General features: G+C 44.0%; 1 protein-coding gene across 1 annotated transcript; it reads left to right on the plus strand.

The window, feature by feature from the left end:
- Window positions 1-37,141: 37,141 nt before the first annotated feature.
- Window positions 37,142-54,546, plus strand: LOC121553598 (growth/differentiation factor 10-like). The gene is made up of 3 exons (XM_041866843.1): window positions 37,142-37,610; window positions 52,130-53,241; window positions 53,765-54,546. The coding sequence occupies exons 1-3, from the start codon at window positions 37,346-37,348 to the stop codon at window positions 53,954-53,956; spliced, it is 1,569 nt and encodes a 522-aa protein (XP_041722777.1). The 5' UTR covers window positions 37,142-37,345; the 3' UTR covers window positions 53,957-54,546.
- The last annotated feature ends 17,543 nt before the right edge of the window (window positions 54,547-72,089 follow it).

Here is a 72,089-nt window from a genome sequence, read left to right on the forward strand (position 1 = left end):
GTAAACTTCTGACCCACTGGGAATGTGATGAAAGTAATAAAAACTGAAATAAATCATTCTCTTTTTTTTATAAAGTGGTGATCCTAACTGACCTAAGACAGGGAATTTTTACTAGGATTATATGTCAGGAATTGTGAAAAACTGAGTTTAAATGTATTTGGCTAAGGTGTATGTAAACTTCCGACTTCAACTGTATATTATCCATGACCTCGTTCAGCCAAGACTGAGAAACATAGAATATTACAGTTTTTCAGGTTCCGTTGATAGGATAGTCTTGAATGGAGCTCATCCAGTTTGTTCTCCAGTGACTGCACGTATGCCAATACAACAGAGGGCAATGGCGGTCTATTTGCATCCCAACATAGTCTTGTCAGGATGCCGCCTCGCCTGCCTCTCTTTCGCCGCCACTTCCTCTTTCAAGTCCCGGGGATTAGGGCATGGTTCGGAGTAAGAGGAGCGTCCAGAGCTGCCGACTCGTTGAAGTAGAAATGTTCATCCAAATCAAGGTTATTGTTCTCTGTTCTGATGTCCAGAAGCTGTTTTCGGTCATAGGAAGTGATGGCGGAGACATTATTTACCAAAAAGTTAAGATCAGTGTAAAAAAACACTAAGTAGCAGAATTGTTCATGAGCCGATAAGACGGCTACTATCCACTGCAGTGCCATCTTTTTCTCCTCACATATACGCACGCATGCATGCACCCACAACACACACACACAGCCTCTCTAACCAGGCCGACCACAAGTGTCTAGACATATTCACCACATTTCCTTACCTGTGTGTTTCTGAGTGAGTTTCTTTAGAGACCATAGCCAATGAAAACGCACCGACTCCCAGGTTAACAGATGGGGGAGAGGATGAGAGAGGGGAGTAAAGGAGGAAGAAGAGGTTTTATTCATGAATTGAGTCTGTGAAATATTGTCAGTATCTGGAAGAAAGAGCAACAGTGACATGAGAGTGACTGATAGTTTTAGACGATAGACTGATCTAATACTCAGACTGCAGCCAACCTGAGTATCTTTATGTCTGTAATAGGCAGGGGCGCAACTTTCACCGGGGACGACATTCTGAAATTGCGTATTTGTCCCTCCCAGTTTTATCATTGGAATGTGATACAAAACGAGGCAACAGTGTGCTTTAGGACCATGCGGACGCCTCCGAGTGGTGGGGTAGGCTGTTTGGAGTGTTTATCCGACTGGATTAAAAAAATATATATATATATATATATATATACAGTGGGGAAAAAAAGTATTTAGTCAGCCACCAATTGTGCAAGTTCTCCCACTTAAAAAGATGAGAGAGGCCTGTAATTTTCACCATAGGTACACGTCAACTATGACAGACAAAATGAGATTTTTTTTTCCAGAAATCACATTGTAGGATTTTTAATGAATTTATTTGCAAATGATGGTGGAAAATAAGTATTTGGTCGGCGCGGACTGCGACCGCGCCAACCAAACACAAGAGGGTAGGGGCCGGGTGGGCATTCCGCCTCGGCGGCGGATCCGGCTCCGGGCGTGACCACCCCTCTATCTCTACCCCCCCGTAACGCCCCTGGTCTGAACCGGCCCCGCTGGCCGGAGCTGGACTGAACACCGGTGGGGCGGATTGCTCTGGCTCCGGCGTGGAGCAGCTGAACGGTGCCGGACCAGGCACCGGTGGAACAGGCACGGACCGTGCCGGACTGACAACGCGCACCACTGGCTTGGTGCGGGGAGCAGGAACGGGCCGGACCGGGCTGACGACGCGCACCACTGGCTTGGTGCGGGGAGCAGGAACGGGCCGGACCGGGCTGACGACGCGCACCACTGGCTTGGTGCGGGGAGCAGGAACGGACCGGACCGGGCTGACGACGCGCACCATTGACTTGGTGCGGGGAGCAGGAACGGGCTGGACCGGGCTGACGACGCGCACCACTGGCTTGGTGCGGGGAGCAGGAACGGGCCGCACCGGACTGATGACGCGCACCATTGGCTTGGTGCGGGGAGCAGGAACAGGCCGGACCGGGCTGGCGACGCGCACCACTGGCTTGGTGCGGGGAGAAGGAACGGGCCGGACCGGGCTGACGACGCGCACCATTGGCATGGTGCGGGGAGCAGGAACGGGCCGGACCGGGCTGGCGACGCGCACCACTGGCTTGGTGCGGGGAGCAGGAACAGGCCGGAGCGGGCTGGCGACGCGCACAACAGGCTTAGTGCGGGGAGCAGGAACGGGCCTGACCGTACTGGGAACACACACCACTGGCGTTGTGCTGGAATCAGGAACGGGCCGGACCGGACTGGTGACACACACCACTTGCTTGGTGCGAGGAGCGGGACTGGGTTTCCTCATAAACCTCCGCTCCCTCTGCTGCCTACTCAGCTCCTCTCGTCGTGCCTCCACACTCTCCTTCTCCCTCGTGACCAGTGGCCCCCGTAACCTAGCGGCCTCCTCTGCTAACCGGCTGAACCGCTCTATCGCGGCCTCCTGCTGCCTCGTCGTCCACGGCGTGAGCCCCCCCCCCCTAAATGTTTTAAGGGCTTGTCTCTCCCCCATGCTCATGGCCTCCATCCCTCTTGCCAGACTCTCACTAATCTCCTCCCAGGTCCATCCTCTCTCCTCGTCACGCTGCTTGATCCAGTCGAGGTGGGATCTTCTGTCACGATCGTCGTTAGATGAAGCGGACCAAGGCGCAGCGTGATATGCGTACATACTTTATTAAATGTGCAACACGAACCAAAACAACAAAACAAACGATACGTGAAGTCCTGGGTTGAACACAAACCTTCCGGAACAAGATCCCACAAAATAACAGTGCCAAACAGGCTGCATAAGTATGGTCCCCAATCAGAGACAACAAGCTACAGCTGCCTCTGATTGGGAACCACCCTGGCCAACATAGATACAGTGAGGGGAAAAAAGTATTTGATCCCCTGCTGATTTTGTACGTTTGCCCACTGACAAAGACATGATCAGTCTCTAATTTTAATGGTAGGTTTATTTGAGCAGTGAGAGACAGAATAACAACAAAAAAATCCAGAAAAACGCATGTCAAAAGTAGTTGGCCACCGTGTTTGCACACATCTCAGGAGGGATTTTGTCCCACTCCTCTTTGCAGATCTTCTCCAAGTCATTAAGGTTTCGAGGCTGACGTTTGGCAACTCGAACCTTCAGCTCCCTCCACAGATTTTCTATGGGATTAAGGTCTGGAGACTGGCTAGGCCACTCCAGGACCTTAATGTGCTTCTTCTTGAGCCACTCCTTTGTTGCCTTGGCCGTGTATTTTGGGTCATTGTCATGCTTGGAATACCCATCCGCGACCCATTTTCAATGCCCAGGCTGAGGGAAGGAGGTTCTCACCCAAGATTTGACGGTACATGGCCCTGTCCATTGTCCCTTTGATGCAGTGAAGTTGTCCTGTCCCCTTAACAGAAAAACACCCCCAAAGCATAATGTTTCCACCTCCATGTTTGACGGTGGGGATGGTGTTCTTGGGGTCATAGGCAGCATTCTTCCTCCTCCAAACACGGCGAGTTGAGTTGATGCCAAAGAGCTCAATTTTGGTCTCATCTGACCATAACACTTTCACCCAGTTCTCCTCTGAATCATTCAGATGTTCATTGGCAAACTTCAGAGGGGCCTGTATATGTACTTTCTTGAGCAGGGGGACCTTGCGGGCGCTGCAGGATTTCAGTCCTTCACGGCATAGTGTGTTGCCAATTGTTTTCTTGGTGACTATGGTCCCAACTGCCTTGAGATCATTGACAAGATCCTCCCGTGTAGTTCTGGGCTGATTCCTCACCATTCTCATGATCATTGCAACTCCCCGAGGTGAGATCTTGCATGGAGCCCCAGGCCGAGGGAGATTGACAGTTCTTTTGTGTTTCTTCCATTTGCAAATAATCGCACCAACTGTTGTCACCTTCTCACGAAGCTGCTTGGCGATGTTCTTGTAGCCCATTCCAGCCTTGTGTAGGTCTACAATCTTGTCCCTGACATCCTTGGAGAGCTCTTTGGTCTTGGCCATGGTGGAGAGTTTGGAATCTGATTGATTGATTGCTTCTGTGGACAGGTGTCTTTTCTACAGGTAACAAGCTGAGATTTGGAGCACTCCCTTTAAGAGTGTGCTCCAAATCTCAGCTCGTTACCTGTATAAAAGACACCTGGCAGCCAGAAATCTTTCTAATTGAGAGGGGGTCAAATACTTATTTCCCTCATTAAAATGCAAATCAATTTATAACATTTTTGACATGCGTTTTTCTGGATTTTTTTGTTGTTATTCTGTCTCTCACTGTTCAAATAAACCTACCATTAAAATTATAGACTGATCATTTCTTTGTCAGTGCGCAAACGTACAAAATCAGCAGGGGATCAAATACTTATTTTCCTCACTGTATACACGAACTAGCACACAAACCTAGAAAACTAAACAATAGAAAATCCACACCCTGGCTCAACATTTAATAGTCCCCAGAGCCAGGGCGTGACACTCATCTTTTTAAGTGGGAGAACTTGCACAATTGGTGGCTGACTAAATACTTTTTTCCCCACTGTATGTTATGTCCCCCCCCCCACTTCTAAAACCAAAGTTGCGCCCCTGGTAATAGGTACACCATATAATCCACTAAACGGATTATGTCAGCAGAGTGGAGGAGAGGTGGTACAGTGTCCATATTAGGACAGCTTGACTCTGAGTCACTGTACTGGTGTAGTCACAAGTGCTTAGTGTGGTATCCAGTCATTCATTTACTAAATTAATCAACCTCCACAGAGGGAGTCCTCCTGTCCTGGGTCTTTTGTTGATGCCTCCCCTCTGTTTTATGAATGGAGTTAATAATGGACAGGAAACTCATTCAGCTCATTAGTCTGAAACCATAAAGTCGTTAACAATATGTTGATGTTATTGTTAATGTTGATCTGCATTCCTGTGAGATTGACCAAAGCTGTTCTAAGGAGGCGAGTGTAGTGGAGGCCGGGTTGAGGTAAGGGCCAATGGCTGGCTCCCATGGCAACCCATTGCTCAGTGTTCTATACAGTGTCTCGAATAGGCCTCCTGAAACTCAGCATGGACAACCTCTTTACAGGACATTATTGGTTTAGGATGATGACTAACAATCTTCTGACTCTGCTTCAGGATAATATTGGATGCTAATACAGTATGTTTAAAATGATGGGCTGTTAATGTAAAGTGTTAACCCTTAACTAATACGTCATTATAGTGATATAAGTAATTATTGACAAACAACTAATATGTCATCTTGGTGACCACAATGGTTAAATGTCACTATTTTATGTAACCATAGTGACATACAGATAACTGCCAAAATAAAGGAAACACATACATTAAGTGTCTTAATATGGGCCAACACGAGCCAGAACAGCTTCAATGCACCTTGGCATAGATTCTACAACTGTCTGTAGCTCTATCGGAGGGATGCAACACCATTCTTCCATGAGAAATTCCACTTGGTGTTTTGTTGATGGTGGGGGAAAACGGCACTCAGGCGCCTCTCCAGAATCTCCCATAAGTGTTGAATTGGGTTGAGATCTGGTGACTGAGACAGCCATGGCATATGGCTTACATCGTTTTCATGCTCATCAAACCATTCAGTGACCAGTCGTGCCCTGTGGATGGGAGCATTGTCCTCTTATGGGGGCATAGACATGGTAGCCAAAATAATGGTCACTATTTTGACAATTACACTAATGAGACTGTGTTGTTGCCATATCTAATAAAGCAAGCATACCTTTTAAGTATATTTTAAGAAAACAAGTCTGGCAGCCACAAGTCATTTTTCCAGGTACACATGCAATATTATAATTATAATATTTCCCCTGATATCATACAAATGTCAGTTAACTAAAAAAGTCTGGGAAATACCTTCCCTTCAACTCTTTAAAAGAGGGGTGTCAAACTCATTCCATAGAGGGCCAGGTTTTTGGTTTTCCTTTCAATTAAGCCCTAGACAACCAGGTGTGGGGAGTTCCTTACTAATTACTGACCTTAATTCATCAAACAAGTACAAGGGAGGAGCAAAAACCAGCAGACACTTGGCCCTCCGTGGAATGAGTTTGACACCTGTGCTTTAAAACCTGAGACTGTTTCAACTTCATTCTACAGACAACGTGTCAAACTCCAGTCCTCGAGGGCCGAGTGCCTGCAGGTGTTTACTCTTTCCTTATACTTGATTAATCAATTAAGGCAGTGTTTCCAAACTCGGTCCTCGGGACCCCAAGGGGTGCACGTTTTGGTTTTTCAGCTGTGTTTTGCTAGAGGCAAAAAACAAAATGTGCACCCCTTGGGGTCCCGAGGACTGAGTTTGGGAAACCCTGAATTAAGGTAATTGATTAGTTAGGATCTCCCCTCACCTGGTTGTCTGGGTCTTAATTGGACACGAAATGGCCCTCCAGGATTTGAGTTTGACACCCCTGCTCCAGATTGTCAGTCATCTGCAGATAAAGTCACACTGCTATGCTGTGTTCCATCTTCCTGAAACCTGACCACTGACATCACCTTAGAACCAGACAAAGCCAATTACAGCAGAGAGACAGACAGTGAGAGTTGGAAAGGACTAGATATGGAGAGTTATTATAATTTCTTATAACTCCTCTAGGACGTCAGTTTATATGGAAATATCAGACTCTATCCAGCTAATCGATGGAGACAGGGCAAAATCACTGGCATAGCACACCCTCCCCGCAGCCCCGAAAGGCTTTGGGGGCCCCTCAGATAGCATATGAACATGTCATGAGCCATGATTTTAATTTTTTATTACAGAAAATTAGCTTTAAAACTACAACATGTCAAAATGTGTAGAATAGCAGGAAATTAGCTCAGGGATTCTTAATTTTTATAGTTGTATTTTCTTTATTTTGTTGCATTATTTCAGCTTAAAATTTACATTTATGGGAATTCTATATGGGAAAATATTTGTTTTTGGAATTTTCAAAATACTTTCAATATCATTAATTTCCATGTTCTATGCCCTTGTCCAGAGCAAATAATCTCAATTTCAAACTCTCAAAAAAAGTGTTTGAAATTCGAAAGACTGGCCAAAAAAATTATTTTAACTGAAACATTATGTATGTAGTTTCTTTCAATAGCCCTCTTTGACTTTAAAGAATATTTATCTCAAAACGTTGATTTCTAAAAGATGTGTCCCGAGATTTGGTCCTTTTACCAACTCATAATTTACCCCCCCTCATAACTTAGCATACTGTTCTGACTTGGTGGTGCACATGTAGCCTATAGCCTGTTTTAGAGAAATGTATTCATCAAATATGTCCCCTTTATTTATCCTACGGTTCTAACTTGGTGTACAGGGAGAATACTGTAAGAATGGCCCATGTTCTGAATTCTGTCGCTGAACATTTCAAAAGTGCCGAACAAATAGTTATATTGACTACGTCCGTCCTAGCTTGCTCATTAATGTCTTAATCGAAAATAACGGATTGCCTCTTATCCCCTCGTCGTTCCCTAATGCCATAGTTTGCACATCTCAATTGTCAGTAGAAACCACATTTGTTTAACCTCTATGGGATTGGTGTCCTTTATACGGGACGGTTGAGCTAACGTGCGCTAATGTGATTAGCATGACTTTTGTAAGTAACAGCAAACTTTCCAGGACATAGACATGTCTTATATGTGCAGAAAGCTTAAATTATTGTTGATCTAACTACACTGTCCAATTTACAGTAGCTATTACAGTGAGAAAATACCATGCCATTGTTTGAGGAGAGTGCACAACAACAAATAACTTATCACGACAACTGGTTTGATACATTCACCTCTGAAGGTAAATAATGTACTTGCATTCAGTAATCTTGCTCTGATTTGTGATCCTGAGGGTCCCAGAGATAAAATGTAACATAGTTTTGTTTGATAAAATCAATTTTTATATTCAAATATAGGAACTGGTTTCTACAGTTTGGACCCTTGCTGTCTCTGGCTCCACACCCACCCCACCCGGCCATCTAGATGTGTGAAAGTTAGTGTATAAGCTAATTATCCATCATGTATGACATTCCTGGGAATGTGTAAACTTACATTTTGTATTACCATATCATTTTTGTATGTTCTCTATATTTACATATTTAAAAATCTATCAATTGACCAATTCAACACATTTGGGCAGACTTGATACAAAATAGTCCAGTATTGCAATGCTTCACTGGATCAATCTGAATCTTTGCACACACACTGCTGCCATCTATTGGCCAAAATCTAAATTGCGCCTAAACTGTAATATTATATTGTGGCCTTTCTCTTGCATTTCAAAAATGATGGAACAAATAAATCATAGAAAACGCATGTTTTTTTGTTTATATTATCTTTTACCAGATCTAATGTGTTATTCTCCTACATTAATTTCACATTTCCACAAACTTCAAAGTGTTTACTTTCAAATGGTATCAAGAATATGCATATCCTTGCTTCAGGTCTTGAGCTACAGGCAGTTAGATTTGTGTATGTCATTTTAGGCAAAAATCGAAAAAAAGGGTCTGATCCTTAAGAGGTTAAGCAAGTCAGCCATATCAGCTATGTTCTTAAAAAAGTAGGTAAATGAGGCTGAATGAACTGTTTCGCTGCCAGACAAGGCTCCACTGATAGCCAGGTGTAGCGGTGGTAAGGATTCACTCCATGGTGCTGAAAAGAAAGGTCTGCAGTTCGGACAGCTTTATGTAGGCCCTAACAGTTTGTGGGCACCGTTTGACACCGTTATAGTTCAATGAATGTATTGTTTAGTGTTGTGTAGTGGCTTTGCTGGCATGCATTTTTATTTTTTATTTTTTGTTTGCCCCACCAAGATTTACATGATAAATCGCCACTGGTTAATAATAATAATATGCCATTTAGCAGACGCTTTTATCCAAAGCGACTTACAGTCATGCATGCATACATTTGTTTTATTTATTTATTTATGGGTGGTCCCGGGGATCAAACCCACTACCTTGGCGTTACAAGCGCCATGATCTACCAGCTGAGCTACAGAGGACCACATGGTTACAACCATAAACTGTCAACTCCATCTGCCTGATAGATTAAAATAGAATATGAATTTAGGTTCAAATATAATACATTTAATTAGGTTTTAGATTCATAAAGCAACTAAGGAAAAACTAAATTGCTACTGTATATACCACTTGAATGAAGAAGAAAAAATGAAATTGTTGTCCATTAGTTTACTACAATTAGGGGAGGGGTGGTAGGGTTAGGGGAAAATAATAAAGTAAAATATATTTTTAAAGGATATATATATCCTTCGGAAAGTATTCAGACCCCTTGACTTTTTCCACATTTTGTTATGTTACAGCCTTATGCTAAAATGTATTGAATAGTTTTTTTTACCCCTCATCAATCTACACACAATCCCCCATAATGACAAAGCAAAAACAGGTTTAGACATTTTTGCTAATTTATTACAAATAAAAAACTTAAATATCAAATTTACATAGCTATTCAGACCCTTTACTCAGTACTTTATGGGGGTGCCACAGGGTTCAATTCTTGGGCCGACACTTTTCTCCGTGTATATCAATGATGTCGCTCTTGCTGCTGGTGACTCTCAGATCCACCTCTACGCAGACGACACCATTTTGTATACATCTGGCCCTTCATTGGACACTGTGTTAACAAACCTCCAAACGAGCTTCAATGCCATACAACACTCCTTCAGTAGCCTCCAACTGCTCTTAAACACTAGTAAAACTAAATGCATGCTTTTCAATCGAACGCTGCTGGCACCCGCCCACCCGACTAGAATCACCACTCTCGACGGGTCTGACCTAGAGTATGTGGACAACTACAAATACCTAGGTGTCTGGTTAGACTGTAAACTCTACTTCCAGACATACATAAATAATCTCCAATCCAAAGTTAAATCTAGAATCGGCTTCCTATTTCGCAACAAAGCCTCCTTCACTCATGCTGCCAAACATTCCCTCGTAAAACTGACTATCCTACCGATCCTTGACTTCGGCGATGTCATTTACAAAATAGCCTCCAACACTCTACTCAGCAAATTGGATGTAGTCTATCACAGTGCCATCCGTTTTGTCTCCAAAGCCCCATACACTACCCACCACTGTGACCTGTACGCTCTTGTTGGCTGGTCCTCACTACATGTTCGTCGTCAAACCCACTGGCTCCAGGCCATCTATAAATTACTGCTAGGCAAATCCCCGCCTTAGCTCATTGGTCACCATAGCAGCACCCACCCGTAGTCTGCGCTCCAGCAGGTATATCTCACTGGTCATTCCCAAAGCCAACACCTCCTTTGGCCGCCATTCCTTCCAGTTCTCTGCTGCCAATGACTGGAACGAATTGCAAAAATCTCTGAAGCTGGAGACTCTTATCTCCCTCACTAACTTTAAGCATCAGTTGTCAGAGCACCTTACCGATCACTGCACCTGTACACAGCCCATCTGAAATTAGCCCACCCAACTACCTCATCCCTATATTGTTATTTATTTTGCTCTTTTGCACCCCCAGTATCTCTATTTGCACATAATCTCTTGCACATCTAGCATTCCAGTGTTAATACTATTGTAATTATTTTGCACTATAGCCTATTTATTGCCTTACCTCCATAACTTGCTACATTTGCACACACTGTATATATATTTTCTGTTGTATTTTTGACTTTATGTTTTTTTACCCCATATGTAACTCTGTGTTGTTTTTATCGCACTGCTTTGCTTTATCTTGGCCAGGTCGCAGTTGTAAATGAGAACTTGTTCTCAACTGGCTTACCTGGTTAAATAAAGGTGAAATAAAAAATTAAAAAATATATTAAAAAAAACTTTGTTGAAGCACCTTTGGCAGCCATTACAGCATCGAGTCTTCTTGGGTATGCAGCTACAAGCTTGGCAAACCTGTATTTGGGGAGTTTCTCCCATTCTTCTCTGCAGATCGTCTCAAGCTCTGTCAGGTTGGATGGGGAGCGTTGCTGCACAGCTATTTTCATGTCTCTCCAGAGATGTTCGATCGGGTTCATGTCCAGGCTCTGGCTGGGCCATTCAAGGACATTCAGAGACTTGTCCCAAAGCCACTCCTGCATTGTCTTGGCTGTGTGCTTAGGGTCATTGTCCTGTTGGAAGGTGAACCTTCGCCCCAGTCTGAGGTCCTGAGCACTCTGAAGCAAGTTTCCATCAAGGATCTCTTTGTATTTTGCTCTGTTCATCTTTGCCTCGAGCCTGACTAGTCTCCCAGTCCCTGCTGCTGAAAAACATCCCCACAGCATGATGCTGCCGCCACCATGCTTCACCGTAAGGATGGTGCCAGGTTTCCTCCAGACGTGATGCTTGGCATTCAGGCCAAAGAGTTCAATATTGGTTTCATCAGACCTGATAATCTTGTTTCCCATGGTCTGAGAGTCCTAAGGTGCCTTTTGGCAAACTCCAAGAGGACTACCATGTGCCTTTTACTGAGGAGTGGCATCCATCTGGCCACTCTACCATAAAGGCCTGATTGGTGGAGTGCTGCAGAGATGGTTGTCCTTCTGGAAGGTTCTCCCATCTCCAAAGAGGAACTCTAGAGCTCTGTCAGAGTGACCATCGCGTTCTTGGTCAACTCCCTGACCAAGGCCCTTCACCCCTGATTGCTCAGTTTGGCCGGGCGGCCAGCTCTAGGAAGGGTCTTGGTTGTTTCAAACTTATTCCATTTAAGAATGATGGAGGCCACTGTGTTCTTGGGGTCCTTCAATGCTGCAGAAATGTTTTGGTACCCTTCCCCAGATATGTGCCTCCACACAATTCTGTTTCGGAGCTCTACGACAGTTCCTTCGACCTCATGGTTTGTTTTTTGCTCTGACATGCACTGTCAGCTGTGGGACCTCATATAGACAGGTGTTGGCCTTTCCAAATCATGTCCAATCAAGTGAATTTACCACAGGTGGTCTCCAATCAAGTTGTAGACACATCTCAAGGATGATCAATGGAAACAGGATGCACCTGAGCTCAGTTTCGAGTCTCATAGCAAAGGGTCTGAATTCTTATGTAAATAAAGTATTTCTGTTTTTTAATTCATTTGCAAAGCTTTCTAAAAATTTGTTCTCACTTTGTCATTATGTGGTGTTGAATCCATTTCAGAATAAGGCTGTAACGTAACATAATGTGGAAAAAGTCTGAATACTTTACGAATATACACTGCTCAAAAAAATAAAGGGAACACGTAAACAACACAATGTAACTCCAAGTCAATCACACTTCTGTGAAATCAAACTGTCCACTTAGGAAGCAACACTGATTGACAATACATTTCACATGCTGTTGTGCAAATGGAATAGACAACAGGTGGAAATTATAGGCAATTAGCAAGACACCCCCAATAAAGGACTGGTTTTGCAGGTGGTGACCACAGACCACTTCTCAGTTCCTATGCTTCCTGGCTGATGTTTTGGTCACTTTTGAATGCTGGCGTTGCTTTCACTCTAGTGGTAGGATGAGATGGAGTCTACAACCCACACAAGTGGCTCAGGTAGTGCAGCTCATCCAGGATGGCACATCAATGCGAGCTGTGGCAAGAAGGTTTGCTGTGTCTGTCAGCGTAGTGTCCAGAGCATGGAGGCGCTACCAGGAGACAGTACATCAGGAGACGTGGAGGAGGCCGTAGGAGGGCAACAACCCAGCAGCAGGACTGCTACCTCCGCATTTGTGCAAGGAGGAGCAGGAGGAGCACTGCCAGAGCCCTGCAAAATGACCTCCAGCAGGCCACAAATGTGCATGTGTCTGCTCAAACGGTCAGAAACAGACTCCATGAGGGTGGTATGAGCTGTTCACCCATGACTCCACATGACTCCATGACTGCATGGCCAGGCACGACTCCAACACCATCATTAAGTTTGCCGACGACACAACAGTGGTAGGCCTGATCACCGACAACGATGAGACAGCCTATAGGGAGGAGGTCAGAGATCTGGCCGTGTGGTGCCAGGACAACAACCTCTCCCTCAACGTGACCAAGACAAAGGAGATGATTGTGGACTACAGGAAAAAAAAGAGGACTGAGCACGCCCCCATTCTCATCGACGGGGCTGTAGTGGAACAGGTTGAGAGCTTCAAGTTCCTTGGTGTCCACATCACCAACGAACTATCATGGTCCAAACACACCAAGACAGTCGTGAAGAGGGCACGACAAAGCCTATTCCCCCTCAGGAGACTAAAAAGATTTGGCATGGGTCCTCAGATCCTCAAAAAAATTATACAGCTGCACCATCGAGAGCATCCTGACTGGTTGCATCACCGCCTGGTATGGCAACTGCTTGGCCTCCGACCGCAAGGCACTACAGAGGGTAGTGCGTACGGCCCAGTACATCACTGGGGCAAAGCTTCCTGCCATCCAGGACCTCTATACCAGGCGGTGTCAGAGGAAGGCCCTCAAAATTGTCAAAGACTCCAGCCACCCTAGTCATAGACTGTTCTCTCTGCTACCGCACGGCAAGCGGTACCGGAGTGCCAAGTCTAGGTCCAAAAGACTTCTCAACAGCTTCTACCCCCAAGCCATAAGACTCCTGAACAGCTAATCATGGCTACCCGGACTATTTGCACTGCCCCCCCACCCCATCCTTTTTACGCTGCTGCTACTCTGTTAAGTATTTATGCATAGTCACTTTAACTCTACCCACATGTACATATTACCTCAACTACCTCAACTAGCCGGTGCCCCCGCACATTGACTCTGCAACGGTACCCCCCTGTATATATAGCCTCCCTACTGTCACTTTATTTTACTTCTGCTCTTTTTTTTCTCAACACTTTTTATTTTATTTTATTTTTTTACTTTTTTGTTTAAAATAAATGCACTGTTGGTTAAGGGCTGTAAGTAAGCATTTCACTGTAATGTCTGCACCTGTTGTATTCGGCGCATGTGACCAATAAAATTTGATTTGATTTGATTTGATGAGGGCCCGACGTCCACAGCTGGGGGTTGTGCTTACAGCCCAACACCGTGCAGGACGTTTGGCATTTGCCAGAGAACACCAAGATTGGCAAATTCGCCACTGGCGCCCTGTGCTCTTCACAGATGAAAGCAGGTTCACACTAAGCACATGTGACAGACGTGACAGAGTCTGGAGACGCCGTGGAGAATGTTCTGCTGCCTGCAACATCCTCCAGCATGACCGGTTTGGCGGTGGGTCAGTCATGGTGTGGGGTGGCATTTCTTTGGGGGGCCGCACAGCCCTCCATGTGCTCGCCAGAGGTAGCCTGACTGCCATTAGGTACCGAGATGAGATCCTCAGACCCCTTGTGAGACCATATGCTGGTGCGGTTGGCCCTGGGTTCCTCCTAATGCAGGACAATGCTAGACCTCATGTGGCTGGAGTGTGTCAGCAGTTCCTGCAAGAGGAAGGCATTGATGCTATGGACTGGCCCGCCCGTTCCCCAGACCTGAATCCAATTGAGCACATCTGGGACATCATGTCTCGCTCCATCCACCAACGCCATGTTGCACCACAGACTGTCCAGGAGTTGGCGGATGCTTTAGTCCAGGTATCATCAGGAGCATGCCCAGGCGTTGTAGGGAGGTCATACAGGCACGTGGAGGCCACACACACTACTGAGCCTCATTTTGACTTGTTTTAAGGACTACATCAAAGTTGGATCAGCCTGTAGTGTGGTTTTCCACTGTAATTTTGAGGGTGACTCCAAATCCAGACCTCCATGGGTTGATAAATTTGATTTCCATTGATAATTTTTGTGTGATTTTGTTGTCAGCACATTCAACTATGTACAGAAAAAAGTATTTAATAAGATTATTTCATTCATTCAGATCTAGGATGTGTTATTTTAGTGTTCCCTTTATTTTGTTGAGCAGTGTATATATTTCAAATTGTGTTAATATTAAGACCCTGTGCTCTAAAACAGCAACGTTTTCTCTCAACCTCATGGCAAAATGTGTAAAATAGCATGAGATTAGCTATAAAACTGATTTTTTTTGTCTCTGCCCCAATAATAATAATAATTTTGGTTTGGAGAGGGGTGGCCTAGCTCGGACCTTGCGGGGGGGGCGGGGGGGGGGCTGCGAAACCGTGCTACGCCACTGGGCAAATTAACACACACACACACACACACACACACACACACACACACACACTGGCCAGCAAAGAAGTTGGAGACTCGAGCGATGTAGAGCGAAGGTCATTCAGACAGACAGATCTATCCAGTTATGAGAAGAACTTGACAGATTATCCCGAACACATATTCTATATTTGCTGTTCTTAGGGAGCCAAAGCCGTGGGATTTTGGGGTTTAGGGAACCTGGAGGCAGTCAGGTTGGAGTTAGAACAGCCCAACAGAAACAAGACCTGGGTAAATCTCTACAGGATATTATGTTTAAAGTGTGTGGGCATTTTCACATTTTGGTACACACACACATATGCAGACGTACACACACACACACACAAACACAAACACACAATTCACATATCACATTCTAGTAAAACACACTCATCTCTCTGAGTCCTCCTCACTGCTCAGAAACCAAAGCTGTAAAAACATGAGAGATGTGGAGAGAGCAGAGGAAGTGACACATCTCTGGTCTTTGATGCCTCTTACAGTAAAACATTAAAACTTAATCCCACGTCTTTCATTTCTGTTCTCTGTCAATGTTATGAAATCCACAGGAATTCTCAAATAAAAACTCACATTTCAGTTTAATCTAGAAAACATGAGGTCCTATAGTGAAGTCAGTGGAGATGTTTTTGGGGGGTTTTCTTGAACATTTCTGTCTTCTTAGTTTGGCTGAGGCAGTCACTCTGGCCCTGTTGTGAAACCCGAATAATTAAAGGATCTAGCCAATCAATCTCCTGTGTAAATTCCTCCTTCTTGGCTGTAGCCCAATGGGGTTTGAGGGTGAAGGTCACGGGCCTATGGGACGTGTTCAGGAAGTGTCTCAGCCTGTAATGAATATCACGGTCGTCAATGTCAACACAATACCACCAGTCACGTTTTCACAGCCAACTCTCTAGAAAATTATTTGGTCTCAAGTTTGGATATATTTTCAAAAGCAACAGTTTGGGAGTCTGTGGGGTCATTTACCATGAGATAAAATATGTAAACAACGCAGAAACACATATTTGTGCTGCATAGCCAAATCATTTGAGATACTAGGCTATGTGTAACGGTTTGTACACCAGAGTTTTTAAGTTAACTCCTAAAGTCTAGCTCACTCAAAATACCTCTACAACTAAAGATATTTGTGTGAGAGTCCAACTCGGTCAGTCGAAGACGTGAAGCACAAGTGTGCTTACGTGCGTTCATGCGTGCAACTGTGCGTGCGTGTGTGACATAAAGCACAATAAGAGTCTTTATTCTTTAACCATTTTCTTGCCATGGCCGAATGGGCACGCAGGGCACAATGTGTAGAATTGCAGGAAATTTGCTTCAAAACTTATCTGCCTCATGACAAAATGTGTAGAATAGCATTATAAAACTGCAAATTCTTCTCTCTGCACCATGGGAAATGTGTTGAAATGCAGGGCCCCAAATGGTTTTAATTTTTTAATTTTTAATTAAAAAAATTTATTTAACCTTTATTTAACCAGGTAAGCCAGTTGAGAACAAGTTCTCATTTACAACTGCGACCTGGCCAAGATAAAGCAAAGCAGTGCGATAAAAACAACAACACAGAGTTACATATGGGGTAAAAAAAAACACAAGGTCATAAATTACAACAGAAAATATATATACAGTGTGTGCAAATGTAGCAAGTTATGGAGGTAAGGCAATAAATAGGCTATAGTGCAAAATAATTACAATTTAGTATTAACACTGGAATGCTAGATGTGCAAGAGATTATGTGCAAATAGAGATACTGGGGTGCAAAAGAGCAAAATAAATAACAATATGGGGATGAGGTAGTTGGGTGGGCTAATTTCAGATGGGCTGTGTACATGTGCAGTGATCGGTAAGGTGCTCTGACAACTGATGCTTAAAGTTAGTGAGGGAGATAAGAGTCTCCAGCTTCAGAGATTTTTGCAATTCGTTCCAGTCATTGGCAGCAGAGAACTGGAAGGAATGGCGGCTAAAGGAGGTGTTGGCTTTGGGAATGACCAGTGAGATATACCTGCTGGAGCGCAGACTACGGGTGGGTGCTGCAATGGTGACCAATGAGCTAAGATAAGGCGGGGATTTGCCTAGCAGTGATTTATAGATGGCCTGGAGCCAGTGGGTTTGACGACGAACATGTAGTGAGGACCAGCCAACAAGAGCGTACAGGTCACAGTGGTGGGTAGTGTATGGGGCTTTGGAGACAAAACGGATGGCACTGTGATAGACTACATCCAATTTGCTGAGTAGAGTGTTGGAGGCTATTTTGTAAATGACATCGCCGATGTCAAGGATCGGTAGGATAGTCAGTTTTACGAGGGCATGTTTGGCAGCATGAGTGAAGGAGGCTTTGTTGCGAAATAGGAAGCCGATTCTAGATTTAACTTTGGATTGGAGATTCTTAATGTGAGTCTGGAAGGAGAGTTTACAGTCTAACCAGACACCTAGGTATTTGTAGTTGTCCACATACTCTAGGTCAGACCCGTCGAGAGTGGTGATTCTAGTCGGGTGGGCGGGTGCCAGCAGCGTTCGATTGAAGAGCATGCATTTAGTTTTACTAGTGTTTAAGAGCAGTTGGAGGCTACTGAAGGAGTGTTGTATGGCATTGAAGCTCGTTTGGAGGTTTGTTAACACAGTGTCCAATGAAGGGCCAGATGTATACAAAATGGTGTCGTCTGCGTAGAGGTGGATCTGAGAGTCACCAGCAGCAAGAGCGACATCATTGATATACACAGAGAAAAGAGTCGGCCCAAGAATTGAACCCTGTGGCACCCCCATAGAGACTGCCAGAGGTCCAGACAACAGGCCCTCCGATTTGACACACTGAACCCTTTGAAGAGGGGGATGACCGCGGCAGCTTTCCAATCTCTGGGGATCTCAGACGTTACGAAAGAGAGGTTGAACAGGCTAGTAATAGGGGTTGCAACAATAAATGGCCTATGTGGCATCGATATGAGTCAGAAACATTCATTCTAGTATCAGAATTGACTACAAAGTGTAAATATATATATTTTTTTTAAGTCAGTCTCGTTCCGAAACTGAGTTTCGTGAGTTTGTCATGACTTACTGGAGGGTTGGGTATGGATTACAATGCCCACTTGCCCAGTGCCCACTACCACAAGAAAAGCAGCTGTGCTGATTTTGCGCTCTATCAGCTTTGCACGCTCTATGAAACATTGTATACTCTGGTAATAGACAGTGAGAAAGACCTTAGTTAGATTTAAAATTATGCGACAAAACTTCTAAATGAATTACAGATTTCTTGATTTATCTTAGATTAATTCAGACTATTTTAAGGAAGTTACTATTTTTAGGAAGTGGCTATAATGTTGCTACGGTGAGGAGGGACAAACAACAGTAGCTGTACCCATGAGTTTAACAGTCAAATTGCCAGGGTAAGAGGTTATGGATTATATGTAGCCTATATTTGGCTTGCATGCTGCCCAAACTGCAGCCTTCCCGACTGTAGGCATACCGGTAAATGCCAAAATAAAGGAAACGCTTGAGTAAACAAGGGATACAAAGTATATGTTATGGTGTGGGGTGCATATACCCTGCTACTACTCTGTTTATTATATATCCTGATGCCTAGTCACCTTACCACTATACATATCTACCCCTACCACTCCAGTATTCCTGCACACTGTAAATATGGTATTGGCACTGACCCTGTATACAGCTTACTTACTTACTTGAGTTCTCCTTATTTCTATTTCTTATGTGTTTTTGTTCTACTTTACTTTATTTTATAGTACTACGGATATTGATTACTGGATTGTTGGTAAAGAGCGTGGAAGAAAGGCATCTCACAGTATTTGTGCACGTGACAATAAAACGTGAAACTTGAACCATGCTGTCGGTGTGAAGGGACCATTTCAGGTCCTCAGTGCACGCTGATGAACTTGAAGCTTTTGACCCTCTCCACTGTCAATGTGGATGGTTGCATGCTCTCTTTGTACACTCTTAGAAAAAAAGGTGCTATCTAGCACCAAAAAGGGTTCTTTGGCTGTCCCCATAGGATAACCCTTTGAAGAACCCCTTTTGGTTCAAAGTAGAACCCTTTTGGTTCCAGGTAGAACCCTTTTGGGTTCCATGTAGAACCCTTTCCACAGAGGGTTCTTCATGGAACCCAAAAGACTTCTACCTGGAACCAAAAAGGGTTCTACCTGGAACCAAAAATGGTTCTCCTATGGGGACAGCCGCATAACCTTTTTGGAACCCTTTTTTCTAAGAGAGTAGTCCATAATAAGCTCCTTCATTATGTTGATATTGAGGGAGAGGTTATTTTCCTGGCAACCCTCCGCCATGGCTCTCTCTTCCCTGTAGGCTGTCTCGTTGTTGTTGGTAATCAGGCCTACAACTGTTGTATTGTGCAAACTTGATGATTGAGTTGGGGACATGCTTGGCCACGCAGTCATGGGTGAACAGGGAATACAGGAGGGGGCTGAGCATGCACCCCTGTGGGGCCCCTGTGTTGAGGATCAGCGTGGCGGAGGATTTGTTGCCTACCTTCACCACCTGGGGTCGACCCGTCAGGAAGTCAAGGACCCAGTTGCACAGGGAGGGGTTCAGACCCAGGACCTTGAGCTAAGTGATGAGCTTGGAGGGCACTATGTTGTTGAAAGCGATGACCAACATTCTTACATACTGTAGGTATTCCTCTTGTCCAGGTGGGATGGGGCAGTGTGCAGTGCAATAGCGATTGCGTCGTCCTTGGATCTGTTGGGGCGGTATGCAAATTGTAGTGGGTCTAGGGTGTCGGGTAAGGTGGAGGTGATATGATCCTTAACTAGCCTCTCAAAACACTTCATAATGATAGAAGTGAGTGCTACAGGGCGATAGTCATTTAGTTCAGCGATTGAATGCATGTGTTTGTGTGTCTGGTTTTACTATCCTTGTGGGGACCAGAAGTCCTCACAAGGATAGTAAAACAAGGAACATTTTGACAAGTGGGGACATTCTGCTATTCCCCACAAGGAAAAGGCTATTTTAGGCTTACAATTAGGGTTAGGGATAGAATTAGGGTTAGGAGTTAGCGTTAGGGGTTAGGATTAGGGCTTAGGTTTAGGGTTAGGGGTTTGGAGTTAGGGTTAGGGTTAAGGTTAGGGGTTAGGGAAAATATGATTTTGAATGGGAATCAATTGTTTGGTTCCCACAAGGATAGTAAAACAAACGTGTGTGTGTGTGATAGCTCAAGGGTGCTCTGTCAAACACACAGTGAACCAGAGAAGAAAGAATAACTCAAACGCTGCACTATTTATTGAGACAAATTCTGAGCAGGAAGGGAAATATTTGGTTAGCTCAGCAGCGAACGGTCAGCATTGTTGGGGCGAACCATGGTTGATGTGAGGGGAAACAGCCATCCCTTTGTTAGTCGACAGAATGGAGTGCTCCGTGTGGTCACTGCAGGAGGCCGAACATCACAGACAGAGGAACACACACACTCTCCCTCGTGCTTACAGTCTGAGACACACACAGTGTGTCACCTTTATTTAACCAGGTAAGCCAGTTGAGAACAAATTCTCATTTACAACTGCGACCTGGCCAAGATAAAGTAAAGCAGTGCGAAAAAAAAATAACAACAACACAGAGTTACATATGGAATAAACAAAACCTACAGTCAATAATACAATGGAAAATCTATATACAGTGTGTGCAAATGTAGTAAGTTATGGAGGTAAGGCAATAAATAGGCCATAGTGCAAAATAATTACAATTTAGTATTAACACTGGAGTGATAGATGTGCAGTAGATGATGTGCAAATAGAGATACTGGGGTGCAAATGAGCAAAATAAATAACAATGTAAATAACAATATGGGGATGAGGTAGTTGGGTGGGCTAATTACAGATGGGCTGTGTACAGGTACAGTGATCAGTAAGCTGCTCTTACAGCTGATGCTTAATGTTAGTGAGGGAGATAAGAGTCTCCAGCTTCAAAGATTTTTGCAGTTCTTTCCAGTCATTGGCAGCAGAGAACTGGAAGGAATGGCGGCCAAAGGAGGTGTTGGCTTTGGGGATGACCAGTGAGATATACCTGCTGGAACGCATACTACGGGTGGGTGTTGCTATGGTGACCAATTATCTAAGATAAGGCGGGGATTTGCCTAGAAGTGATTTATAGATGACCTGGAGCCAGTGGGTTTGGCGACGAATATGCAGTGAGGGCAAGCCAACGAGAGCGTACAGGTCACAATGGTGGGTAGTACAGTCGTGGTCAAAAGTTTAGAGAATTACAAAAATACTAATTTTCACAAAGTCTGCTGCCTCAGTTTTGATGATGGCAATTTGCATATACTCCAGAATGTCATGAAGAGTGATCAGATTAATTGCAATTAATTGCAAAGTCCCTCTATGCAATGAAAATGAACTTAATCCCCCCAAAAAAATTATTCCACTGCATTTCAGCCCTGCCACAAAAGGACCAGCTGCCATCATGTCAGTGCTGATGAGGACAAGGCTGGAGGTCACTCTGTCATGCTGATTGAGTTAGAATAACAGACTGGAAGCTTTAAAGGGAAGGTGGTGCTTGAAATCATTGTTCTTCCTCTGTTAACCATAGTTACCTGCAAGGAAACACGTGCCGTCATCATTGCTTTGCACAAAAAGGGCTTCACAGGCAAGAATATTGCTGCTAGTAAGATTGCACCTAAATCAACCATTTATCGGATCATCAAGAACTTCAAGGAGAGAGATTCAATTGTTGTGAAGAAGGCATCAGGGCGCCCAAGAAAGTCCAGCAAGCGCCAGGACCGTCTCCTAAAGTTGATTCAGCTGCGGGATCGGGGCACCACCAGTGCAGAGCTTGATCAGGAATGGCAGCAGGCAGGTGTGAGTGCATTTGCACGCACAGTGAGGCGAAGACTTTTGGAGGATGGCCTGGTGTCAAGAAGGGCAGCAAAGATGCCACCTCTCTCCAGGAAAAACATCAGGGACAGACTGATATTCTGCAAAAGGTACAGGGATTGGACTGCTAATGACTGGGGTAAAGTCATTTTCTCTGATGAATCCCCTTTCCGATTGTTTGGGGCATCAGGAAAACACTTTCTCCGGAGAAGACAAGGTGAGCGCTACCATCAGTCTTGTGTCATGCCAACAGTAAAGCATCCTGAGACCATTCATGTGTGGGGTTGCTTCTCAGCCAAGGGAGTGGGCTCACTCACAATTTTGCCTAAGATCACAGCCATGAATAAAGAATGGTACCAACACATCCTCTGAGAGCAACTTCTCCCAACCATCCAATAACAGTTTGTTGATGACCAATGCCTTTTCCAACATGATGGAGCACCTTGCCATAAGGCAAAAGTGATAACTAAGTGGCTCAGGGAACAAAACATGCATAAACTTAATGTATTTGTCAATAAAAGCCTTTGACACTTATGGAATGCTTGTAATTATTTCTTCAGTATACCATAGTAACATCTGATAAAAATATATCATAACACTGGAGCAGGGAACTTTATGAAGACCAATACTTGTGTCATTCTCAAAACTTTTGACCACGACTGTATATGGGGATTTGGTGACAAAACGGATGGCACTGTGATAGACTACATCCAATTTGCTGAGTAGAGTATTGGAAGCTATTTTTTAAATGACATCGCCGAAGTCAAGGATCGGTAGGATAGTCAGTTTTACGAGGGCATGTTTAGCAGCATGAGTGAAGGAGGCTTTGTTGCGAAATAGGAAGCCGATTCTAGATTTAACTTTGGATTGGAGATGCTTAATGTGAGTCTGGAAGGAGAGTTTACGGTCTAACCAGACACCTAGGTATTTGTAGGTGTCCACATATTCTAAGTCAGACCCGACGAGAGTAGTGACTCTAGGCGGGCGGGCGGGTGCAAGCAGCGTTCGATTGAAGAGCATGCATTTAGTTTTACTAGCGTTTAAGAGCAGTTGGAGGCCACGGAAGGAGTGTTGTATGGCAATGAAGCTCGTTTGGAGGTTTGTTAACACAGTGTCCAGTGAAGGGCCAGATGTATACAAAATGGTGTTGTCTGCGTAGAGGTGGATCTGAGAGTCACCAGCAGCAAGAGCGACATCATTGATATACACAGAGAATAGAGTCGGCCCGAGAATTGAACCCTGTGGTACCCACATAGAGACTGCCAGAGGTCCAGACAACAGGCCTTCCGATTTGACGCATTGAACTCTATCTGAGAAGTAGTTGGTGAACCAGGCGAGGCAGTCATTTGAGAAACCAAGGCTATTTAGTCTGCCAATAAGAATGCGGTGATTGACAGTGTCAAAAGCCTTGGCCAGGTCAATGAGATGGCTGCACAGTACTGTCTTTTATTGATTATGGTTATCATATCGTTTAGGACCTTGAGCATGGCTGAGGTGCACCCATGACCAGCTCGGAAACCAGATTGCATAGCGGAGAAGGTACGGTGGGATTCGAAATGGTCGGTGATCTGTTTGTTAACTTGGCTTGTTAACCAGGGCAGGATGAATATAGGTCTGTAACAGTTTGGATCTAGAGTGTCACTCCCTTTGAAGAGGGGGATGACCGCGGCAGCTTTCCAATCTCTGGGGATCTCAGACGATACGAAAGAGAGGTTGAACAGGCTAGTAATAGGGGTTGCGACAAATTCGGCGGCTAATTTTAGAAAGAAAGGGTCCAGATTGTCTAGCCCAGCTGATTTGTAGGGGTCCACATTTAGCAGCTCTATCAGGACATCAGCTATCTGAATTTGGGTGAAGGAGAGGGGGGGGGGTTGGGGGGCATGGGCAAGTTGCAGCGGAGGGTGCAGAGCTGGTGGCCGGCATAGGGGTAGCCAGGTGGAAGGCATGGCCAGCCGTAGCAAAATGCTTATTGAAATTCTCGATTATCGTAGATTTATCGGTGGTGACAGTGTTTCTTAGCCTCAGTGCAGTGGGTAGCTGGGAGGAGGTGCTCTTATTCTCCATGGACTTTACAGTGTCCCAAAACGTTTTGGAGTTAGTGCTACAGGATGCACATTTCTGTTTGAAAAAGCTAGCCTTTGCTTTCCTAACTGCTTGTGTATATTGGTTCCTAACTTCCCTGTAGAGTTGCATATCGCGGGGGCTATTCGATGCTAATGCAGTACTCTAATAAGTACATCCAGGAGCAGTTCGTAGGCTGCTACAGCACAGGCGAGCAGGATGCACGGTTGTTGATTGCGCGTGCTAGCGGGCCTGGGCTAGTAGATGGATCTTCGTGGTCGTCGCAACGGGAAGCCTGTTGAAACCACATCAGACGATTATATCGGCAGACCAGTCGTGATGGATCGGCGGGGCTCCGTGTTGACACTAGGAGGTCTCGTCCGGTTGACAGAGAGGTAGATAGACGGGAGATGGGCCTGGCTCGAGGCTAGCTCAAGGCTAACTGGTACGTCGGGACAGTGTTGATTAGCCAACAACAGCCATTCGGTTGCAGCTAGCTAGTTGTGATGGTCCGGAGTTAAGGTCCAGTGATTCAGTGATTCCGTCAGAAAATCCGATATGCTCTGGGTCGATAGCACGCTGTGCAGACTGGCCGATAATTGTCCAGGCTAGAGCTGGCTGGTAGGTAGTGAAGGCCACGGACAGTGGTGAAGACCGCTAACGGTGGCTAATAGCTAGTTAGCAGGCTAGCTGGCTAGTTTCAGCCGTAGGTTCTTGATAAAAAATTAAGAAATAATAGAATCCGTTCCACATTGGGTGAGGCGGGTGGCAGGAAAGTATATTTAGTTAAAGGATGGAAAGTGAGATAGAGAAATATATATGAAAAAAAGACACGCACAAAAAAAAAACAGGCTATTTACACGAGGACACAACAGAAAACACGACCGCACTACTACGCCATCTTGAATACACACATAGAAGGTCTCATACTCACTCACACACGCACACACACAGAGGAAAACTAGATCCGGGCATTCCTTGCCTGCTATGAATGTTTTATTAGTCATGTGAACAGGTCATAGAGCTACACACCCCACTACTCTACAGCAAGGGCAACACCCACATACACACACACAGTGTGGCTGCAACTGGCTGGCCTGCTCCCTGTTTATGATCATATCAGTTTTAATGCTGAAACACTGTGGTTTTACTGGTCCCCTAGTGGTTTTGGTATCAGTTTACCTGCTGGAACAACAGCAGGACAGAGAGGCAGGCACCATGAGGTATTACTGGAATGAGAGAGAGAGAGAGTGAGAGAGTGAGAGAGACAAGAGAGAGAGAGAGAGAGAGAGAGAGAGAGAGAGAGAGAGAGAGAGAGAGATGCACACTCACACACTCACATTTCATTGGCTCACACACATAACACGCACACAAACTCACATACAATAATTATATGTGACTCGTTTCAGGAAACTAGGCGTATGTTGGAGCACCATTTTAACGTAAACTTTTTTTTAAATCAAAATGCTGTTTTTGACAGAAATGCCTTCTGGAACATGTAAACTTTCATGTGCCTTAATAACAAATGTGCATGCCATCTGTAAATACAAATAAAATGGTTAAATTACGAGCTTAATTGGTTTAGCCACGGAAAAAGACAGCAACCTTCCCACTAGCCATGATTGGCTGATATAATGAGTGGGCTGGATATGCCGAGAGATGAGTTTGGATTGGTCAGCCATGTAGCACGCTTCTGTCTATAACATGAGCTGGTCAGTATGTGTAGGTAATCTTAACGCAGCTTTTTTGAAAGATATCACGTAGTAGAACTGCATAATTTTTGAATTCAGTGGAATTAGAGTATGATAGCTAAGGAGATGGAGAAAATTCTGCCGTTTGATTGCAAATATGTCGAAAAGAGAACACACAGAAGGCTGTTATATAAAATCAATCTATACATAATACCCCATAATGACAAAGCAAAAGCAGGTTTTTAGAAATGTTTGCACATGTATTAAAAATTTAAAACTGAAATATTACATTTACATAGGTGTTCAGACCCTTTACTCAGTACTTTGTTGAAGCACCTTTGGCAACGGATAAAGCCTTGAGTCTTCTTGAGTATGACGCTACAAGCTTGGCACACCTGTATTTGGGGAGTTTCTCTCATTCTTCTCTGCAGATCCTCTCAAGCTCTGTCAGGTTAGATAGGGATTTTCAGGTCTCTCCAGAGATCTTTGATCGGGTTCAAATCCAGGCTCTGGCTGGGCCACTCAAGGACATTCAGAGACTTGTCCCAAAGCCACTCCTGCATTGTCTTGGCTGTGTGCTTAGAGTTGTTGTCCTGTTGGATGGTGAACCTTCGCCCCAGTCTGAGGTCCTGAGCACTCTGGAGCAGGTTTTCATCAAGGATCTCTCTGTACTTGGCTCCGTTCATCTTTCCCTCGATCCTGACTAGTCTCCCAGTTCCTGCCGCTGAAAAACATCCCCACAGCATGATGCTGCCGCCACCATGTTTCACCGTAGGGATGGTGCCAGGTTTCCTCCAGATGTGACGCTTGGCATTCAGGCCAAAGAATGTTGTTTCTCATGGTCTGTGAGTCATTTAGGTGCCTTTTGGCAAACCAAGCGGGCTGTCATGTGCCTTTTACTGAGGAGTGGCTTGGTGGAGTGCTGCAGAGATGGTTGTCCTTCTAGAAGATTCTCCCATCTCCACAGAGGAACTCTGGAGCTCTGTCAGAGAAACCATCGGGTTCTTGCTCACCTCCCTGACCAAGGCCCTTCTCCCCCGATTGCTCAGTTTGGCCGGGCGGCCAGCTCTAGGAAGAGTCTTAGTGGTTCTAAACTTCTTCCATTTAGGAATGATGGAGGCCACCGTGTTCTTGGGGATCTTCAATGCTGTAGACATTTTTTGGTACCCTTCCCCAGATCTGTGCCTCGACACATTCCTGTCTCGGAGCTCTACGGACAATTCCTTCGACCTCATGGCTTGGTTTTTGCTCTGACATGGACTGTCAACAGTGGGACCTTATATAGACAGGTGTGTGCCTTTCCAAATCATGTCCAATCAATTGAATTGATCACAGGTGGACTCCAGTCAAGTTGTAGAAACATCTCAAGGATGATCAATGGAAACAGGATGCACCTGAGCTCAATTTCGAGTCTCGTAGCAAAGGGTCTGAGTACTTATGTAAATACGTTTTTTATTTTAATAACTTGTCATTATGGGGTATTGTGTGTAGATTGTTGAGGAAAATGTTTAATTTAGTCAATTTTAGAATAAGGCTGTAATGTAACATAATGTGGAAAAAGTGAAGGGGTCTGAATACTTTCCGAATGCACTGTAGGGTTATATGATCAATCAGGACACAGAACACAGTTTCTGAGTTATTATAATGTTCCTATCCTCTTCATATGCTGTGTACTTGTAACACTGTATTTTATGATTTTTGAAAGTCTAATGAAATGTGATTTTAGTTAGATAGATATTCATGAAGCTTCATTGAAATAACATATCCCGGGGAAAGTGTCTGACGGGTTCAAAACAACTGGGAACTCGGAAAATAGTTTTGAACGGTCATCCAACTGGGAATTCCAAATCGAAATCTCAGGGATCATCCTAGTGCTCCGACTTTCCGACCTGAAGATCACTTAAGTCACGATTTGACCTTTTTCCTGTGAGTTACCAGTTGTCTTGAAAGCACCATGAGTAATGTGGGTGACGATGACCTGTGGGCACTGTACAGCGACAAGGTGTGGAAGGGGAAATGATCATTTGAAAATCTGAAAATGTGTGAAGTCAAAATCTGTGAGTTGACAATGAAATGTGATAGGATTTAGCATTCAAAAATTTTAAGGAGTACAGTACACAAGGTTGTATATTGTTTTCATAACATGTGGTCCATTTGATTTGTTAATAGTTTTAGGAGCATGCAGTCAAAATCACAGGAATGTTAAGGTGAAAGACCTGGAAACTTAAGCCGTGGTTATACCTTGCATTAACATGTGGTTGTCGTCATCCTATCAAGATGATTCAATCACTATCTGATTGAGATTTGTCACATGGTAATAAAATGTGTGTCTTGTCTGCCCACTGCGTCCGTATTGTGACCAGGTTCCCGGGTCCCTCCCTGTATGTAAATTAATCTAACCTACCTTGGAACTCCCTTATGACACAAGCTGTATAAATCGACAGAAAACATATTTGTTATCCAATGATTTAAGACTGGGTGTAATAGACCACTGTCCCGATATCCTCGACCTGTCCACAGCCGTACAAATAAATATTATTTCATAGATCTTTCTGTTTTCAAAACAGTAAAACCGCTTTGTAGGCCTAGGTGCTTTGGTTGTGTTTAGGCAGGTCTTAAGAATAATTAGCATACCAAAAGTTTGCATTTCGAAGAACCTCTGATATGATAACCTATAGCAAGACGTGTGGTCAAATTATGAAAATGGATAAAAGTGACAATGGATAAAAAGTGCAAAGGAGCATGCAGGTAAAGCAAATACTATGGCTTTATAAATGAATAAAGTGTCAATCTAAAATTAGCCTAAAGAGTCCTTCGTATTGTACTTCATATTGGACAGTGGCCTGGCTCATGCTTACAGAAAGCTATGCGCCTTTATGCATCAGTTTGGACATATTCTGCACTTTATTGCTAGCGATTTGTCTGGAAAATGCTCAAAGATTCACAGAATACAATGGAATAGAATTAAATCAAAAAAGATTGCATTATATTCCAGGAGTCCTATTCTTATTTAGTATAGACTTAACTGTACCAAAGGGGGGGAAATGTGGCATGTTGGGAGAACGACCGTGGTTTATTTTCCTCCAAATCATTGATTAGTGATAATAATTATTTCACTCATCGAGGGTTGATAGACTGATATACTAGCATTACAGAATTTAAACTGAACTACAAATGTATTGGAGATGCATGGGAGGGACTATGATGGAGTCGCAGCAGAAGAGCGCAGTGCATGACCAGTGTATGGCAAGGTATAATGTGAAGGCCAAATGTTCCACCTGTACCTTTAGATCTAGCCAGAACATTTCCATATGCAAGCCACTGTATCATACCACTGTATTATTTTCATATCTGATATAGCAACTGAATTAGACTATTCACATTACCAAAAAAGTTGATAAAGTGCTCAGCAGCTTTCCCTCAATGTTGCCACAGCACCGTTTCCACTCCTACTATTACAGTCCTTGGCCTTTCTGTACGATATTTTCAAATATTTGATTTTGAGCTGGAATTGGCCGTGGGAATGGGTGAATCCCTTTTTTAACTTATTTGGGACGGTATCTCTTCATATTATTATTACTATTATTATTATAAATATCTGTATTTCTATATGACTAATCTAATTTCGATTGGACTGTGGCATCCGACCACACTGCCAGTAGGCATTTGGATTCTAATGAAGACCATGATCTTAATTCTGTTGTCCATAATTACTACCTCAACTGGCCGGTGTGATTTTTTTTTAGGGCAGGAACACTGTGTGGTTTGATTGTCTACACCTGTCGACAAATGTGGGCACAATCAGAAGGTGGACAAGATCAGGACAACAGATGCATGTTAGAGTTAGAAATTGTGGAGCATTGTGCAACATTGTGGGAATGTTTTGTGCAACTTCTTAAGTACAATATGTGAATCACAAGAATATTCTTGCAACATCCCAGACAACCCATAACTTAATTCATCTCTTGTCATAACCCTACAATGTTCCCACAACCAAAATAAATGTTTTAGGAAATTTTAAAGAACATACAAGATGTGTTCTGGGAACATTATTGTAACATCATGTGAATGTTTTTTGCACCCTAAAAGAAACATTGTATAATCAGCCGCACAACTGGACAGTTTATCTTTTGTGATGTCCCCACAATGTTCCCACCAGACTGTTCCCACAATCTTATGAGAACATTTGCTGCAACGTAAAGAATGTTCTGGGAACTTTCACAGAACCAATTTTGGTTTGCTGGGCATATACAGTACACGCCCACCAAAGTTGCGCCCACACGGTATATCTATCGGTCAGTCAGTTGGTCGATTATTTGAGCCCTGTTTGAGTACTGCAATGGAGAGCCTGTTTAAGACAATCCAGTCATGTTGGATCAATGATTACTTCAAGGAAGGGAGTAGAGAAGGATGCATTTGAACAGGGCTCTGGTCAGTTTGTTCCAGGATCATCAGAGAGGACCTTTTATACTTATACTCCTGTTCTGTCCGGGTGACAGATTCAGGGAGTATTATGGTAGATAATGCCCCACATTAATCTCTCTGCGTCCTACTTACAGGAGGACTGCTCGCGCTCAGTCCTCCATCAGGACTTTAACTCCCTGAGAGTATTCACCCTGACCCTAATAACCTGGCTTCTCATACCTCTTAACCTCTCTCTCTCTCCCACACTCTCTCTGTCCTCCACACACTCTCTCTCACCCCAATAACCTGGCTTCCCACACCTAATAATCCTCTCTCTCTCTCTCTCTCCCACACGCTGTCTTCCACACTCTCTCTCTTTCTCACCCTCTATCTTTTTCTCTTAGGCTCTCTCTCTTCTTTCACACTCTCACTCTGCTCTCTGACTCTCTCTACATCTCTATTTATCTCTACTCTGATGTACACTCTAAGCTTAGTGTAATGGTGGTTAGGGTTAGAGCAGTGGCCTAAGCCTTTGAGAGAAGATGACATAGCCCATCTGAAATTAGCCCACCCAACTACCTCATCCCTATATTGTTATTTATTTTGCTCATTTGCACCCCAGTATCTCTATTTGCACATCATCTCTTGCACATCTATCATTCCAGTGTTAATACGAATTGTAATTATTTTGCACTATGGCCTATTTATTGCCTTACCTCCATAACTTGCTACATTTGCATACACTGTATATATATTTTCTGTTGTATTTTTGACTATATGTTTTGTTTTACCCCATATGTAACTCTGTGTTGTTGTTTTTATCGCACTGCTTTGCTTTATCTTGGCCAGGTCGCAGTTGTAAATGAGAACATGTTCTCAACTGGCTTACCTGGTTAAGTAAACGTGAAATAAAATAAACATAGATCCTGAGAGATAGTTTAGTAAATAATGAGGAGGAGGAGGAGGAGGAGAGGAGCAGGGGAGGAGAGCTGGGATTTTCACAGTATAACGTTTCAAAATGCCATTATAACGACTTTATATGGCATCATAATGACGCGGTCATTATGGTCCAGTTGTGATTTATTACGGTTTTGAAATGTAGTTGAAAGTTATGATTCCCAGAAAAATTCCAGGATAGGTTTGAGTAAAGACTAGTTTGTCTTTTGAAGGGGTATTGTTCCAAATTATGGGCTTTGTCAGATGGCAAAGAAATGTCAGCAGAGAGGGTAAAAGAAGGCTGGCACTGATTGATGCAAACTCTCCACAACAGTCACTCTCATTCTCACACACACACTCACAGAAACTAACACACACATGTCCCCAGAGCAGTGGAGTAGATTTAGGACATAAGCGTCTGTCTGTCTGAGCATGGAGTGGAGAGAAAGGGAAAAGGAGTTTCCTGCCCCTGAGACCCAGAATAGGTATTTTGTGTGTGTGTGTGTGTGTGTGTGCGTGCGTGCGAGTGCGCGCCTATGTTTGGTTTTACTATCCTTGTGGTGAAGGATACTAAAACAAGGACAATTTGGACAAGTGGGGACATTCCGCCAGTCCCCAAAAGGAAAAAGGCTATTTTAGGCTTAGGGGTTAGGTTTAGGGTTAGGGTTACAATTAGGGTTAGGTTTAAGAGGGTTTCTGTTTGCCCCGGTATGAAACCTTGGGTTGCACGGGCCTATTGCAACTTCCTGCTCTGTCTGCATATGTATATGTCAAGTCAGTCTGGTCTGGAGAGGGTGGGCGAACATAAGGTGGTTGTTTGCCTGATGGATCAGTGGTGGCCGAGATCTCAGATGGGTTTAATGAGAGGGAAAAAAGGGTTGATTAAGTGCAAACAAGTAGAACAAATTATTATAATAATAAAGCATGCAACTGGATCAATAAATTAATAGATAAATAATTGAATAAATAAATAATATAGTAAATAATAAAAAATCACACAAAGCGATTAAGTGCTGCAAAAATGTTAAAATGCTTAATATAAGAAATTAAATAAATTTGAAAAACAAAACAAGAGACACACCAAGACAGAGCAAATAAATACAAATTATCCTCGTGTTAGGGACCCCTCTGGCTCTCCTAATTGAGCCCCCACCGACCCCTACAGGTCAAGGGCTGTATATTATTATTTACCATTCAAGCCAAGTCGAGCGAAGGTCTTGAGTTTGGCTATCCACCTGGATTCAGCAGCTGTTCTCTAGGCTATGGTCCAGGAGCATAGCCGAGGGAAGTAGGGGTGCTGAAGGGGCTGCAGCATCCCCTGATAAATTGAAATAATGTTTCAAAAATTATATAATTACTCCTGTCTGAACACTGACTGAATTTGGGCAGCACACACACCAGCTGGACAGCTTGTTGCATTGCGGCCATAGAAATGCCAGCTAGCACATAACGTTCTGAGAACAATATGTTTCTTAGAACTTGGCGAAAGCGTGGTTGTCCTATGGTTATTTTGCATACAACCTTCCCATAACGTTTCCTCCAGGTTTCCTCATGGTTCTATTTAAAGCAATGTTCTGAAATTGTTCAGAGAACATTGAGAAGAAAAAAAAATTCTGTGGGAATTTCAGTACTTCAGCATAACGTTCTCTACAGGTTTCCTCATGGTTCTTTTTAAAGTCATGTTCTTAGAACTTTCAGAGAACGTTCCATAAAAACCACAAGAAAACATTAGTAATGTTCAAAAAACATTCTAAGAATGTTATTTAAAAACATGTACATTCCATTCTCAGCATCAACAAAACTCTCTCTTATCCTCTATCTTGTTAAATGTGTTCAGGTGTGTTGGCCGCGCCCACTAATTGGCCACACCTGATCTTAATGAATGCTTGTTTCCTTTGAAATAGGTCTGTTTAAATAGACTAACACAATGTACAGCTTTGTATGAGTTTTTAAAAAAAACACGGCATGCTAGCTCCATCCTGGTGGCACAGTGAACAAATTCCATGGATAGGGAGCAGAAGATCATAGGTTTGAATCTCACTCATGCCACAATAATAAATAAATAAATGTTAATGATGAAAGCAAATTAATTTCCATGTGTCCTATCTGTGCTTGGAGTTTAAAACAGTTAAGCCAACAATGTTATTGAAATTCTTATTGAAACATGTTATCAGAACATTATTTAATTACCTTAAAATAACCTAGAATTTCTGTTATCAGAATGTTAATAAAACCTCCCAGGAAAACTTTCAGGGAACCATAGAAAAACGTTCTCAGAACCTCCCTGCAACCTAAAAATGTACATTCCCAAAACAGGCATATTTTTTACTTCCGTTCGCAGAACATTTAAAAAACATTCAGTTTTAACGGTCAGAAAACGTATGGCTTCGTTCCCAAAACCAATGAGAAACCAAAAACCTCCAAGGAACCAAGTGTGCTAGCTGGGAAGGGTTTTGGAACTTCACCCTGGTCATTTGACTGGTAAACTCATGTGTATGCTCAAAATGGCTGTCAGTCCTGATTTGAATGGGCACTTTTATTCTATAGATTCTATTTCTATGGATTCTATTTCTGTTCGCCCTGTCATTGAATAGCTAAAGGCCTTTTGCGAATGTCTAAATACAATCACAAGAAATATGTTTGGAAAGCAAATGCCTACTGCTGAAAACAGAAGACTAATTTGTCAGTAGAACACAGGAGGCTGGTGGCATCTTAATTGGGGAGGACGGGCACATGGTAATGGCTGGAGCAGAATCGGTGGAAAGGTATCAACAACATCAAACACATGGTTTCCATGTGTTTGATGCCATTCCATTTGCTCCATTCCAGCCATTATTATGGGCCGTCCTCCCCTCAGCAGCCTCCACTGCAGTAGAAGCTACCATTTATTTTCTCCACAACTCGGACGAACAGCACTGTTTTTCAAAGTAGCTTAGGTCTATCTTGAGACAATCACATGTACGGTGAGGTTAGGCTACACATATTCATGCTATCTTCATCATTGGGTGAGTCAGTGCCACTGTAAAGTTGATTTAGTAGCCTACTGTACCTTATAATATGTATATATTTCCTCCTAATATTGTACAATCTGTGTGTCTCCTTTCTTTTTGTTGGCCAGGTCAAGACCAAAGCCCTTCCCAGAAGCATCTTAAGGCTACGTTCATCTTAGAACCATAGGATCCTATGTTTCTAACAATGAACTTAGCCTATGATGCTTTTGGGAAACCGGGCCCAGGTTGTTTTTATTTATCTGGTTGACAGTGTCAGAGTAGCCACACATTTTGGTCATTTGTGTAGTATTAAAAAATAGCTGATAATGTCTGCTGTCATGTAGGCCTAAATGATGTACAGTTGAAGTCGGATGTTTACATACACTTAGGTTGGAGTCATTAAAAGTAGTTTTTCAACCACTCCACAAATTTCTTGTTAACAAACTATCGTTTTGGCAAGTCTACTTTGTGCATGACACAAGTAATTTTTCCAACAATTCTTTACAGACAGATTATTTCACTTATAATTCACTGTATCACAATTCCAGTGGGTCAGAAGTTTACATACACTAAGTTGACTGTGCCTTTAAACAGCATGGAAAATTCCAGAAAATATGTCATGGCTTTAGAAGCTTCTGATAGGCTAATTGACATCATTTGAGTCAATTGGAGGTGTACCTGTGGATGTACCTTCAAACTCAGTGCCTCTTTGCTTGACATCATGGGAAAATCAAAAGAAATCAGCCAAGATCTCAGAAAAAAGATTGTAGACCTCCACAAGTCTGGTTCATCCTTGGAAGCAATTTCCAAACGCCTGAAGGTACCACGTTCATCTGTACAAACAATAGTACGCAAGTATAAACACCATGGGACCACGCAGCCGTCATACCGCTCAGGAAGGAGACTCATTCTGTCTCCTAGAGATGATCATACTTTGGTGTGAAAAGTCCAAATCAATCCCAGAACAACAGCAAAGGACCTTGTGAAGATGCTGGAGGAAACAGGTACAAAAGTATCTATATCCACAGTAAAACGAGTCCTATATTGACATAACCCGAAAGGCCGCTCAGCAAGGAAGAAGCCACTTTTTGATCATACTTTTTGGAGAAATGTCCTCTGGTCTGATGAATCAAAAATAGAACTGTTTGGCCATAATGACCATCGTTATGTTTGGAGGGAAAAGGGGTAGGCTTACAAGCCGAAGAACACCATCGCAACCGTGAAGCACGGGGGTGGCAGCATCATGCTGTGGGGGTGCTTTGCTGCAGGAGGGACTGGTGCACTTCACAAAATAGATGGCATCATGAGGAAGGAAAATTATGTGGATATATTGAAGCAACATCTCAAGACATCAGTCAGGAAGTTAAAGCTTGGTCGCAAATGGGTCTTCCAAATGGACAATGACCCCAAGCATACTTCCAAAGTTGTAGCAAAATGGCTTAAGGACAACAAAGTCAAGGTATTGGAGTGGCCATCACAAAGCCCTGACCTCAATCCTATAGAAAATGTGTGGGAAGAACTGAAAAAGCGTGTGTGAGCAAGGACGCCTACAAACCTGACTCTGTTACACCAGCTCTGTCAGGAGGAATGGGCCAAAATTCACCCAACTTATTGTGGGAAGCTTGTGAAAGGCTACCCGAAATGTTTGAACCAAGTTAAACAATTTAAAGGCAATGCTACCAAATACTAATTGAGTGTATGTAAACTTCTGACCCACTGGGAATGTGATGAAAGAAATTAAAGCTGAAATAAATAATTCTCTCTACTATTATTCTGACATTTCATATTCTTAAAATAAAGTGGTGATCCTAACTGACCTATCACAGGAATTTTTTCTAGGATTAAATGTCAGGAATTTTGAAAAACTGATTTTATATGTATTTGGCTAAGGTGTATGTAAACTTCTGACATCAACTGTATAATTGCATGAAATGCGTTTATAAAAGTCCCATAAAAGGGGTCTGTTGGAAAATTTGGCATAGACTAAGAGGTCCCTCAGGTTGGGGGTTCTGTGGTAGGCTGATGTAGGTCTGAAGTCCTGGATTGTGTATGTTGTGTGTTAGAGTTACAATTAGGGTTAGGTTTAGGGTTAGGAATTAAGGTTAGGGTTAGGGTTTTGGGGTTAAGGTTAGGGTTAAGGTTAAGATTAAGGGTTAGGTTTAGAATTAGGTTTAGGGTAAATAGGAATTTGGATGGGGATCAATTGTTTGGTCCCCACAAAGATAGTAAAAAAGTGTGTGTGTGTGTGTGTGTGTGTGTGTGTGTGTGTGTGTGTGTGTGTGTGTGTGTGTGTGTGTGTGTGTGTGTGTGTGTGTGTGTGTGTGTGTGTGTGTGTGTGTGTGTGTTTGTGGTGAGGGTGACCCGAGAGGCCCAGCTAGTTACCGCCTCTCTGCTGGAGACCGCCGGTCTCACAGAACTAGCATTGTTGGCATGGAGCTGCAGACAGACACACACAGAGACAGACACACACACACATACACACACAATAACACCCGAGGTGGCGGGACCATTGGTAGAGTCATGTTCTGAATCCCATTAATAAAATGAGAGTTCCCTCCTCTCTTCTCACAGCCTGTGCTCTGTAACACTCCACTTCTCAATAACACACTCATTATGCTGTCTTTCTCAGACACATATAAACACACACACACAAAGACAGAAAAACACCATTCATAATAAGCCCTAGTTGGTTAATACCCAGACTGTTATTGTAGGTGTAGTTCACTAATCATTTGTGACTGAGCTGCTGTCAAAAGCAATTATTGGAGACAATGTTGTGATGCTATTTGAAGCAGGAATGTTGACAACATAACTCAACAATGTTTGTTATGATGACACTTTTGACAAATTTCAATAAAACACCAACAGCATATCAATTGTCATTCTCGTCCAGTTTTATTAATAACATATTTGGATTGTTACATTTTTGTGAGTTTGAAATGTTTGCTTTAAGATGGAACAATTTGCGATTGTGTGTGTGTGTGAGTGTGTGTGTGTGTGTGTGTGTGGTGAGAGAGAGAGAGAGAGAGAGAGAGAGAGAGAGAGACGGGGAATTACGAACTGGAACTGTAGTGAGTGAGTTCTCTCATTGGCTGCAGAAGTGGACGTCAGCGCCTTTCACTACTCCAGTGTTACCCCTCTCACCTCTGGCTGTAAAGGAGAAACAATTGTTAAAGTATCTATGAGGAGAGTAAGCTAACCTCAAGCATCCGCACTGTCTGCCGCGCATGAGTGATGGTGCTACCCAAGACAGAGCAGTAAAAGCAGACGCGAGGTGGAAATTATTTACGAGACACATGTAACCTTGGATTCCATTCACCTTTATATTACAAGTCATTCCTCGGATGCGCGTTTTCTCCCTTTGGTAGAGGATTTTGTGTTTGGTTCTAAAATGGCAGTCTGGTTCGAGTTTACACCGCACTTGCTTTTTCTAATGTTAGGTTGTTGTCTTGGAGCTTTGGAGGGTCGGACCTCGAGCCGAACCCCATGGAGCGTGCAGGGACAGGGCAGATATGGTACCGATTCTCCGTTTGACCAGGACAGCGCTAATCAGAATGTGGTCTCACAGCACATGTACAGGCTGTATGAGAAATACAACAGAGAACTGAAACGACTCCGAGAGGGAAACACTGTCAGGAGTTTCAGAGCCAGCCAAGGTGAGTGTGGCTGTGGAATAGCTTTCTATGATGCTGGAGAGAAAAATGAACGTAGATAAATTAGTTATATCCTCAACTCTGATATTCTTCCCAATTTCTTGAGATGCACATAAGAGTTGTGGACTATGTCTGTTTTCAGGGGGAAAGGCGCTGATGAGATTGGCACAGAGAGAAACGCAACGTGCATAGGCAGTGACTTCACTCACCAAGTTATGATGAATTTATGGTTATATTATTATTATATAACAACCTTCTAGTAGGCAACCTAATTACTTGAAATAGCCTACAGTGGGCTGAAAAAAAAGCCGACGCATGTGGTCAGACACCCCAAATAGGTAGGATTGTTTTGGAACCGTCTGAGAATGTCACTGAGTGTTTTTTATGATGCACTTGGGCAGATCTGTATGTGTCGCGTCAGCTGCAGTGTGTCCTTGTCACAGCTCCAGCCGCAGACGCGCAAGAATGTGTGTAGAATTCGCCTCCAAGCGGACCCAGCTGCCGCGCTGGCCGCGACAACAATGCGGTAACTAGGAGACAGGGGGACACCAATAATGCACCAAATCTATTTTCCATAAGAGGCCACTGTATGCTGCGCTGGAGTATGAAGGCTTAGCACGCAGTGGCGCCATTGTCCTGTGTTTTTTTAATAAACAAAACAGACCCACATTGACTCAACATTTTGTTGTTTAATTTATTTAACCTTTATTTTATCAGGGAGTCATACTGAGACCAAGGTCTCTTTTACAGAGGAGCCCTGAATTGCATAAATTACAGAAAATACACACATCAATGTAAATACAAAATGCAAGCAGAAAGAACAACATGGTCATAAAAAACAAACACATTTATCAGTAATAAGGTCCTCAATCAGCTTTCTGAATCACCCTAGAGGCACCAAAACATCACATTTAAGAACATTTTGAAGATTGTTCCACAAATAAGATGCAAGAAAACTAAAAGCTGATTTACTTAACTCAGTAGAGACCAAAGGAAGTTAACCATCCCTGAGACCTCCTGTGGTAACTCATATGTCTAAAGTTTAGTAAAGATGTTAGGTACAGTGGGACTTTTTGTAAAAGGGCTTTATAAATGAAAACATAGCAATGTATTAACCTATGTGACATCAAAGAGGGCCACCCAACTTTCTGGTAGAGAATGCAGTGATGAGTACAATAATTGTCACCCTTAATAAAGCACAGTGCGCTATGATAAACTGCATTTAACAGCTTTAATGAAGTGGCAGCTGCGTTCATATAGATGATGTCGCCATAGTCTAGGTCCGATAGGAACGTTGACTGAATAATCTGTTTTCTACTATTTAGCGAGTGGCAGGACCTATTTCTATAGAAGAAGCCCATTTTTATTCTCAGCTTCTTAACTAACTCATCAATATGCTTTTTAAAAGACAGCTTTTCATCTATCCTGAAGCCCAGATATTTGTAAGCAGGGACACAATCAATATGGACACCATTCAAAGTACATATGCTTAAATCATCAGAGTTATTTTTATGCGCTTTAGAGAACAACATATACTTAGTTTTACCTGCATTCAATACTAATTTCAGGTCAATAAAGTTTTTCTGTAATAAAATGAAGACATGACTGTAGTTCAGATAGAGCCTGGTCAACTGTGGGGGCAATAACATACACAGCAGTATCATCGGCATACAAGTGCAGGTTACAGTTTTCTACAGACAAAATTGTTAATGTAAACAGTAAAAAGTACAGGACCCAGAATCAACCCCTGTGGGACACCTTTCGTAATATCCAGGAAACCTGATTTAGCACCATCAGTAAATACACATTGAGTTCTATCTGTCAAGTAATTTTTAAACCTGCTACATGCAGCCTGGCCTAGGCCAATTGAGGAAAGTCTCTGAATTAGCAGTGAGTGATCAACAGTATCGAAAGCCCTTGACAGGTCAATGAAGAGGGCAGCACAATGTTGCCTTTTATCCATACAGTTAACCACATCATTCATAACTAGGGATGTGGCCAAGATAGTGCTATGACCTGGTCTAAAACCCGACTGATGTACAGTTAAAATACATTTCAAAGATAAAAAAGCTCTTAGCTGAGAATTAATCAATGATTGTAATATTTTAGCTAGGCAAAGAAGTTTAGAAATAGGGCTATAATTATTTAGGTCCCAAGGGTTACCACCTTTGCGAAGGGGAAGTACATTGGCCACCTTCCAAACCTTGGGGATAGTACCATATATAATCGTCAGGTTAGAAATATGGGTTAATTATTCAGCAATCAGGGGGGCAGAGAGCAGCAGCAAAAATGGATCAATCATATCAGCCCCAGTGGATTTTTTTACATCAATCTTAAGCAAGGCATCTAGCACATCACAGATAGTAAATTGTTGAATTGAAAACAAATATTCACTAGAAGTTGACGGGTTAACCGTTTAGTCAGCTAGAGGCTGGCAGAGGGAAGAGCAGTCTATTGACTGACCAGGGTCAATTAAACCACAGTTTCTCTCAAATAAAAAGCCTGCCGAGATAAAATGATGATTAAAACCACAGTTTCTCTCAAATAAGAAGTCTGCCGAGTTATGATGCCAGAGTCAGACAGAACTTGCTTAGGCAGGGAAGAAGAGGAATTTGTATGCTTCAGTGCATTTACTGTTTTCCAAAATGTAGAAAGATCACCAGCAGAATCAGAGATAGAGCTTAAAAAGTTGCTTGATTTAGTTTTCTTAATCGAGATAGTACATCTGTTTCTCAATTGTCTGAAAGATTACCGGTCCACTACAGAGTCAGTTTTCATTGCTTTGTCCCAGGCCTGATTTCTCATCTGAATGAGCTCCGATAGCTCCGAAAGAAAACCAAGGGTTAGATCTATCTTTGACTCTGAATTGTTTAAAAGTGGCGTGTTTATCTGCCAGAGGAATAAATATGGAGGATAAATGTTCTCGAGCCAACTCAGGGTTGAGGAAAAAACGTTTTACAATGTCCCTTCTTAATTAATTAAATGAGGATTAGTATTTTGCAGTTTCGTATCTCTAATACATACTATGGGAGAATGATCACTGAGATCGTATGCAAATACTCCACTAGACAAATATTTATGGGAGTTATTAGTAATAATTAAATCAATCAATGAGGAGTTAACAGAGTTTTTCACATTTAGCAATGTGGGTTTTCAGATCAATTGAGTCAGATTAAAATCAATGCATATACTCTTAAATTGATCTGAGGCCGGGGATAGACAATTCAGTTTCAAATCCCCTAAAATGACTAACTCCAAGGACAAAAAAAGCTGTTACACACTCGGATATAGCACCAATAGCATCCGCCATGGCAGCAGTTGGGCGGTAAATCCCAGCAACACATAAATATGTATTCTGGTTTATGGACACATCTACAACCAGAAGCTCCAATTTTCTTGAAAAAAATATTGAAAGATTGGGATGCCATGAAATTAGATTTTACATATACAGTGGCTTGCGAAAGTATTCACCCCCCTTGGCATTTTTCCTATTTTGTTGCCTTACAACCTGGAATTAAAATGGATTTTGGGGGGGGGTTGTATCATTTGATTTACACAACATGCCTACCACTTTGAGGATGCAAAGTATTTTTTATTGTGAAAAAAGAAATAAGACAAAAAAACAGAACTTGAGCATGCATAACTATTCTCCCCCGCAAAGTCAATACTTTGTAGAGCCACCTTTTGCAGCAATTACAGCTGCAAGTCTCTTGGGGTATGTCTCTATAAGCTTGGCACATCTAGCCACTGGGATTTTTGCCAATTCTTCAAGGCAAAACTGCTCCAGCTCCTTCAAGTTGGATGGGTTCCGCTGGTGTACAGAAATCTTTAAGTCATACCACAGATTCTCAATTGGATTGAGGTCTGGGCTTTGACTAGGCCATTCCAAGACATTTAAATGTTTCCCCTTAAACCACTCGAGTGTTGCTTTAGCAGTATGCTTAGGGTCATTGTCCTGCTAGAAGGTGAAACTCCGTCCCAGTCTCAAATCTCTGGAAGAATGAAACAGGTTTCCCTCAAGAATTTCCCTTTATTTAGCACCATCCATCATTCCTTCAATTCTGACCAGTTTCCCAGTCCTTGCCGATGAAAAACATCCCCACAGCATGATGCTGCCACCACCATGCTTCACTGTGGGGATGGTGTTCTCGGGAAGAAGAGAGGTGTTGGGTTTGTGCCAAACATAGCATTTTCTCATCTGACCAGAGTACCTTCTTCCATATGTTTGGGGAGTCTCCCACATGCCTTTTGGCGAACACCAAACGTGTTTGCTTATTTTTTTATAAGCAATGGCTTTTTTCTGGCCACTCTTCTGTAAAAGCATAGCTCTGTAGAGTGTACGGCTTAAAGTGGTCCTATGGACAGATATTCCAATCTCCGCTGTGGAGTTTTGCAGCTCCTTCAGGGTTATCTTTGGTCTCTTTGTTGCCTCTGTTTAATGCCCTCCTTGCCTGGTCAGTGAGTTTTGGTGGGCGGCCCTCTCTTGGCAGGTTTGTTGTGGTGCCATATTCTTTCCTTTTTTTAAATAATGGATTTAATGGTGCTCCGTGGGATTTTCAAAGTTTCTGATATTTTTTATAACCCATCCCTGATCTGTACTTCTCCACAACTTTGTCCCTGACCTGTTTGGAGAGCTCCTTGGTCTTCATGGTGCCACTTGGTTGGTGATGCCCCTTGCTTAGTGGTGTTGCAGACTCCAGGGCCTTTCAGAACATGTTTATATATACTGAGATCATGTGACACTTAGGTTGCACACAGGTGGACTTTATTTAACTAATTATGTGACTTCTGAAGGTAATTGGTTGCACCAGATCTTATTTAGGGGCTTTATAGCAAAGGGGGTGAATACATATGCAAACACCACTTTTCTGTTATTTATTTTGTATAATTTATATGTATATAAGTTATTTTTTAAATTTCACTTCACGAATTTGGACTATTTTGTGTATGTCCATTACATGAAATCCAAATAAAAATCCATTTAAATTACAGGTTGTAATGCAACAAAATAGGTGAAACGCCAAAGGGGATGAATACTTTTGCAAGGCACTGTATGGCCACTCCTCTCCCTTTCTGGAATCTGTCACATCTAAATAGATTAGAATAATTTCTTCAATGTCTTTATCAGATACAGAACCATTTAATCATGTTTCCGAGACAACCAGAATGCCAGGACACGAGTCCTGTACCCAAATGTCAATTGTGTCCATTTTTTAAATAATGCTTTGCACATTTAGGTGCACTAGCCCAAGCCCCCTATGAGATTTAAAGTCAGAGGGGGAATTCAGCTCATTCACATAAGAGCTTACAGGCATAGGGTCATCTGCAGCTATTTGTTGAGTGAACTGAGACTTTGCCAAGGTCCCTGGCCAACCACGTGAGAGCAGAGTAGACTGAGAATTTGACAGACCTCCCTCAAGTCGCTGGATGCAGTGGCTGGGGCGGGAACTGGGAGAGCAGTGTTGGCAGAGCTCAGTCCACCCTGATGAAGCTCCCGCCAAAGGAGTGGAGCTGCTGCAGGGGATCGGAGTGGCTGCCGATGCTCAATTCTGGGTGTGCACAGGAGGCCTTGGTGTGCCTGCTGTGCAGAGTTGGGGCTGTCATGGGGGACAGGAGTGTCCCAGGCCTGTCCTGGGGGTGGGAGTAGGGAGGGTAACCAAAACTTGCCTGGGAGGGAGGTTGTGGGGGTAATTGAGGAGGGTGGTGTGGAGGGCAGTGTGGCTGGCGACGCTCCAAACTCTCAGCATATGAGGGCTGATAATGTGAATGATACATGGTGTGGACTGCATCATGTGGTGCACTTCCCTCGACAGTGTTTTGCCAGACCCTAGGGTAGTGGTCGGTGCTGTGTAGAGCTGGGCTGAGTTGAGTTGGGCCTGGTCTGGTAGAGCTGTTCTGTGATGGGCCGGGTCTGGTAGAGCTGTGCTGTGATGGGCCTGGTCTGGTAGAGCTGTGCTGTGATGGGCCGGGTCTGGTAGAGCTGTGCTGAGGCGGGCCTGGTCTGGTAGAGCTGTGCTGAGGCGGGCCTGGTCTGGTAGCATGGGAGGGAGGTTGTAGGGGGAATTGAAGAGGGTGGTGTGGAGGGCAGTGTGGCCAGCGATGCTCCAAACTCTGCATGGGGCCTCTTTGACTGCGTACGGCTTGGGCATAGCTCAGTGTATCTGCATGCAGTTCCTGGGAGACAAGTGGTGGAGGGTGGTGTGGTGGGCAGTGTTGCTGGCTGTTCTCTAGCCTCTGTGAGGCACCACCAGATACAGGTCTAAAGGAGTGTCTGATTTGTCTCAGGGAGTTGGTGGCTGGTCTGCTGCTCCTGTGGGGTGAGGTGGACTGGCCACCCAGAGAAACATCATTTAACGTCCTGGTGAAAGTGGGGACTGCCTCTTTGTACAGGTGTACATTGTCATAAAGACAGTCGAGGCTGAGGGTGGGATGGTGGGCCAGGTGTACATTGGGCTGTAGCACACAGTCCCGAGAGAGGCTAACATTTACCATCCGGATGGTGGCAGGGTGGAAATCTCTCCTCTGGAGCAGGGTAGATATTACTATCTTCGCAAGGGGGAAGATGGTGGAGGCCCACTCTATCATTCCCCTTAGTGATGTGGCCACCCTCTGCTGTTGGGCACACAGGTCATTGGTCCCTGTGTGAATGATGATATGGCTTGGAGAGCCAAGCTGGGCCACAGTCAAGAGCTCCATAGCTCTCTCTGTGTCACAGTTCCCTCAGCCAGAACCCAAAAGCAGACCAGGACAAGGAGAGTAGAACGAAAGTGAGGGTTTATTCGGATACAAACAAAAGGTGCAGAATATTCCAGGGACAGAGCGGGCGGCGTGGATGAGTAGTTGGGGGTGCAGTGCAAGGTCCAGTGATGGCTCGGCAGCCGCCGACCATCAGGCAGAGGTGGGGTGAAGGTTCCGGACGTGTGACTGCAGGTGAAACAAAAACGGAGGTAAGGACACAAAACTCAACAAAGTACAAAACAACAAAACTCACGCTAGATACTCTAACTGATACGCAGATACACCTACTGTTCATGGCTAACGATCCGGCAGGAACTGGATGTTGGGCCAGAGCCTAAGAAAGGTGCTGATTAGGCCCAGGTGTGCAGATTGCTAATGGGAAGCAGGTGCGAAACCAGAGCGCTCCCGGAGCGTTCCCGAACCTCGGGAAACTGGAGATTACGACCAGGACCCGACTCAGACAGCCGGGATCGTTACAGTACCCCCCTCCGACGAACGCCACCGGGCGGACTCCCCGAGCGCCAGGATGGAGGCGGTAAAAGTCCCTGATGAGATCCGCATCTAGGACCTGTCGCCGCGGAATCGAACTCCTCTCTTCAGGACCATACCCCTCCCAGTCCACGAGATACTGGAAACCCCGGCCCCGCCGTCTGGAATCCATAATGCGACGCACCGTGTAGGCAGGACCACCTCCGATCATCCGAGGAGGAGGAGGAGGAGGCGGAGGAGGCAACAGAGGACTGAGGAAGACAGGCTTGAGGCAGGAGACATGAAAGGTGGGATGGACTCTGAGCGTCCCTCGGTAGTTTGAGTCGCACTGCCACTGGATTGATCACCTTCTCCACCACAAACGGACCAATAAACTTCGGTAACAACTTCCTAGACTCAGTCCGTAACGGAAGATCCCGTGTGGCCAACCAAACCCTATCTCCGATGGTATAGGTGGGAGCGGGGGTCCGGCGACGATTCGCCTGGAGCTGATACCGGTCCGAACCTCTAAGGAGTGCCTTTCTGGCCCGATGCCAGGTCCGGTGGCAACGACGAATATGGGCCTGAACAGAAGGCACAGAGAGCTCCTTCTCCTGAGAAGGGAACAGGGGAGGTTGGTAGCCATACAGGCACTGGAAGGGAGACATCCCAGTGGCAGATGTAGGGGAGAGTATTGTGGGCATACTCAACCCAAGGCAACTGAGAGGCCCAGGAGGTGGGGTTGGAAGAGACCAGACAGCGTAGCGTGGATTCCATCTTCTGGTTGGCTCTCTCCGCCTGACCATTGGATTGGGGGTGAAAACCAGATGTGAGACTGACTGTAGCTCCAATGGCCAAACAGAAGGACTTCCAGACAGCAGAGGTAAACTGAGGGCCACGGTCGGAAACGATATCACTGGGCAAACCGTGGACCCTGAAAACCTCCCTGACCAGGATCTCGGACGTCTCCGAGGCAGAGGGAAGCTTGGCAATAGGCACAAAGTGGGCGAACTTGCTGAACCTGTCCACGATAGTCAGAACGACCGTGTTCCCCTCAGAAGCGGGCAACCCCGTGACGAAGTCCAGGGCCAGATGCGACCATGGACGCCGGGGAATAGGAAGGGGGTGAAGTAGTCCAGAGCTGGGCCGATTGGTACTCTTATTCTGCGCACACACTGGACAGGCAGCCACAAAACCCCGAGTATCCTCGGCCATGGCAGGCCACCAAAACGTCTGCGAAGAAACGCCATTGTCCGAGCCACGCCAGGGTGACAAGCCATCTTACTGGCGTGGGACCATTTGAGAACAGCAGGACGAACCGACTCAGGCACAAACAACCGACCGGGTGGACCGTTACCGGGACCGGGCTGAGTCCGAAGGGCCGCCAGCACCTCCTCCTCAATCCTCCACATAACTGCTCCCACGACGCAGTTCCGGGGAGAATTGTCTCGGTCTTGGACCCACTCTCCTCCGTCTTGGAGAACATCCGGGACAAGGCGTCCGCCTTGCCGTTCTTAGATCCAGGTCGGAACGTCAGGACAAACTTGAATCGTCCGAAAAACAACGCCCACCTGGCCTGACGGGAGTTGAGACGTTTAGCCGATTGCACGTAAGCAAGATTCTTGTGGTCAGTCCAGACAATAAACGGTTGCTCCGCCCCCTCCAACCAGTGGCGCCACTCCTCCAAGGCAAGTTTCACCGCGAGAAGCTCCCGGTTACCCACATCGTAATTCCTCTCCGCAGGCGAAAGGCGACGAGAGTAGTAGGCGCAGGGATGGAGTTTACTGTCCGTGGAGCATCGCTGCGACAGGATGGCGCCAACTCCCACATCAGACGCGGCCCACTTCAACGACGAACTGACGGGCCGTGTCCGGTTGAGAGAGAATCGGTGCGTTGGTGAATCGCCTCTTCAAATCCAGAAACGCTCGATCCGCCTCCGGATTCCACTTGAAGGTCCTGATGCTGGAAGTCAAGGCAGTTAATGGAGCGGCCACACGGCTGTAATCCCGGATGAATCTGCGGTAGAAATTCGCAAACCCCAAAAATCTCTGGAGTTGCAATCTCGTACCGGGCTGGGCCCATTCCAGAACCGCTCTAACCTTCTCCTGATCCATCCTAATCTCACCCCTGGAGATGATGTACCCGAGAAAGGATGTAGTGTGGGCGTGAAACTCGCACTTCTCGGCCTTCACGAACAGGCGATTCTCCAACAATCGCTGCAGAACCTGCCGGACATGCTGGACGTGGTCGGAAGGTTCCTTCGAGAAGATCAGAATGTCATCCAGGTAAACAAACACGAAGAGACCGATCATATCTCTCAGGACGTCGTTCACCATACTCTGGAATACCGCTGGAGCATTGGTCAGTCCAAACGGCATCACCTGATACTCGAAGCGACCCATCGGTGTATTGAAACCCGTCAACCACTCGTCCCCCTCTCTGATCCGGACCAGGTGATACGCATTGCGTAGGTCTAGCTTGGTGAACACCGTAGCACCCTGTAAGGAGTCGAAGGCAGAACTCATCAAGGGCAGGGGATACTTGTTCTTGACCGTGATGTCATTCAACCCCCGATAATCAATACACGGTCGAAGAGAGCCATCCTTCTTTCCCACAAAGAAGAATCCTGCCCCCAGGGGTGATGACGAGGACGAACGAGACCAGCAGCTAGGGACTCCTTGATGTAGGTCTCCAACGCCTCACGTTCAGGTCGGGAGATACTGTATAACCTTCCCTTGGGGTAGACAGCTCCAGGAACCAGGTTGATGGCACAATCATATGGTCGGTGGGGAGGAAGTGACAGAGCCTTCTGCTTACTGAAAACTTCCCCCAAATCGTGATATGTCTCGGGAACCAGGGACAAATCTGGGGGTTTAGCCTCAATCACCTGACTGGGAACCGAATGGGGGCAGGCAGTCTTGAGACAGTTAGCATGACAATCAAGGCTCCAACTCGTTACCTTGCCCGTCACCCAATCGAACGTGGGATTGTGTTCCTTCAGCCAGGGGTATCCAAGGACCAGAGGGACATGGGAAGACGGCAGAATGAAAAACGAAATCATCTCAGAATGATTCCCCGACAACCGCATCTTAACCGGTTCAGTCCTCATCGTGATACGTGCCAGACTACTGCCGTTCAGAGTGGTCGCTTCAATGGCTTCCGGCAATTGCTCCTTGGAAAGCCCCAGCTGTTCCACCAACTCGGCATCAAGAAAGCTTCCATCGGCACCTGAATCGATAAAAGCGTTAAGCGCTAAGCTCTGATTCCTGTTCACAAGGGTAGCCGGGAAGCGGGGTCTGACAGAGGTACTGAGAGGTTGAAACTGGCTCGCTAAAAGTCCTCCCAACTTTAGCGAGCCGGGCAGTTTGACGACCGCCGGGAACAAGTGGAGATGTAATGTCCCGAGCGACCACAGTAGAGGCAGCAGTTGGTCTTACGTCTATGTTGACGCTCCTCCTTGGTTAACCCGTGCCGCCCCCACTTGCATGGGTTCAGAATCGGGAGAGAGGTCCTCTCCACTAATCCTTAGTGGTGGAGAATGATCGACGTGTTCTGGTCCACCACCCGACCCGACTGGGAACTGAGAAGCTGATCGATTGGACGGACCCCATTGCTTCTCCCTCCTTCGCTCTCGGACTCGATTATCCACCCGAATAGACAAGGCTACCAAGCTGTCCAGGTCACTAGGCTCCGGATAGGAGATCAACTCATCCTTGAGCTGCTCCGACAGGCCCTGGTAAAAGGCCGCTTGCAAAGACTCCTCGTTCCACCCACTCTCCACAGCCAACGTCTTGAACTCGATCACGAAGTCGGCCACGCGGCGAGTTCCTTGGTGAAGAGAAAACAGACGCCTAGCTGCGTCCCTCCCTCGGACGGAATGGTCGAAGAGCTTCCTCATCTCGGCCGTGAACCCCTGGTATGAAGCCATGCAGGGATCCTGTCGTTCCCAAACGGCTGAAGCCCACTCCAGCGCTCGACCACGCAGCAACTCAATCAAAAAGGCTATCCTAGCCTTGTCAGTGGCATAAGAGTAGGGCTGTAGATCGAACACTAATCCACACTGCATAAGGAAGGAACGGCATCTTCCCAGCTCCCCCTCATATTTCTCCGGCGTCGGAACCTTGGGCTCACGGAGGGACACAACTTCAGAAGCGGCAGGCGAGATGGGTGAAACCGGTAGTGGGTCCTCCACCGGACACTGGCGTTGGTTCTGGACCTCCATCAGGCCGGTAGAAAGGTTCCGAACTGACAACGCGATCTCCTGTAGTACCGTGCTATGATGGCCCAACATCTTCTCCTGCTGGGTAATGGCATGGCGAACGGAGTCCAGGTCCGCTGGGTTCATAATTGGCCGGATCGTTCTGTCACAGTTCCCTCAGCCAGAACCCAAAAGCAGACCAGGACAAGGAGAGTAGAACGAAAGTGAGGGTTTATTCGGATACAAACAAAAGGTGCAGAATATTCCAGGGACAGAGCGGGCGGCGTGGATGAGTAGTTGGGGGTGCAGTGCAAGGTCCAGTGATGGCTCGGCAGCCGCCGACCATCAGGCAGAGGTGGGGTGAAGGTTCCGGACGTGTGACTGCAGGTGAAACAAAAACGGAGGTAAGGACACAAAACTCAACAAAGTACAAAACAACAAAACTCACGCTAGATACTCTAACTGATACGCAGATACACCTACTGTTCATGGCTAACGATCCGGCAGGAACTGGATGTTGGGCCAGAGCCTAAGAAAGGTGCTGATTAGGCCCAGGTGTGCAGATTGCTAATGGGAAGCAGGTGCGGAAACCAGAGCGCTCCCCGGAGCGTTCCCGAACCCTCGGGAAACTGGAGATTACGACCAGGACCCGACTCAGACAGCCGGGATCGTTACACTCTGTTATTCTCTAATATAAACTTTCCATTTCAGTCCATCATTAATATTATGTCTGGTTTCTCATCAGGTCTATGGAGTATGGCAGGAGTGATGGGAGTAATTACAGGCCGTGAGATGGGGATGGAGGGGGTTGGTTGGTGGGTTCTGATTCAGCTGTTGGCCTGGTCCTGGGTTTTTGTGGGATTCTTTGTAGAGTGGATGGTGGTGGCTGGTGTTGACTGTGCTGGACAGTTCCTCTCTAAGTCTGCGTGCTTCCATCCTGAGAGCCTAATTGTCCTTTCATTGAACACTGCAGCTCCCGGATCTCCTCCCTATGCTGACGCACCAAGCTGATCTCCTCCTCTATAAGATGCTGTGGTACTGCAGGTGTCACGTGTGAGAGAGGCATGCTCAAGGCTGTGTCTGCTGCAGGTGAGGGAGGGAGAGGGACACTGGGGACTACATACTGGGGCACAGAGGGAGTGGAGGCTGTTGTAGGTAGTGAGAGGTTTTAAGTTCAGCAACAAAAGGTTCTATTTGGTCGAAGTAGTGGACAAATTGATCCAGACTGGCCTCCGAACCTTGAACCATCACAGTGCTGTTATTATATATATTAATGTTACATTTGGGGGTGGAATCAATATACAGTTGCCTCATTGTTCTGTTTTCTGACATTTTAAGATCATTGTTGGTCTTGTGGAGAGCTGTGTGCCAAGCATTAGGATCATCCGTGTAGAACAGAATGTCTCCTTTGATTTCCTTGTTCGCTTTTAGGATGAAGTCTGCCCTCAGTGTCTCTGGGTATTCCCGTAGCAATTTCTTTTAGAAATTTTTATTTTTTCTGACTCACTTGTAACATTTTCAGGATACACGATGGCAAGGTCTCTGAAACAATGCTTAGAGAATGCATCCATCTTCATCTCCATGGTGACCTCTTTAACGCTGCTCTAGAATGATGTGTATGTGCCCCTTATGAAAGCACTTATTTAAATAATGCACCTATAGATACATTCACTTTTTAAACAATGCACTTTTATGAATAATACAAATAAATATATTTTCAATGAAACAACACATTACACATAAATGAAGATACCTTCTCAATGTTCATAATGTTTCTACCTCCTTTCCAAGTGCTCTTTTGCTTGTTTGTTTGTTCATCTGAATGCTTGTTTCCCTATCAAGCCTGAACTATCCTCCAGAAATCCCTTCCTCTTACTCCCTCTGTTGGTTTTGTGTTTGTTTATCTATGTCCTAATTCTTTTTGTTGTCCTTTTGTTGGGTTTATAGTCCTCCTGTCCCATTCCTTCCTTGTGTTGCCTGATGATTCAGCAGATGAGTCTTGCAAGAACCAAGTCGATCAATCTCTCAAAATCTCTCCAAACTATTTGCACAAAAGAAAATTCCTCTAGATGGGCAGAACACAGCAATGCACTAAAATAACTAAACTGTTAATATAAAAATATAATATAATATAATATAAAAATAGCAATTTAAGGAGGAGCTCTTCTTAAGTCGGCCTCGGCCTCCCGAGTGGCGCAGTGGTCTAAGGCACTGCATCGCTAGTGCTAACTGTGCCACTAGAGATCCTGGTTCGAATCCAGGCTCTGTTGTAGCCGGCCGCGACCGGGAGACCCATGGAGCGGCGCACAATTGGCCCAACGTCGTCCAGGGTAGGGGAGGGAATGGCCGGCAGGGATGTAGCTCAGTTGGTAGAGCATGGTGTTTTCAATGCCAGGGTTGTTGCTTCGATAAATACAAATAATGAATGCACTCACTGACTGTAAGTCGCTCTGGATAAGAGCGTCTGCTAAATGACTAAAATGTAAGTGGTTATCAGATAGCATATCATAATAACACATGTTTTTTACTGCAGAAGCCATGTAATCTAAGGAGCGATGTAAGGGAGTTTTGACAACAACAAGAGATCTGTGAACACATTAGGTTATTGTCTTGGTGCGGGGCAGACAGTGTTGGCTGTATTAGGGGCTTAAGGGGAAGCTTTGGGGGAAACTGAAATAAGCGTTTCCATATGCCTGAGGCTGGATACAGAGTAATGTATATCTCTTAAGTCACTCCATACATCCGCAGACGCCATATACAATGGACAATATGTCTGCTGTTGGGCCTAATGTTCATCATGAATATGTTACTCATGCCTCCCTCCCCCACTCCTCTGCACCTATGTCCCTCCCTCCCTCACTCACTCCCCCCTCTCCTCTACTCTCCTCTCCTCTCTCCCCATCCCCCTCACTCTCTCCCTCTCCTTCCCCATCTCCCTAACTCTTCCCCTCTCCTATCCTCTCCTATAACAGCCAGAGAATTATGGGTTCCCTCTCCAGAGTCTTGTTCCACTCAAGGTTTCTTCCCACCTAGGAATCACTGTGCCTCTGCCTGCTCTTTAGGTGTTTAGGCCTGGGACGCTGTGAAAGACTGAAGTAACAGATTTCTCCCCCTGTAGACTCGTCTGACCAGAGGACGTTTTACCATCTGAACCTGACGTCTCTCCAGGACTCGGAGCTCATCCTCTCTGCCACGTTTCACTTCTTGTTCGACCGGTGCCCGAGGCCAAGGGCTTGGTTCTGCAAACGCTACAAAACCCCGGCCTGTCGCTCTCTACACCTCCACCCTGCTCCCTCCATCCACCTCATCCTTCGCTCCAACCCCTCTGGGTCAGCGGTCAATCCAGGGTCGCAGGCGTCGTTGCTAGGCAACGTGACCTTTCACCCCAACCAGAGAGGGTTGTGGCAGATGAAGGACGTGACTGTGGCGATAAAGGAGGCCAGGGAGAAAGGCAGCCATTTTGTGTCGGTGGAGCTGGACTTTGGGCTGCAGTACCACAGACAGCCAGAGGATATGCTGTCTGGGTCCAGTCTACCTTATTTGTTGATGTATGCTGACGACCATGCGCTAGATGAGCCCAACAGTGTGGCACAGACTTTACAGAGGTATGGCCCTGAGGCAGAGGTGGAGGAAGATACTTCTCACCCTTCTCTTCTTCCCCCTAAACAGGGGTCAAAGGGTCGTGTGAGAAGGGGGGTACTATCTCTCCCAGACTCCATCCAGAACAACGAGCTACCAGAGGTGGAGTACAGGCCTGGCGGATCCAGGAAAGATGACCCGTTTGAAACCGCCTACCACACCCTGAAACCTATCAAACTCAAGCCTGGGAGGAGGGAGAGGATGAGGAAGGGCCAGGATGTAGAGGAAGAAGTGAAAGATGGAGAGAGGGATACAGGAAGTCAATCGCCAGTCCTGAGCTTGGACGAGAGGACCCCAAAGAAGAGCAGCGATGGAGGGAGTAGGTTGCAAGACAACAGTGAGGGAAGGAGTGATGGAAGAAGCGATAGAGGGAAGGAAAGAGGAAGTAAGTCTCCAATGCTGAGTTTTGATGAGCGGACCATGCATAAGGCGAAGAAGAGACAGTGGGGCTCGGAGCCCCAGGTTAGGAGCTGCTCTAGGAAGACACTCACGGTGGACTTTGCGGACATCGGCTGGAGCGAGTGGGTCCTGACGCCCAAAGCCTTCGATGCCTACTACTGCGCTGGCACCTGTGGATTCCCCATGCCCAAGGTAAAGACTGTGACTAGCTGGATTTGAACCCACGTCAAATCCAATCTTTGGGAGCCTTCTGAGCTAAAGTCTCAATAAATATGTAAGGCAGAGAGGATACCATCACACTTATTTCAAAGTGAGCATGACAGCCGAGAATGTATTTATGGTTCCCAATTTAGAACTGCTCCATTGCTCCCAGTCTGATGATATGTCTACAACATTTAGGAAATAGTATAAATCAGTAGATACATTACTGGCCAGTGCGGACACACTTACATGTACTTCATTGTACTATTGTGTCATGTTTTCCTACTTGCACTTTATTAAATTAATTAACCATTGTGCTTCTAAATCATAGACAGCTTTTTATCAAGGCCAGTTCCTTCTTTAAAAAAAATTCAGAATAACCTTAAAATGTAATTTTTCCTATTGAATTGTTACAGGCATTGCCAGTTACAATGCTGTAACCTCTCTCTCTCTCTCTCTTTCTCTACCTCAATCACCCTTCCCCTTCTCTCTCCATTGCTCCTCTCTCTCCCAGGTACTGCGTCCCTCTAACCACGCAACCATCCAGAGTATAGTCCGTGCGGTTGGGATAGTTCCAGGGGTCCCAGAGCCCTGCTGTGTCCCAGAGAAGATGAGCCCTCTGGTGGTTCTATACCAGGACGAGGGAGGTAACCTGGTGCTCAAGGTCTACCCCAGCATGTCTGTGGAGAGCTGTGCCTGTAGATAGACCCAGAAGACAGAGGGGAACAACGCTGGACAAAACAGGATGGACTTGCAGCAATTTAAAAGGACAAAAAAGGGAAGTTAAAAAGACAGATATATATTCATAAAAGGACAGATGAGTTGAGGTGTCTGTCCATCTATTCCTCCCTTGTATCCCTCAGGCTTTGACACTGAGATAGTTGAACGTAAAGACGCGTTGAAGCAGCACATGATCTGTTGTTGCAGCACCAGTCATGTCCTCCAGTAGCAGTAGAAACACCACCACAATATTCTCCTCAACAAAGCAGCATCACCGCTTCAAGGACTACAGGTACTGAGAGAGCTCTCTCCCTCCAAACAACTCAAATTCAAATCGTTACGCTCCAAACCAGGGCTGCTTGACTGGCGCTTTGTTTATTTTTTTGTTTTTGAGGCACTGATCATGCTTGCTTTAATATACTCATTTCAGACAGAAGATGTGGTATGTTACCTGTAAGAAATACACTGAGTGTACAAAACATTAGGAACACCCCCTTCAGAACAGCCTCAATTTGTCGTGGCATGGACTCTAGAAGGAGTCAAACGCGTTCCACAGGGATGCTGGCCCATGTTGACTCCAATGCTTCCCAGAGTTGTGTGAAGTTGGCTGGATGTCCTTTGGGTGGTGGACCATTCTTGATACACACAGGAAACTGTTGAGCGTGAAAAACCCAGCAGCGTTTCAATTCTTGACACAAAGCAGTGCGCCTGGCACCTACTACCATAATCCGTTCAAAGGCACTTAAATCTTTTGTCTTGCATAGGGCTGTTACGGTAACCATATTACCGCCACACCGGCGGTCACAAGTCATGACGGCAGTCAAATTCCATTTGACCAATTAGGCATGGTAATTAGCTTCTCCAAGCTCTGATGCTGCTGATGGTCATTAGTAGCCTACCAAACTTGCTAACTGCCTGGTAATCAGCACTCTATTGTCCCTCTAATCACCCTGACATCAATGCAAATGTAATCGAAAATCTAATCAAACACTTCACGAGAGCCCATGAGCTCATGTTGCGCAACATTTCTATAGGCTATGCAATTGCGTGAGAAAACGGATCCCATCAGCTTTCTAGGCCTACTATATTTATTTCTCAACTTTCCTAATATTAAGCACATTGCTTTTCTTTACAAAAGGAGTATAGCCTACCTGGCTGGCATGAAAATTAACCACGGGAAAAGCGTCCTCCATTCGCTATTTAAGTGCATAGATAACATGTATTTTTTCCCCCTGCCCCTGTTTCGAGACAGGTGCGTGATAATGGTCCATTCTAAATCAATTTTCACACATATATTATTTAGTATACGTAAAGACAAGATTAAATCAAGAATAGTCTGATGGGTGACAATATTAGCCTATCACTTGTGAAATATATATGATCACTTGTGAATAATGCCCAGCTTGTGTGCAAGGCAAGACACAGCTGGGGTTTTTGCGACTTTTTCAAATCATAGTCGCACACCTCATGGCCTATATGTTTTGATAAGGTTTGTATCACAACTAAAGTGGCCAAATAACATATTCAAATTAAGCACATCAATCCGCTTTACACCGGGTGTAGAGCCTAACTGGCATACATACTCAACACATGAGTTTCATGTTTGGGGAAGATCATTTTCACAATAAAAATGCACCTTTATAATAAAAGCATTACATGCGTAATCGCATTTGCGGTCACTTTTGAGAATGGTGTTTTTCCACAAATATATTGCATTTTGGAACATTTGCGCTTGTAGCCTACTGCCGTGTGCGCATTGCTGCGCTTATAATGTGAAAAAATAGCCTAATCGTTTATCAACATTTTAAGCCAAACGTTCTGATCTGTTGCGTCAGCCTCATTGCTTTTAAAAGGTTTTTTGATGCTAGTGGTTGTATTAATTTGGGATCTATCGCATCCCACAACTGTCCCAGACTATGTTTGGAATATTTATTTCTCGCACCGAATAGCATAGGTCAACTTTTGTACTATGGGGGATAGTAGATTGACATAGGCTAGTGCAGGGATCATCAACTAGATTCAGCCGTGGGCCAATTTTTTCTTGAGCGGAATGTCTGGGGGTCGGAACATAATAAATAAATAAGAAATATACTGCAAATTGGTTGCAATAAGCCTAAACCGATATAATATTTGACAAAAATAAAACATAATAATTTCAAACCTTGATTACATTTGGGAACATTGTCCTGCGTAGGGTGCCGTCTTTTGGCTAGGACGTGAAAATGGGTGTCCTGATTCTCTGTGGTCATTCAAAATCCCATGGTGCTTATTGTAAGAGTAGGGGTGTTCACCCCGGTGTCATGGCTAAATTCCCAACCTGGCCACATTCCATCATGGCCACCTAATCATCCCCCTCATTCCTAATTGGCATATATCACTCCTCACCTCACCACCTGATAGCTGATGTGTGGTGAGAGTTCTGGCACAAAAATGGTTGCTGTGCATCACTGAGGTGGGTGCTACACATTGATGGTGGATGAGGTGAGTTTCCCCGTACTATGTAAAGCGCTTTGAGTACCTCAGTTGGTAGAAAAGTGCTATTTAAATCCAATAAATTATTATCAATTACTATTATTTGTATACTTGAGAACATATTTCCGAAATTAAAATCACTTGGAGCTGATTTCCTGGTGTTTTTAGTCTTTCATGTCCAACAATGAAAATTAAAAAAAACGTTTAAAAACTTGGGTGGCCAAATAAAACCACCCGCGGGCCGCTAGTTGGGGAACCCTGGTGTAGGCTGTATTACATGGATGTATTAGACCGCCCTAGTCTTGCCCGTTCACCCTCTGAATGGCACACATACACAATCCATGTCTCAATTGTCTCAAAAGCTTAAAAATCCTTATTTAACCTCCCTCCTCCCCTTCATCTACACTGATTGAAGTGGATTTAACAAGTGACATCAATAAGGGATCATAGCTTTCACCTGGATTCACCTGGTCAGTCTATGTCATAGAAAGAGCAGGTGTTCATAATGTTTTGTACGCTCTGTGTATATGGCTATGTTTATATGACCTACTTTCAAACAGCCCCCTATTTACCACTTACTTGCAGGTAGACCCCTTTTATACATATCATATCAGTGGGTAACTGGCAAATTAGGAGGGGTAGGGGGTGTTGTTAAACCTTAGGGGCTGTTTACATTTCAAATTAGGGTGGTGTGAAACAATGGAAGTGTTGATGAATTTACCTGCAAGAAAGCAGAGAACCATTCACACAGACCCGATACCTGTATTTTGGTTACAGGGTCTGTGAAATTGCAGGAATCATGACTAGGTCTTTAGGTGGGATTTAATTTGCCATGTTTTTTTTTTTACCCCATATCCCTTTTAGATATTCAAAAAAGATGGTATAAAAAAGATGGCATGGTAAAATAGTGGGATTTTTGTCTGTATATGAAAGGGATTATAGACAGAGTCCTGGCTCATGTTCATTAGGGCAAACCGTAGAAAAATGTTTTTTTTCTACAGAAAATGAAAATAAAGGTTTCTTATCGGACAAGTTCAGATAGTACCACCCCGCTTCGCTCTGTTTCAGACAATTTTTTATGTTTCATGCCTACTGAACAGGAACCTGGATCCTCATTCACTAATACTGTACATACTGTACATCCCTATACTTTCCCCTATCAGAACAATGCACAAAGCGATTGTTGTTTTGTGTTCATGTTTTTTTGTTTTTTATTGGCCCATATATATTGGTCGCTCAAGCTAGAATTACGGTAAAAGACCTTCTCAGTGTTCAATATAGGCAGCTTACACAGTACATGTATTAAATACACAGAACGCTTTAAAACAGATTCTAGTGGCACTATAAGGTTAAGTATACTGTGTACATACCATAAGTATTTGTTTGAGGGACGTTTGTGTTATGTTGTAAAAATTTAATTATAACTTTTTTTCTACTACTAAAACTACCCTAAAGTGAATCGTAAAGAGAGCTTCTGGAATTAATTTGTCTTTTTTCCCCTCCGTAATAATATTTTCAAGCCTGCTATGTATAAGTGGAAGAAGGCAGAAATATTTTTCTATATTGTATGTGTGAATATTTTGAAATGAATTTGTCTTGGTTACCATATTATTACAGTTTTTTTCATCTCTTTGGTGCAATTTTCATAGGTATGTGGTACATTTTCACAACTCTTAGTAAAAACCTAAAAATTGATAATCAAAAGGCAGTTGTTTCAATACTCTAAGCACATTTTTATTGATTAAGTACAACACAAAATCATAGTCAGTGTTTCATATAGAAATATACTGAACAAAAATATAAATGCAACATGCAACAATTTCAACGATTTTACTGAGAACAGTTCATATAAGGAAGTCCTATTAATTGAAATGAATTCATAAGGCCCTAATCTATGGATTTCATGACAGGGCAGGGGAGCAGCCATTTTTCCCTACAAAAGGTATTTATTACACACAGAAATACTCAGTTTCATCAGCTGTCGGGGTGGCTGGTCTCTGACGATCCCGCAGGTGAAGAAGCCAGATGTGGAGGACCTGAGCTGGTGTGGTTACACCTGGTCTGCCCTTTTATTTTCTATTTTATTTAGTCATTTAGCAGACGCTCTTATCCAGAGCGACTTACAGTTACTGAGTGCATACATTATTTATTTTTATTTTTCATACTGGCCCCCCGTGGGAATTGAACCCACAACCCTGGCATTGCAAACGCCATGCTCTACCAACTGAGCTACATCCCTGCCGGCCATTCCCTCCCCTACCCTGGACCAATTGTGCGCCACCCCATGGGTCTCCCAGTCGCAGCCGGCTACGACAGAGGCTGGATTCGAACCAGGATCTCTAGTGGCACAGCTAGCACTGCGATGCAGTGCCTTAGACCACTGCACCACTCGGGAGGCCAGTTGGACGTACTGCCAAATTCTCTAAAACGACGTTGGAGGCAGCTTATGGTAGAGAAATTAACATTCAATACTCTGGCAACAGCTCTGGTGGACATTCCTGCAGTCAGCATGCCAATTGCACGCTCACTCAAAACATGAGACATCTGGCATTTTAGATTGGTCTTTTATTGTCCCCAGCACAAGGTGCACCTGTGTAATGATCATACTCTTTAATCAGCTTCTTGATATGCCACACCTGTCAGGTGGATGGATTATCTTGGCAAATGAGAATTGCTCATTAACAGGGATGTAAACAAATGTGTGCACAAAATTTGAAAGAAATAAGCTTTTTGTGCATATGGAAAATTTCTGGGATCTTTTATTTCAGCTCATGAAACATGGGAACAACACTGTACATGTTGCGTTTATATTTTTGTTCAGTATACAGTTGAAGTCAGAAGTTTACATACACTTAGGCTGGAGTCATTGAAACTTGTTTTTCAACCACTCCACAAATGTCTTGTTAACAAACTATCGTTTTGGCAAGTCGGTTAGGACATCTACTTTGTGCATGACACAAGTAATTTTTCCAACAATTGTTTACAGACAGATTATTTCACTTATAATTCAGTGTATCACAATTCCAGTGGGTCAGAAGTTTACATACACTAAGTCGACTGTGCCTTTAAACAGCTTGGAAAATTCCAGAAAATGATGTCATGGCTTTAGAAGCTTCTGATAGGCTAATTGACATCATTTGAGTCAATTGGAGGTGTACCTGTGGATGTATTTCAAGGCCAACCTTCAAACTCAGTACCTCTTTGCTTGACATCATGGGAAAATCAAAAGAAATCAGCCAAGACCTCAGAAAAAAAATTGTAGACCTCCACAAGTCTGGTTCATCCTTGGGAGCAATTTTCAAACGCCTGAAGGTACCACGTTCATCTGTACAAACAATAGTACGCAAGTATAAACACCATGGGACCACGCAGCCGTCATACCGCTCAGGAAGGAGACGCGTTCTGTCTCCTAGAGATGAATGTACTTTGGTGCGAAAAGTGCAAATCAATCCCAGAACAACAGCAAAGGACCTTGTGAAGATGCTGGAGGAAACGGGTACAAAAGTATCTATATCCACAGTAAAGCGAGTCCTATATCGACATAACCTGAAAGGCCACTCAGCAAGGAAGAAGCCACTGCTCCAAAACCAGCATAAAAAACCAGACTACGGTTTGCAACTGCACATGGGGACAAAGATCGTACTTTTTGGAGAAATGTCCTCTGGTCTGATGAAACAAAAATCTAACTGTTTGGCCATAATGACCATCATTATGTTTGGAGGAAAAAGGGGGTGCGCTTGCAAGCCGAAGAACACCATCCCAACCGTGAAGCACGGGGGTGGCAGCATCATGCTGTGGGGGTGCTTTGCTGCAGGAGGGACTGGTGCACTTCAGAAAATAGATGGAGGAAAATTGTGTGGATATATTGAAGCAACATCTCAAGACATCATTCAGGAAGTTAAAGCTTGGTCGCAAATGGGTCTTCCAAATGGACAATGACCTCAATCATACTTCCAAAGTTGTGGCAAAATGGCTTAAGGACAACAAAGTCAAGGTATTGGAGTGGCCATCACAAAGCCCTGACCTCAATCCTATAGAACATTTGTGGGCAGCACTGAAAAAGCGTGTGTGTGAGCAACTTATTGTGGGAAGCTTGTGGAAGGCTACCCGAAACGTTTGACCCAAGTTAAACAATTTAAAGGCAATGCTACCAAATACTAATTGAGTGTATGTAAACTTCTGTCCCACTGGGAATGTGATCAAAGAAATAAAAAGCTGAAATAAATAATTCTCTCTACTATTATTCGGACATTTCACATTCTTAAAATAAAGTGGTGATCCTTATTGACCTAAGACAGGGAATTTTTACTAGGATAAAATGTGAAAAACTGAGTTTAAATGTATTTGGCTAAGGTGTATGTAAACTTCCGACTTCAACTGTACATGTTTCACATTGCAATACATAGTCAAAGTAATTGCTTTTCACAATGTAATGCTCACATTACTTTAGATATGATTCTCTTCTGTTTTGTTAAAATAGATTTTACTATTACTTAATACAACTGCTCTTAATTGATGATCACTTAAACGTTTGGTAAACCTATAGATTTTACATGCAAACTGGTTTGTACAGATTTTGAGAACTACAGGTGTGTCTGTAAAGTAAAAAACATAAAAAGTATGATATACAGTGCATTCGGAAAATATTTAGACCCCTTGACTTTTTCCACATTTTGTTACATTACAGCCTTATTCTAAAATGAATTAAATAAATACAATTCCTAATGAATCTACACACAATACCCTATAATTTCAAAGCGAAAACAGGTTTATAGAATTTTGGGGCAAATTTATTAAAAATTACAAACAGAAATACCTTATTTACATAAGTATCCCTTTGCTATGAGACTCGAAATTGAGCTAAGGTGCATCCTGTTTCCATTGACCATCCTTGAGATGTTTCTACAACTTGATTGGAGTCCACCTGTGGTAAATTCAATTGATTGGACATGATTTGGAAAGGCACACACCTGTCTATATAAGGTCCCATAGTTGACAGTGCATGTCAGAGCAAAAACCAATCCATGAGGTCGATGGACTTGTCCGTAGAGCTCCGAGACAGGATTGTGTCGAGGCACAGATCTGGGGAAGGGTACCAAAACATTTCTGCAGCATTGATGGTCTCCAAGAACACAGTGGACTCCATCATTCTTAAATGGAAGAAGTTTCGAACCACCAAGACTCTTCCTAGAGCTGGCCGCTCAGCCAAACTGAGCAATCGGGGGAGAAGGGCTTTGGCCAGGGAGGTGACCAAGAATGATGGTCACTCTGACAGAGCTCTAGTGTTCCTCTGTGGAGATGGAAGAACCTTCCAGAAGGACAACCATCTCTGCAGCACTCCACCAATCAGGCCTTTATGGTAGAGTGGCCAGACAGAAGCCACTCCTCAGTAAAAGGCACATGACAGCCCACTTGGAGTTTGCCAAAAGGCACCTAAAGGACTCAGACCATGAGAAACAAGATTTTCTGATGAAACCAAGATTGAACTCTTTGGCCTGAATGCCAAGCGTCACGTCTGGAGGAAACCTGGCACCATTCCTTCGGTGAATCATGGTGGTGGCAGCATCATGCTGTGGGAATGTTTTTCAGCAGCAAGAATTGGGAAACTAGTCAGGATCGAGGGAAAGATGAATGGAGCAAAGTACAGAGAGATCCTTGATGAAAACCTGCTCCAGAGTGCTCAGGACCTCAGACAGGACAACGCAGAAGTGGCTTTGGGACAAGTCTCTGAATGTCCTTGAGTGGCCCAGCCAGAGCCCGGACTTGAACCCGATCGAACATCTCTGGAGAGACCTGAAAATAGCTGTGCAGCGACGCTCCCCATCCAACCTGACGGAGCTTGAGAAGATCTGCCGAGAAGAATGGGAGAAACTCCCCAAATACAGGTGTTCCAAGCTTGTAGGGTCATACCTAAGAAAACTCAAGGCTGTATTCACTGCCAAAGGTGCTTCAACAAAGTACTGAGTAACGGGTCTGAATACTTATGTAAATGTGATATTTCCGTTTTTTTCTTTTATACATTTGCTAAAATTTCTAAAAACCAGTTTTTGCTTTGTTATTATGGGGTATTTTGTATAGATTGATGAAGAATACAAAAAAATATATATTTTAGATTTGCTGTAACGTAACAAAATGTAGAAAAAGTCATGGGGTGTGAATACTTTCCGAATGCACTGTATATACTCGAATGTACTATTATGATGATGACTATTATGATTTTACTTCACTGTACGTTTTTTTTTTTTTATATTGACAAGATCATAGATGTACGGTACGTATCAAATCAAAGTGTTTTGGTCGTGTACACAGATTAGCAGATGTTACAGCAGGTGCCGCAAAATGCATGTGTTTCTAGCTCCTACAGTACAGTAATACAATATCAATACAATATAATATCAATACGCAAATAATATCAGGCTTGGATTCGCCATGCCAAAAGCTTTTTCCCCAGGTGCATGAACAATGAGGATATTTACTGAGATTTCAATGAGAACCTATGGCCAGATGCTCAAGACATGCTTGATGCAAACAAGTGCCTGCTAAACATTATGTTGCTTTAATTTTGTTAATTTGTTTATATTGTGAAAGATGTCTTCAGTGATCACACCTTTGATCGCAGATGGGATAGATATTATGGACATTGGATGTTTAGATCATTTTAATGGGTAGTGCAACTGTATTGCCTAATTTGAAAAGTGAAATGTACAGTAATGTACAGTACAGTAGCATACTACATTCAAAGGGAAATGTTGATTATTGGATTAATTGATTGTTAAAATAACTAAATTAGGAAGTTATAATGTTGAGTTTTGGAAATAAAACCAAAGTATTTCGGATCAATGGTTATGTGGTGGAAGATCTCTACAAACAAAATGAATGCACAATGAAAGGTTTTGAATGTAAGACTGGCTGTGTTACAAGTGTTACCAGTTTGGAGTTTTGTACGAAGAGTTTTGAAAAATTCACCACATACGTGTAAAAATAGTGCAAAGCGATAAAAAAAAGTATTGTATTTTAGATGCTGATTATGTGTTTTTGTACATGTGTTATAAATTATGAAAAAGTTGCCATTATAAGACCTAGAATAAAAAGTAATTTAATCCAACTTTGTCAATGGAATATGTCATTGTTTTGTGGTGAATATAGTGTTGAATGTTGACAATAATGTTTTGAAGGCAGTTATAAACACAAGACAAAAAATATTAAAGTATCAATCTCTATGGCAAAGATGCAAAAACGTCAATGCCACATACCTGGCTGGTTGCTATAACATGCTCCAAGGAGGAGACCATTTTGAACCAGATGCCTTCAGTTGCCCAAAGGGCTCAAACTGTGTCTTAGCAAAGTACCATTTAATGCCAAGATTAAATGAAGGTGGAGAGATGGATTAATCCTTCATTGACAATGGTAAAAGGTTCCACTTATACATTTATAAGTGCTGCCCATAAATCCTGTCATGTGGTTAACAAATAATGAACATCCGGCATATTACATTTACCCAAAGCTATGAGAGGGTCAACTTCTCGTTCCAAGGCGAACCCACTTTAACCCAGCTGTGTGTGTGTGTGTGTGGTGTGTAGTATGTGTGTGATGTGATTGATGCCGCTATGGATCGCTGGCGGACACAGGAAACAACCAGGCAGAAATTAGAATATCATCCACTTGAATTTCAAAAGAAGGAGCAGTGCACTTCCCCTCGCTGCCCATCTGTGCCCCCTTCAAGATGGGAATAAATCTGAGTGCAGGATGCACTCAATGGCCTTTTTCCCTTATGGATGATGTCACCCCTCTTCAACTGAGACTTGTCAGTCTGTCATTCAGTCCCTGAGACCCTCACAGAGTAAACAGGTTGTCACTATCTGGCTATGAACCGTTTGGATTTATTTAGCCTAAGATAGGCTAGCTTACTTACTGTACTTTCTAATCATAGGTGTTACATTGGTACAGAGCTAGCTACATGCAACCTACTGGTCATGTAGGCCTAATATGAGAGTTTAAAGTTTTGCTGTGTTCAACTTCAGTGTATGTAAGTGCCAGAGGTTAATTACCTGGAGATTTCAAACTGTAGCCTTGACATTCCCTATGTTGACAGACTGAGATCGTTTAACTAGAAGGAGTCCTCTAAATTCCCTGTACCCTACTTTTAAATCATGAGAATAATTTGGGCAATCGTCTTTTCACACTAGACCATTTGTGCAAATAAAATAATGGTAATTACATACCATTATGCCAAATATTAGAGTTGTGGCCTACTGAGTTAAAGACAGATTTCAGGTCAGTTTATTTAAAACATTTCTCTGTGTCTCTGAACGGCCTCGCGATCCAGCAGCTGTGCTCTGTTTCCCGCGGTCCGACTTGCTTCAGACCAGCAGCACAGGGCAGAAATGTAACCCCGACGTCAGCTGTAATCAGCATCATGTGTGAAAATCCCTTCGAGCTTTCAGCTTAATATGCAAATGTGGTTCAAAGCCTCAATTCAGGGAAGAACCACAGTATTCCTGTTTTATACATAAAGTGCAGTTTAGCAGGGAGGACCAAGGGCAATATTTGGGTTTCCAAATGGAGACTGATCAATTAATGGAGGATATGAAGGCAGCTATTATGAGACTACAGAGGATTTTCTGTGCTCGTCTGAAACTGCTCTTTCCGCAGGTGATTAGAACCCGAGGCGAACCGTCATTCTGTTAATTAGGAGGACTAATATTGTGTTGATTTATATAATCACATTCACATTTATTCTATAATGTCTGAAACAGAACTATGATTGTTTAACTGAATAGTCATAGTCAGAGTCTGTGCTTCCATGGTAAATGCTATTGGGTTAGGTTACATAGTGATTGAACTCTGAGAGGTCGAGGCCTGACTTTCCCATGAACCTTCAGGGCCTGGTACCCACTTCCCGCCTCATTTACCTGCAACAGAGAGGTAATGTCTGTAGGCCAGGTTTACCTCAATTTAGGTTTAGGGTGTTTTTCACCAAAAAAGTAATTATCTTTAAATGGTTTCTATACAAGAGTGAAACTGAAAACTCTGTAAGGACTTAGGCTAGAGCTGTTATGAAGACTCAAAACAAGTTATATAGTATCTGCAAGAAGATATAACTCTGGTCACTTTGGTAAAACAAGGGCTGTCTTTCTTAAAATTAACCACTACAAAGTAAATCTTGTAAATAGATTCAGATGCTTCCATTTCAACCCCTAACTTCTACACCGACCATATAGTGTTCAGTTCACTATGCCTATCTGAAAGGACTAGACAGTCAGCAATATGGCTGGAACTCCACTCTAAAGACATCACTCTTCTTTCAGATCTATGAGAACACTAAAGGCAGGGGAAAGAGACTTGGGCAGGTTAAAATGGAACTTGGGCTGAGCGCCTGACTTCTGAAATGGAATTGGACCTGGTCAATCATGTGGAAAGAGCGTACTCTAGAGGTGAGTTCAATCTTAACAAGTAAAACTGAGAAGAAATGTTGTCTTTCCAGCTTTATCAATGTGAGAAATTGCCAAATAGTTGACCTTGTGTGCCATTTGATACTGGTTCTATTGTCTTCAGGTTACAGACTAACAATGACTTTGCCCTCTATAGGCCACCGTAAACAAGTGATTATATCCAGTGATTAAAGCTAGAATTCTTAGTTACAACATCAATTTTTGGACTTATAAATTAATAGAATATACCCATTTTGGACGTATAAATTAATACAATATACCCATTGATTCTTGAAGAATATAACTCATGAGCTTAGTTCAACTGTCATACCCATCAGAACCCAAGATATAGGCTTGTTTTATTCCAATGTTTGTAAACAATGCAAATGTAAACAAACACTGTATAGCCGAAAAACATGGTTAAAACTATAATTTTGATATCATGGATGGTCAGTCCTTGGATCCATAGCTCTGTCTATGAATTTGAGAGTGGTTACATTTCTCCAGGCCCATCCCTCAGCTTTTTACAGAAGCACAGGTGGGGTGACCGCTTTGTTGTTGTTTAAATTAAGGATTTTTGCTTCAATGTTCAGCATAATTAACCAGATATTGTGCTACTTGGCAGATTTAGGGCCAGATTCAAACAGATCCGCTTTAGCTGATATCCGTATAGTTGATGTTTTGATGGTGTCGGAGGTGGAACTGCGATATGCATCATTCACATTAACCATAAATATGCACTCTGTTACGCGCCGGATGTCATTCATTTGAATGGGGAACTCTACTTTTTTTTATGGATATAAAAATATAAAATCAATTCCAAAATATATCAATTTACTTTGAATTTCCATAACCTATCTGCAATTCCATAAAAGTTTCAAACATACTGGGAAGATATATTTGACAACACAATATCATGGAAGCAGGTCTTTAATCTCACATACAAAACAACACTAGATACATACTCAAGTCTTTCAGTTAAAGATATTGTACAATATTCTGTCAACAAAGAAAATGCTTTGCATTTGGGGTATTGAGGAAGACTCTAAATGCAGATTCTGTCATGAAGGGGAGGAGGACATAATGCATATGTATTGGTACTGTCCAACAATGAGCTCATGTTGGACAAGGCTGGCTGTCCCATCACTCCATCAAACTACATCTTAACCCTTAGCCTACTATTTCCGCGACTAATTAACGTAATTAAAAAATCCCCATCAAAATCTGTCTGTTTAAGCTACAGATATCAGTTTTTTTGCATGGGCTGCCTCTCAATCTACAGTGAGGGAAAAAGTATTTGATCCCCTGCTGATTTTGTATGTTTGCCCACTGACAAAGAAATGATCAGTCAATAATTTTAATGGTAGGTTTATTTGAAGAGTGAGAGACAGAATAACAAAACAAAAATCCAGAAAAACGCATTTCAGAAATGTTATAAATTGATTTGCATTTTAATGAGGGAAATAAGTATTTGACCCCCTCTCAATCAGAAAGATTTCTGGCTCCCAGGTGTCTTTTATACAGGTAATGAGCTGAGATTAGGAGCATACTCTTAAAGGGAGTGCTCCTTATCTCAGCTTGTTACCTGTATAAAAGACACCTGTCCACAGAAGCAATCAATCGATCAGATTCCAAACTCTCCACCATGGCCAAGACCAAAGAGCTCTCCAAGGATGTCAGGGACAAGATTGTAGACCTACACAAGGCTGGAATGGTCTACAAGACCATCGCCAAGCAGCTTGGTGAGAAGGTGACAATAGTTGGTGCGATTATTCGCAAATGGAAGAAACACAAAATAACTGTCAATCTCCCTCGGCCTGGGAGATCTCACCTCGTGGAGTTGCAATGATCATGAGAACGGTGAGGAATCAGCCCAGAACTACACGGGAGGATCTTGTCAATGATCTCAAGGCAGCTGAGACCATAGTCACCAAGAAAACAATTGGTAACACACTACGCCGTGAAGGACTGAAATCCTGCAGCGCCCGCAAGGTCCCCCTGCTTAAGAAAGCACATATACAGGACCGTCTGAAGTTTGCCAATGAACATCTGAATGATTCAAAGGAGAACTGGGTGAAAGTGTTGTGGTCAGATGAGACCAAAATCGAGCTCTTTGGCATCAACTCAACTCGCCGCGTTTGGAGGAGGAGGAATGCTGCCTATGACCCCAAGAACACCATCCCCACCGTCAAACATGGAGGTGGAAACATTATGCTTTGGGGGTGTTTTTCTGCTAAGGGGACAGGACAAATTCACCGCATCAAAGGGACGATGGATTGGGCCATGTACCGTCAAATCTTGGGTGAGAAACTCCTTCCCTCAGCCAGGGCATTGTAAATGGGTCGTGGATGGGTATTCCAGCATGACAATGACCCAAAACACACGTCCAAGGCCACAAAGGAGTGGCTCAAGAAGAAGCACATTAAGGTCCTGGAGTGGCCTAGCCAATCTCCAGACCTTAATCCCATAGAAAATCTGTGGAGGGAGCTGAAGGATCAAGTTGCCAAACGTCAGCCTCGAAACCTTAATGACTTGGAGAAGATCTGCAAAGAGGAGTGGGACAAAATCCCTCCTGAGATGTGTGCAAACCTGGTGGCCAACTACAAGAAACGTCTGACCTCTGTGATTTCCAACAAGGGTTTTGCCACCAAGTACAAAGTCATGTTTTGCAAAGGGGTCAAATACTTATTTCCCTCATTAAAATGCAAATCAATTCATAACATTTTTGACATGCGTTTTTCTGGATTTCTTTTTTTGTTATTCTGTCTCTCACTGTTCAAATAAACCTACCATTAAAATTATAGACTGATCATTTCTTTGTCAGTGGGCAAACGTACAAAATCAGCAGGGGATCAAATACTTTTTTCCCTCACTGTACATATAGGACAGACACTTCAAAACAAACTTCCTTTGGAGTTTTCTGTTTGTTATATCTGTTGTTCCATGTAGTGAATCTGTTAGTCAATGCATTTCTATTGGTTAATAGCAGTAATGTCAAATTCAATGTTTCAACCAAAAAAAGAAATACAATTCAAAATCAAATAGCTAAATTATCCTTTGTATGACCATCTTAAAACAATTCCATATGTTAGCTTAGAACTTTATCGTATTGTTTGTTTTTTGTTTAAAAAATATATATACATTTTTTTATGAATAAACAAAGCATACTGACTTCAGGCACTTCAATATCATGGTTTGCATTTTCAACACTACAATAAATAAACTATGTAAATCTCGACAAAAACAGAAAATACATCCCTTCCTACCTTGTAGGCTTACCCAGTACCAAAGGCTTGGCTTGACAATCTCTGAATGTCATTAAACTTTTTGGTGTTTTGTAACAAATGTCTGTTTCCATTTATCAAATGGCCACTGCACAGTTTGGATTGATTGATTGATTTTATTTATCCGTTTTTTTAAAATACATACATACACACAGTACCCACTGGGCACAGACGTCAATTCATTGTCTATTCCACATTGGTTCGACGTCGGACGTGGAAACAACTTTGATTCAAGCAGTGTGTGCCCAGTGGGTACAAAGCTTTTTAAAAGTGACCAAGATTGCACAATAAAGTCAGGGACTTATTTCCATTGTGGTCCCTATTTTTAACACAAATACATAAACAATTACATAGATACAGACACGTTACAGAGCTACAGATGAAAAAACGCTTGACCTCCTGATGAGTATGAAGGGGGGATTTTAAGTACAATTCTTAAAAGCTTGTTTGGCTGGTCTGTAGCTTATTTTTTAGATGTTTGGGACTGCTGGTGAACCATGATGTGCAGACATAATCAAAGTGACACTGGACTAGCGCGCTTGGCAGAGTCTTTAGGGTGTCCATAGCTAGGTTTCCATCCAATTGGCGACATATTTTCATGTGAATATTCTAAAATCTGCATAAAAACAATATGGCCACTGCATTTTCCTATCAGAGTTGTGTTTCAATCAAATTGACTTGTTGAGGATAAAAGTCTGTGTGTAAATATGTAGAGCACATAAAAATAACTTTAGCCATTAAATTCCCATGTATCGAATAATAAATACAAATTAAATGCGTTTCCATTGCATTTTCAACTTTAGGCCTACTGATGGTTTTGTCACAATAAATGTTACCACACTGGTATTGGTATGTTTGCTCTACCCAACAGCTTGCAGATACAGTCTGGGTATACATTTACATTACATTTTAGTCATTTAGCAGACGCTCTTATCCAGAGCGACTTACAGGAGCAATTAGGGTTAAGTGCCTTGCTCAAGGGCACATTTACGTCATTTAGCAGACGCTCTTATCCAGAGCGACTCACAAATTGGTGCATTCACCCTATAGCCAGTGGGATAACCACTTTACAAATTTTTTTTTTTTGGGGGTAGAAGGATTACTTTATCCTATCCCAGGTATTCCTTAAAGAGGTGGGGTTTCAAATGTCTCCGGAAGGTGGTGAGTGACTCCGCTGTCCTGGCGTCGTGAGGGAGCTTGTTCCACCATTGGGGTGCCAGAGCAGCGAACAGTTTTGACTGGGCTGAGCGGGAACTATGCTTCCGCAGAGGAAGGGGAGCCAGCAGGCCAGAGGTGGATGAACGCAATGCCCTCGTTTGGGTGTAGGGACTGATCAGAGCCCGAAGGTACAGAGGTGCCGTTCCCCTCACTGCTCCATAGGCAAGCACCATGGTCTTGTAACGGATGCGAGCTTCAACTGGAAGCCAGTGGAGTGTGCGGAGGAGGGGGGTGATGTGAGAGAACTTGGGAAGGTTGAACACCAGACGGGCTGCGGCATTCTGGATGAGTTGTAGGGGTTTAATGGCACAGGCAGGGAGGCCAGCCAACAGCGAGTTGCAGTAATCCAGACGGGAGATGACAAGTGCCTGGATTAGGACCTGTGCCGCTTCCTGTGTAAGGCAGGGTCGTACTCTCCGAATGTTGTAGAGCATGAACCTGCAGGAGCGGGTCACTGCCTTGATGTTAGCGGAGAACGACAGGGTGTTGTCCAGGGTCACGCCAAGGCTCTTCGCACTCTGGGAGGAGGACACAACGGAGTTGTCAACCGTGATGGCGAGATCATGGAACGGGCAGTCCTTCCCCGGGAGGAAGAGCAGCTCCGTCTTGCCAGGGTTCAGCTTGAGGTGGTGATCCGTCATCCATACTGATATGTCTGCCAGACATGCAGAGATGCGATTCGCCACCTGGTTATCAGAAGGGGGAAAGGAGAAGATTAGTTGTGTATCGTCAGCGTAGCAATGATAGGAGAGGCCATGTGAGGATATGACAGAGCCAAGTGACTTGGTGTATAGGGAGAAAAGGAGAGGGCCTAGAACTGAGCCCTGGGGGACACCAGTGGTGAGAGCACGTGGTGCGGAGACAGCTTCTCGCCACGCCACTTGGTAGGAGCGACCGGTCAGGTAGGGACGCAATCCAGGGAGTGAGCCGCGCCGGGAGATGCCCAGCTCGGAGAGGGTGGAGAGGAGGATCTGATGGTTCACAGTATCAAAGGCAGCAGACAGGTCTAGAAGGACAAGAGCAGAGGAGAGAGAGTTAGCTTTAGCAGTGCGGAGAGCCTCCGTGACACAGAGAAGAGCAGTCTCAGTTGAATGACCAGTCCTGAAACCTGACTGGTTTGGATCAAGAAGGTCATTCTGAGAGAGATAGCAAGAGAGTTGGCTAAAGACGGCACGCTCAATAGTTTTGGAAAGAAAAGAAAGAAGGGATACTGGTCTGTAGTTGTTGACATCAGTGGGATCGAGTGTTGGTTTTTTGAGAAGGGGGAGCAACTCTCGCTCTCTTGAAGACGGAAGGGACATGGCCAGCGGTCAAGGATGAGTTGATCAGCGAGGTGAGGTAGGGGAGAAGGTCACCGGAGATGGTCTGGAGAAGAGAGGAGGGGATGGGGTCAAGCGGGCAGGTTGTTGGGCGGCCTGCAGTCACAAGTCGCAGGATTTTATCTGGAGAGAGAGGGGAGAAAGAAGTCAAAGCATAGGGTAGGGCAGTGTGAGTAGGACCAGCAGTGTCATTAGACTTAACAAACGAGGATCGAATGTCGTCAACCTTCTTTTTTCAAAGTGGTTGACGAAGTCATCCACAGAGAGAGGAGGAGGGGGGAGGATTCAGGAGGGAGGAAAATGTGGCAAAGAGCTTCCCTAGGGTTAGAGGCAGATGCTTGGAATTTAGAGTGGTAGAAAGTGGCCTTAGCAGCAGAAACAGATGAAGAAAATGT

Source organism: Coregonus clupeaformis, chromosome 37 (assembly GCF_020615455.1).
Source record: "Coregonus clupeaformis isolate EN_2021a chromosome 37, ASM2061545v1, whole genome shotgun sequence".
Classification (NCBI taxonomy): domain Eukaryota; kingdom Metazoa; phylum Chordata; class Actinopteri; order Salmoniformes; family Salmonidae; genus Coregonus; species Coregonus clupeaformis.

Bases quoted from the DNA above. Each gene is read 5' to 3' on its own strand.
- LOC121553598 (XM_041866843.1), top strand. From the start codon at position 37,346: ATGGCAGTCTGGTTCGAGTTTACACCGCACTTGCTTTTTCTAATGTTA. The intron at 37,611-52,129 runs GTGAGTGTGGCT...CTCCCCCTGTAG, and splicing joins GAGTTTCAGAGCCAGCCAAG to ACTCGTCTGACCAGAGGACG. The intron at 53,242-53,764 runs GTAAAGACTGTG...TCTCTCTCCCAG, and splicing joins GTGGATTCCCCATGCCCAAG to GTACTGCGTCCCTCTAACCA.